Raw genomic sequence first — 71306 nt, 5'->3', positions numbered from 1 at the left:
GGCATAACATTAACCCCCCAGTTTCTTGAGCGACTTGTCGAGCGATAAATTTAATTTGAATTCCCCGAGAGCTTCGTCGTTGATGTCTTTGGACTGTTTGGTTTTCCATTTGTGATTTAGATACGTATCTTGTAGCGGTACGCCTCGTGGGACGCGACTTTGCAAAATTTAGGTCCCGTGAGACGTGGCCTCGTAAGGCTAACACTACTACAAATTAACATATTAGGTGTGGAAGGGTATAGGTGCGACATGTCGCACCTAAGCACATATTAGGTGCGACATGTCGCACCAGAAAGTCCTCCAAGCGACTAAAAATTTCGCTGATGATTAGTGCTATCCGGTGCGACTTTGTCGCACCCAATATGATACTGTCGCACCTGATACTATTGGGTGCGACATTTGTCGCACCTAATGGGTTAAAAAATTTAAAACGGTCAGAAATTCCCCCCGAAAATTTTTGGTTCTGGATTTTCACATTAGGTGCGACATGTCGCACCTAATAGTCATGTTGGGTGCGACAACGTCGCACCTAATGTCGCACCTAATAGTTTAGGGTATTTTAAATACCGAGCGTCTTCTTTCTCTCGCCCAAACCGTGCGCCTCTCTCTATCTAACACTCTCTCTCTCTATCTATCTTCCTCCGCCGTGACCTCCCCCGCCGCCGTGACCTCCCCGCGCCGCCCGGACCAAGGTACGTCTCTCTCTCTCTCTTTCTCTCTCTCTATCTCTCCCTTTCTCTATCTATCTATCTATCTATCTCTCTCTCTCTCTTATTCTCTGACTCTCCGACTTGCAGGTCCCCCGCGCCGCCCGTGACCACCTCAGCTCAGCCCGGTCTTCCCCCGCCGCCCGTGACCACCTCAGCTCAGCCCGGTCGTCCCCCGCCGCCTGTGACCTCCCCGCGCCGCCCGTGACCTCCCCGCCGCCCGTGCGTCTCTCTGCCGCCGTGACCTCCCCGGCACCGTGACGTACGTCTCTCTCTCTCTCTCTCTCTCTATCTATCTATCTCTCTCTCGCTCTCAATTCTGAGTTTGGAATTGATTTGGCCGAATCTGTGTGTTCTTGGGTTTGAAGGTTTTTTTTTTTTGGGCTTTTGTTTTATGAGGATTGATTGATGTTCTTAAGATGTTTTTAAGTTGTTTGATGCCTGGGTTTTTGACTGAGAATTTTTGTTTGAATTATGATTGATTTTTTTGGACGAATTTCATTGGAAATTTTGTCATGGCCGTGTGGTTAGGTGGGCAACTTGGTTGAGAATTCTAAAGGTTTGTCATTGTTGAGGCTATGAGGAATTTTGGGAATTTGATGAGATTGATTTGGAAAATTTAAGTTGGCCGTGTGGTTATTTTTTTAATTAATTAGTATTGAAATTGGTTAATTAATTAATTAGTATTGAAATTGAATTTGAAATGGATATATGTTTAAATTAGAATATTGAGTTATATGGTTGAAATTAAAATGAATAAATGTTGAAATTGGAATAAATGTTGAGTTAATTAGTATCATATGTAGTTAGATTAATTCGTTAGTAAAGTTGAACTAAAATGTTTAATTTAGTTTAGTTTTAGATTATCGTAATTATTTGAATTGAAATTGAAATGTTTATGTGATTGTTACTTAGTAATTTCGTTAGTAAATTTGAATTGAAATGTTTAATTTAGTTTAATTTTAGATTATCGTAATTATTTGAATTGAAATTGAAATTGAAATGTTTATGTGATTGTTACTTAGTAATTTCGTTAGTAAAGTTGAACTGAAATGTTTAATTTAGTTTAGTTTTAGATTATCGTAATTATTTGAATTGAAATTGAAATGTTTATGTGATTGTTACTTAGTAATTTCGTTAGTAAAGTTGAATTGAAATGTTTAATTTAGTTTAGTTTTAGATTATAGTAATTATTTGAATTGAAATTGAAATGTTTATGTGATTGTTACTTAGTAATTTCGTTAGTAAAGTTGAATTGAAATGTTTAATTTAGTTTAGTTTTATATTATCGTAATTATTTGAATTGAAATTTAAATGTTTATGTGATTTAATTAGTTAAGTTAATTTCAAATAACAATTAACGATTAACGATTCACTCTCAAATTCATAACAATTCACTCTAAAACTATTAACGATTCACTCTCGAATTCATAACAATTAACGAAATTCATAACAATTCACTCTAAAACTATTAACGATTCACTCTCAAATTCATAACAATTCACTCTAAATTTCAAATATTAACGATTCACTCTCAATTTTACCTCTCAATTTCCTAATAATTCACTCTTAGAAAATGAATTCTAAAGCTGTCGATGAAGTTCAAGTGCGGGAACTTAATGTTTTTCGGTTTGAAAATTGTGTGCCTTTCGGGATGATGAAGCCGATAGTTTTAGACAACGACCAAAAAAGAGGATGTCTACTTCAGGTCAGGACCCATCAGGAGGAGAGCGTGACCCCCCGCAGATGCCGAGGAAGAAGCGGGGACCAACGACTGGCGTCGTTTCTGCGAGAGCTGGTGTTGGGACCCCTGGAGAGAACACAGTTCGCTACGATCAGACTGCGCAGGCGTTCTACCAAGACGTCAGGGAGCAAAATCCGTTGATCGGGACGTTCCAAAATCGATTAGGAAACCTGATCAAGAGTACCATTCCAGTCGACCTCCCAGACTGGAACCATGTGCCTGCGCAGAGTGTGGCGGCTCTTATGAACTCGATTCATAACGAGTATCACTTCGTTTATGAACATCCCGAGAGTGGCGAGCTTATGCCTGCAGATCCTATTCGCAACGAGATTGATATGGCTATCATTCGCGATGCGAAGAGGATGCGCCGTGGCCAGAAGTCGAGGTTGTCGTAGCTCTTCTTCAAGACATTTTGCGGGAGTAAGGATCTCGCTAAAAACGAAACTCCCGAAGGCTATAACCAAGAAGCCTGGTTGAAAGCAATAGAGACGTTCGACTCGCCGGAGCATAAGGTATGAGTTGAACTTCCGATGGTTATTCGAATTTCTTAAAATTAAACTTAATGAATTTTTGTCTTGCAGGCAAAATCTCTCCGCAACCGGGAAAATTCGAAGATGAAGAAGACGAAGGCGAGACAAGGGTCGCTTAGTTTTTTTGGTCATCGCTCGAGGAACGTAAGTCTCCTAATATTAATATGCAATATAAATGTGATTCATATTTTAATGTTGAAAAATTACAGCGAAGAGAAGATGGGAGTATAGGCTCGGCTTTAGGGATATGGTTAGAAAAACACCAGGACGCTAAGGGATCGTGGACGACGGACTTCGCGAAGACGCAATACGTAAGTTAATTTTTTTTATTTACTATATTTAATTACTTTTTTTCTTCTTATCTGATAAGTTTTTTGTGGTTTTATTTTGAAGGATCAAGTCACCGCCCAGACGATAGATATTTTGCGGCAAGCGGAGGAGCAAAACATCGTGATCTCCCAAGAAGATGCGGAGATGTACGCGATGCGCGATGTTTTGGGAGTGCGCAGAGACTGGGAAGTCGGTTTAGGGCCTTCGATCCCAAGGCCATCGTTGGGTGTTGCCCAAACGCTAGATGGAGGCTCGTCAAGTTCGTCATCTCAGACCGATCCATTGGTTGCCGAGATGCGAGCTCAGATGGATGCCCAACAAGCCGAGCTGCAAGTGATGCGGCAACAGATCGCCTTCCTCAGCCAGCAGCACAACCAGCCTCCCACGACTCCTCAACCTCCGCCTGCATCGCAACCAGGTGGGACGGATCAGCAGACGCCAGGTTCCACGCCGGGTTCTACGCCTGGTTCTATGGATTACTTGCGAGACCGTCCTTACGGAAGCGGCGGAACGAGCGGCAACGTGTCAGGCAGCGGTGGACGAGGACGCGGAAGCGGTTCTCGAAGTTCTGGCAACTTATTCGGTAGAGGAAATTCTACTATCGATAAGTTTTATAGGAAAAAAAATTAGGAATTCATTTTTTTCGCTTTTTTTTTTAAAGAATTTGTATTTTTAATTAAGAATTCTATTTTCAGAATATTATTTCTAATTCATTTAGAATTTTGTTAATTAATTTTTATTTAATTTTAAATGAATTTTAATTTACTTTTTTTAATTTTGTATTTTTTTTTAATTTAACAAACATATTCGGTGCGACATTGTCGCACCGAATACCATGGCGGGTACTTATTAGGTGCGACAATGTCGCACCCGATATGAATTTACCCGCCAATTTATTAAAATTTGGCAGGAAAATAGGTGCGACTTTAGGTGCGACATGTCGCACCTGAAAGTGTCGCACCTAAAGGTGTACTTATTAGGTGCGACATGTCGCACCCGATACCTTCTGCGACGGGTTATCCGGTGCGACGCTGTCGCACCTAATGTCGCACCTAATAAACTTTTAGGTGCGACATTTGAAGCATTGGGTGCGACATTCGTCGCACCGGATAACGTATTTTGTCCTAGTGTAACATCGTGGTGTTGATCCCGTAGGATTGCGTCTCGTGGGACGTGGACTCGTAAAGCTAACCCCATGGGGTTGATCCCGTAGGATTGCGTCCCGTGAGACGTGGCCACGTAAGGCTATCCTCCCGTAGGATTGCGTCCCGTGGGACGTGGCCTCGTAAGGCTAACCCCGTGGGGTTGATCCCGTAGGATTGCGTCCCGTAGGACGTGGTCTCGTAAGGCTAACCCCGTGGGGTTGATCCCGTAGGATTGAGTCCCGTGGGACGTGGCCTCGTAAGGCTAAATCTCATAGGATTGAGTCCCGTGGGATATGGCATCGTAAGGCTTGATCCCGTATGATTGAGTCCCGTGGGACATGGCATCGTAAGGCTTGATCCCGTATGATTGAGTCCCGTGGGACGTGGCTAGATCCCGTAGGATTGGGTCCCGTAGGACATGACATTGTAAGGCTTGATCCCGTAGGATTGAGTCCCGTGGGACTTGACCTCGTAAGGCTAGCCCCGTAGAGTTGCGTCTCGTAAGACATGGCCTCGTAAGGCCGAGAGACCCAAGTAAAACCTATGTTGAGTGATGCAACGACCCAAACTTCTTATGACTGAGTAAGTCTCTTTCGTGGCTATGCTCGATCTCGAAAGATCATGGTCTCGGGAAACCATGCCTCGTAAGGCGGGCTTTGCTCGAGTCCGACTCGAGCCACTAGTGGTATGGGGCATTGCACTCCTCAAAGTAGATTTTGTGAGGTATTTCTTAGGATCAGATCTTTTTCAAACCGCATGGAGTTTAAGCGAAACAAACTCCGAGTAGCATGATGACTCAACCACTTACGGCCAGGGTCAGTGCCTTTTTGGGCTAGGCTCGCTCGTACCCCTTGAGGTCGGTGCTTCGCCCTTCTTAGGACTAGTCCAAGCCATATCGGGTCGGAGTCATTATGCCACTCGGGGCCGATCTCACCTTAACTATCTGGGGTCGTATGTTCGAATTTCCAGGGAGGAGTTGAGCGACTAGGGTCACGAGCCATAAAGACATTTGAGCAACAAAGGTCGGAGCCAAGGTGGCGTTTGAGCGACAAGAGTTGCAAGCCAAGGTGGCGTTGAACGATAATAATCGCGAAGCCATTAAGGCGTTGAGCTACAATGGTCGCTGTCGTAGACCTTGTTTTTAGGGCTTAATTAAGTATTCTAGCCAAGGACTTTGTCAAGGGTTTCTTTGATTGTGCCCGGTCGGATCTTCTCGATCGTATCCATTATGGGGTCTTGATTTCATATCTCACCGGGACGTCTCGATCGTCGCCGAATTGGGATCATTTTCTTTGTTCCTGCTCGGATCGTCTCGGTCGTATCTATTTTTTGGTTTTGTTTTGTATCCGTCGGGGTGTCTCGGTCGCCGCCGACATGGAGTCTTTTTATCGTCTTCGGGGCGGGGCCATCGGAATTTGTTGCGGGAAAAGTATCATGTCACAAAGGCAAAGACCTTTGAGGTAAGGCCGGAGGTCGTGGTGGAAAGCTTCCGTGGAAAAAGCTTTGGAGTCAATCTTCGTCGGATTAAAAGGTCTCCCGCGGAGGGAGTTAGTTTGCTGGTGGAGAGCCCGTGGTTGTTCTCGGGAACCCCTCCTTCTAGCGCCAAAATGTTAATCGCGTTTTTGGATTAGCACTAAGAACCGTCCGTGGTTCGATCTAGGGCCGGACCCTATGACCGCACGTAGGTTGGGTTTGGTGAAGTTCTTCTCTTCTCGTCGTGTTTGTGTTATTCGGATATTTGGGTCTCTGGGTTCTTGAGTTTCCGGGTCTTTGGATCTTCCGCGTTCATCGTGTTCTTCGTGTTCTTCGTTGAGTTCTTGAGTCTTTACTTATTTGAGTCTTCAACCCTTTGATTCTTTCACGTTCTCTGTGTTTTTCACGTGTTCGTGTTCTTCGCGTTCATCATGTTCTTCGGATCTTCGAGTGTCCGGGTCTTTGGATCTTTCACGTTCTTCGTGTTCTTCGCCGAGTCTTCGAATCCTTGCACCTTCACCTAATTACAAGAAAATGTGAATCTAGAGGGACGCGGAGGGTTTTCCCTCGGCGCGCGCTCCGACGCTCAACATTAGTCGTGTTGTTTTATGTTCTTGGTGAACGATTTGTACTCGTCTCTATGCTTTCTAGAGAGAGAAAGAGGTGGTGTGATTTTTGTAGAGTTTTGACAAGTTGAGAGAAACTTACTTTGTGTTGTGAATGAGTGAGGTATTTATAGGAGCCAAGGGATTTGGTGAGAAGTACTTGGTTTGGGTGGTGGAGATGGCCGGGTGGTCTTGACCGAGCGAAGACGACCGGGTGATCTTGGCCGAGTGAAGACGACCGGGTGATCTTGATCGAGTGAAGATGACCGGGTGATTTCGGCCGAGTGAAGATGATACCGAATGGTCTTGGCCGAGTGAAGATTTGTCAAGAAGTCTCGCTTGAAATCATTCTTTGAGAGTCTCTTTTGAAAGACATTTTAGTGTTGACTCGGAGCTTGGCGTGTGAGTTTTCTTGTGGGCTTGTGCCTTGTGTATGGACTTGATGTATCATCTTTTGCTCTTAGGGTGTTATTTATACCCTGTGAAAATAACGGCATAACATTTGGTATTTTGGTCTAAGGAGGAAAAACCAATGGTGAGTATGTTATTCATAATTTTTTGTTCTAAAATTCATTATATATAAATGTTATATTGATATCATATAAATATGTGGTATATGCGGATATGCCTATAATACATGTCGATGCAATTCACTCCCGCCAGTTAATCTCATATATCATCAAATTACTTGCCAGTCTCGTTTATACTATTTGCTATCTTTTTATGTTATAACAATGTTTAAATTGAAGAGATAAACATAAGTGAACAACCAAGAATAATAACAATAGATGTAAAGAAAGAAGAAAAAAACTAAGAAGTTTCTTTTTTCATGGAATAATTGAGAAACATAAATCCATTGAAGTGAAGAGTTTGGACTTCGGAGAATCAACGAAAACAATGTTGATGATTTTGTGACTTTAGAAGACGAGAAATGGAATTTTGGGGGAAAAAAATCAAGAATTTACATTAAAGTAAGAATGTGTGTGATATATATATATTTTTTTAAAGCGAATGTGTGTGATCTAGTGCCACCACTTTATTTATACTATAAATAGAGAGAGCTTAATGACTAATTATATAATTGCACACATGAAAAATAATACTAATTTCAAGTAACACCGCATTTGAAAATTAAATCATATTTTGGATTCTTTAGAAAATCAAGCATTTGGACCATTTGAATTGTCGAAAATACCCTTACTTCTTTATTCTCTTCTTGAAATCATTTTTATCCTTCTCTCTCCTTCTCTCTCACACCCAATCTCATGCTTCTTCTCTCCCACACTCATTCTGAAAATCAGAGACACAAAACTTCAAAAATTAGAGAGCCTCTTGTTCAACCCACTTCGTCTTTCTCGTCCACGGCGTCCATATCTCTCTGTCGTCTCGATTCTTCTTTGTCTCCACTTGCTCTAAAGAAGAAAGCTTCTTATGTTCGTTCTTGTTTCAAGTAGAAGTGACGAAGCATTAGGGCACTTGAGAGGAGAAAAATGGGTAAATATCGATCGCTTATGCACTTTAATTTTAAAAGAAACATGATTTTTTCGACATTTTTTTTTCATAAGATTTTCCCAGAAAAAAACTTCGAAGTCTTGATCTTTAGCTTCGAGAATTTTAGTAGTAATCTCAAATATTACAAACTTTTAGTAGTAAATATATGTTTGAGATTACTACTAAAATCTTTGAAGATAAAGATCGAGAGTTAAAAAAATCTCGAAACCAATCACTTCTATTATAAAATTAAAGCGCACACATGATCGAAACTTACCTATTTTCTCATCTCAAGTGCCTAAACAACGTCGTCGCATTCTACTTGAAACAAGAACGAACATAAGAAGCTTTCTACTTTAGAGCAAGGGAAGACAAAGACGAATTGGGACGATGGAGATATTGGGACACTATGGGACGAGGAAGACAAAGTTGGTCGATCAAGAAGCTCTCTAATTTTCAAAGATTTATGCCTAATTTTCAGAATGGGTGTGGGAGAGATAAGCGTGAGGTTGGGCGTGGGAGAGATGGAGAGAGAAAGATAAAAAGGGTTTCTAGGAGAGAATAAGTAAGATTTTGGACAATTTAAAAGTTCAAAGGCTTGATTTTCTTAGAAAATCTAAAATATGGTTTGATTTTCAAATGTAGTGTTACATGAAACTTGGAAACTAAAGTTTATCTTTTATAAAGAAAAAAGTTACAGACGAAAATTTCATAAGTTCTAAAGGGATCAATTTGAGGTGATTCCTAACATAATTTATTTGTTAATTACACATTATTCCAAAGTGGAGGTCGTGAGTTCAATCGTCACTCTTAAATAAGCAGTCTTAAAAAAAATTAAATTAAATTAAATTGAGATGATAAGCGCTGTAAAGGAAGAAGTACTATTTCACCTACCGTACACGTGGCATCCTGAGATTTGTGGGAGCTGGCCAAGGAGGAACATGGTGGTTGTAAGTTGTTTGTAATCGAAAATTGGTGGGCTTTACGCTGTCTAAAGTCAACTGCGTAAAATAAAATTTAATAAATAAATAAACGGGTGTCACTGCCAACCAAAGAGGTTATTTGCTATTTTGCTTACAAAAGACAAAGGACAAAAAAAGTAATTTGCTCAATGTTTAGTTTCACCTTTATTCTTTTCTACACATTAATATTTTCTCTCTCGTCTCATTTCTCGCACTTCTCCCATAAAATCAAATTTCAGTTATAAGAATTTTTAAAATAAAAATTGGATCTTTTAAGTTGTCGAATAATCACATTGCAATATCCTCGAAGTTGAAACTTGAAAGACGACTAGTTGTGTTGTCTAACAAAAAAGAATAAAAACGTCTATGACAACGTAGTTGCTAAATATTTGACTACAAATTATAATTATTCGGCACAAAATATCTCAATCTATCAAGATCAAGCTTAATTGATCTTTAGTCCAAATATTTGACTACAAATTATATGGCTTCATAAATTCTAATTATTCGGCACAAAATATCTCAATCTACCAAGATCAAGCTTAATTGATCTTTAGTCCAAATATTTGACTACAAATTATAATATGGCTTCATAAATTCTTATTATTCGGCACAAAATATCTCAATCTATCAAGATCAAGCTTAATTGATCTTTAGTCAATTCCGTACCAGGGCTTGTACCATATCTTTTCGACAATGGCGTGGCACGTGAGTATATTCCCTATGAATTTTAAAATTAGAAAAACACTTACTTTTTATGAGCATCTGATTTTAAAATGGACCGTTCGATCTTGAAACGAATTTTCTCCGATCTAGTATCGGTTGATTTTGCGAAACGGTCTCAAATAGTCTACTCTCAAAAATCAAGTTTTTAAATTTTTATTTTTATTTTTAGGCATTTGAACTTATTAATTTGAGCTGAACTTGTTAATATTGACAAATAAATAAACAAACATTTATGCCATTTTAGATGATTTAATATCGTAAAATTTTTAAGAAAATTAAAACTGGACAAACAAGACCAGACTGAATTGCACTGCTTTAATCAATTAAGTTTCAAAAATTTAGGTAACTAGTCCGTTTAGACGTTTGACATTGATATATAACCAACGTTTGATAAATATTTAATAAATAATCACAAATATGATGTGATATTCATGGTTTACCCATTCATGAAAGTAAAATGATGGGGTAAAAATCATTAACTTTTTTATAAATAAATATTTTGATTTAATTATTATATATATAAAAAATAAAAAAATAAATATTTATTTCAATAAAGGCATTTTTGGGGAGTTCAATTTTTTTGTAATTAAATGAAAATAGTGGTATTTGGGATATAACATATTTTTAGGAGAGGTAATAAGCCACGAGGTACTAGATATATCTATTGATATTTATAACACATGAGATACTAGATATATCTATTGATATTTTTCTTTTTGAAATCTAATGAGATATAAATAGTGAAATTACGAATATAGCGGTTTTAGGGTGCAGTATTCCCAAAATAAAGACTATTTTAAATCCTTTAAAAAATGATAAACAATTATATCTCCTTATATATAAAATTATGAACATTAAATATAATTAAATAGAGGCTAAAACAATACACACATTAAAAAATATAAACATTAAAAAAAATCAAGAAAAATTATAGTTTATAGTTCAAAAAACACTATTTTTGCAATAAAAAATTTAAACACTCTATTTTTGTGATAAATTATAAAAACAACTACCGGAAACAATTATTATCTACAAGAGAGAGAGTCAACATAATATATGCTACATCATAAAGCCCAATGATCAAAACTTGACCATAATAGTTTATTGGTTCTTACAACTCACACCACACATCACCTTCACACACTGAATAAAAAGATAACTTTGCCGAAGGGAAGCTCATAATAAAAAGTTAAAAACAAATATGAACCGAAAAACTATATATATATATATATATATATATATATATATATATATAAATATATATAAATTACTAGATTAAATAACTATACCAATTTAGGGAAACACATATGCTCATGTGACCAAGCTATTCTCCTAATCGGACCATCAACAGTCCTCACGCAATAGTCAATGTTAGAAGGCTCCAATGGAGTGTCCGATTTGCCATACGAGTTCACGCACAAGGCGCGTTTGAATAACCCGTGGCCATAATTTGGGGACGGATTTAGTTCGATTCCGACGAGATCAACATCCGTGCACGGAACGTTATTGCTACAAGCTAGCCGAATCGGCTGCACCGAAAATGTCCCGACTATTCGGTTGTATTTCACGCCGGAGATCGCCACGGCGCCGGATTGGTTCTTGCAACCAAACGCGTTCTTGTTGTCGCAATAGTATTGGTCTATCATGATCGGAACTTTCACGTCCGATACTTGTATGTTAGAAAATGACACATTTTTCACTGATCCCATTCCTCCCTATATTGAAAAAAAATAATCCGTTGAAATTAATTGATCAGTAAAATAGTCAAAGTTACGTTGTCAAATATTTTGTTAATGGCGGCATTAAATATTTTTGACAATTTACCTATGCAATTTATGACTTATAAAAAAAATAACCATAAGACCAAATAAGTTATTGAAATATGGTATTTGCATATTTTAGCTATTTTACTAAATTAAAACGAACTTTGCTATTTTGTAAATTAATTAATTTATACTATTTATATCACTCTTGTGTTTGTGTAAGAAACAATACCTGCAAGTAAGTTGTGCTACGTAATAGTAGAAAGTTTCTCTCATTTTTTAACTAAAGAAGAGTTTATGAAACTTGATAATAAAAAAGTTAATTTTTAATCTTAGTTTTTAATTAAAATAATATATCATTGAAATAAGAATGGATAATAATACTATATCATGTATTAATTAAAATAATTTTTCTATATTTATTTTAAATGTTAAAAAATTAAAAGAAATTACCAAAAAATCAAGAATTTTCATTCGTAACAAAAATATTTAGACTAAAATATACACTAATGATAGAATAGTTGGAGCGGCCTATGGTGCTAATTAACCTTGTTAATTTGTAACCATATAGTATATTAATATCAATTGCTGTAACTTGTACCTGCCATGTTTTGATCCTTACTCCTGATAGAGTGTTTTGCATTGTGACATGCTCAACATTTATATTTGAAACACAAGCAACGGTTTTGTCTTTTCCTAGCCCTCCCAGGCTGTAAAATCACGAGGATAAAAAATTAAAAAAAAAAAGTGAGTTCTAATTAAAAAAGCTACGTTAATATGACTCAGATTTTCACTAATTTGCCATGATAAATATATATATAATAATAATAATAATATGAGTGTGTGAATTATTTATACGTACCTTATGCCATGTCCAGGACCGCAACTAATGTGATGAACGTGAACGTTTGAGCAACCAGTTTGTATGGATACACAGTCATCTCCTGTAAATATATATATATATATATATATATATATATATATATATATGTAGAGAGAGAGAGAGAGAGAGAGAGAGAGAGATCAAATTAGTATATATTGTTTTCTCATTTACGTGTAAAGCTTATATATATGCTAACATAATAAGATTAAAGAAAATAAAGCGGTAAAAAAGTTGGTTATGTGAAAAGAAAGTACGTTTTTTCGACATACACAGTTTTAATGTTTGAACTTTAAAAGGCTTTTTACTAGACTAGAGTTCAATTCATCAACAAAGATGATTTTGCCTGTGAATCTCAAAGTGGAGGCACTGCCAGCTGTCGGTCTCAGTTATTAGTATATATTTATTTTTTCAAAGATCAGGATACATGTGAAGTTCTTTAGAAAAAAGCTGTGGCTACTACCTTTTTTTAAAACTTAATTCCCTAAATATTTATTTTATTTTGTATATACTTAATTTTATATTATTGTCCTTTTCTCTTTAAAGTGTTACTGATTGATATCGTTTATAATTTTCTATTTATATAACTTCATTTATAATTGTCTAAAAATATAAATTAATGAGATATATATTATTGGAATTACCATCTTCAAAACGAGCTATAATTTGTTTAACTCTCTCCTAAGATCTATGGCGCTTCACATGAAAATATAGCCTAACATCATACGGGGCTTGATTTGATGAAAAAAAAAATGAGGCTTTTGATGAAAACATATTCTTGGTGGGAAATTGACAGCAATAATACTATTTATTTGTCACTTACCAAAAATCAACTAAAACTCAAATATTGACACATTTAGTATCAAATCGGTCACGAACTGCAATCAACTCAGTTTGTGATCGATTTGATATTAAATGTGTCAATATTTGAATTTTGATTGATTTTTTTATAAGTGACTAGCAATTGATATTATTATTGTTATCAATTTTCTTATTCTTAGTATATATCTAGATATGGATATAGATATAGGTATGTAGCTTCACGTACCACAGGCAATAGTAGAGTGTTGAATTTGAACGTCTTGTGTGTTTTGCAAGTGAATGCCGTCAGTGTTGGGACTGCTCTCTGGTGAAGATATTGTGATATTGTCAACTTTTATTCCCTTTGAACTGTCAAACTTTAGGTGACACTGAGGGCTGTTTCTGATCATTATGTCCCGGACTGTGACGTCATAGCTTGAGTAAAACCTCAAAGCCTGCATGTACACATAACAACAAATTCATGATAATATTATCTTTTACTTTTTTTTTTTTATGATAAATACCAAGTGGGAACCAAAAATATAAACTAGTGATCTTACAGTTGGTTTAATGCCCGGAACTGGCTTGGATTTCTTCTGTAAAAATAAATAAAATTGAAACGTTACTAAAGTGAATACAATTATTAAGTTTAATTTATATATAAGTATATATACCATGAGTGTTGTATATTTGGGAGAGAAAAAAATTGAAACGTTACTCAAGTAAATCAAGTTATTCGTAGTTATAGGTTTTGTTGGTGATTAATTATATATATTACGTATATATGTATATATATACCTGAGTGTTGTATATTTGTGAAAAAGTCCACCAGTTAGAGCCTTGACCGTCAACAACACCAGAGCCTTGGATAGTGAAGTTTTGTATCCATTTAAAGTTAATCCATTGATATAAACTTGATTTTTCCCATGATCCTAAATTTGGAGGAGCCAATAGGGTACCATCTATCTGTATTACAAATTATAAATATATGTTTGAAAACAACTCATTAGTTTTCTATATATATTCACATTTTTAACTACCGATTAAATAATTAATTAAAGAGCATGTTTGAGAAATATCTATATATATTTACACTTGCTCCTTGAAAAGTACAAAAAATATATGGAAAAAGAAAAAACCAAACCTGAAGAACAAGTTTAGGCATACAAGGGCCTTGAAGAGTGATGGGCTTGATTAGGAACTTGTAATCCGATGGAATTTCCACTTTTGCCCCTTCATTTTTGCATTTGCATGCAGACTCCCATGCTAACAAAAGTGCCTAAAAATATTTTAATAAGGAATTTAGAATATACCTTTCATTTTCAAATCAAATAGTAACAATAATTTGTATGAGTACTATTCATACATATATATGCTATACCTTGGAATCGTCGGAGACTCCATCGCCTTTGGCTCCGAAAGACATGACGTCGAAGGTGAGAGATTGGGCCGGAGAAGGCCCAAAAGAAGGAAGAGGCGGCGGAGAATTATCCGGGCCGGACTTATGTCCATTATCACCACCCTTGTCCTTTTTGTGCTTGTGTGATTTGTGCTTTTTGTGGTGATGATGTTTTGATCTTGCTTCCACTGAAATAGTGGAAAATGTGATCACAAACACACTCACCAAGATCATTGCACAAATGAGTGTAGTTGATGAGCTCTTGTTTCTTTTCATGCTTGTATAAGATCCTTTTTGGGACTCTTATTATCTTATTAGGCTTAGAGAGTATTGAGTTCTCAAGTTGCTTCTATGTATTTTTCAAGGCTTTGAGAAGGGTTTAGGGTTAGTTATAGACGTTTGTGATGGAGTACATTACGGAAATGCCCTTTACTTTAGGATATATATTTTTTTAGTTCAATGACACCCAATTCACTTTAGATACTCACATTGCATTAATTATTTGGGTCAAAATCATGCTCAAATTTAATTACACTAATGCCCACTTCTTATTGACTCTGATGAGAATCTGATTGATTAGAGATTATAATGTATATATGGATTTAGTGACTGTGCTCTTTTTAGAAGTTGGCAAATGTATATTTAAATATACTCACTCCTTTTGATAGTACTGGATGATGTACAGAATGTTATACTTACACTCTATAAATATGATATACTTGTTTCTGGAATATGCTTGATAGGGTGTACTTCATATCTATTTCACCACTAAGTCTGTTATTTTAAGGATAAATTATACATGTAACTTGGACCTAAATAAACCAGCAGAAAAGATTTGTTTATGTGGAAAAAGAACTTTGCATATCAATATATGTGATTGTGAGCTACACACAGTATATATATATATATATATATATATATATATATATATATATATATATATTTATATATATGTGGAGAAGTAAGGAAAAGCTCGTATTGAAACCAATATTAGTATTCCCTAGAAATATAATTTATACATTATTTCACGTCTATTTTAGTTGAGCCTTCATGAGTGAGCTTTTTATTATAGAAACTAAAGTTGCAAGTCATTAGTGATTATGCACTATTCTCCATTTATTAATATCTCTCTCAGTTTTGAATTTCGGGAAAGTGTTTCGTGTCTCTTTTGATTCTAATTATTGTTCTACAAATAAAAAATAGGTGGGTATATATGAAATGTCTATAATTAGCATATATAGGACGTATTTCTAATCCATAATCTCTTCTTATGACACAATCGTTAACGAACCCAAATTTATGAATTTATATGTGTGTATCTATGTATTAGTGGATTCCTCCTACAATCTTAAGAAACAAAAAGAGTTTATTATCCTTTGTTATTTTTTAATTAATTAATTCTAAAATGACCACATAAATCAATCACATTGCATCGCGCGAGTCCTTTATGATCAAGGCCAATGAGATAACAATAGAAAAAAAAACAAGACACAAAATTAAACAAAGTTTCTAAACATGCCAAAAAGGAAAAACTGTCCACGTCGCTAAATTCTTGTGTCTCTCACTTTCATTCCCCAACTCCAAAACCAACGACAGAATAGATAGAGATGATTATGCAGTATATATGTTTTTAGGTGGTCCAAGGTTTTTTTTTTATCTTTTATTTTTATAGTTGAGGACAAATTAGAGTTGGCCATTAGCTAAAAAGTACTCTCTTCTGCTTCCATTGACATACAAACAAAAAAAATGGGACGGCAAAAACAGCCTAGTTTGAAATTACAAAGGTATCAGTTTAATTAGGTATTATTGTTGGAGAAAAAGAAAAAAGTGGAATATTCCATGTAGTGATGATCCTAGGTGTTGTGCTTTACCTTTTTTTTGCATTTCAATTTTCAACCAATAAAAAGGGAATGGTGGCTCACACGTTGTGTATTTCTGGGTAGTGGAATAAGTAGAAGAAAGAAGAAGAAGAAGAAGAATAAAATGTGATGAGAGTATGTATGGTTACACTATATACTTGCATATATATATATATATATATATATATATATATATATATATATATATATATATATATATATATATATATATATGGAAGCAACAAAGTAATATTTGTTTAGTCTGTCACTTTCTTCTTTTATATCGCACGCCTCGGTCTATGTGTGGGACAGGTCGGTGCCATTACTAAAACCTTCTTATTCTTCGTCATCAAAAGTGATAATATTAACTAAACCCTAAGGCGTTTACCCAATTCTACACCCACTTTTTTTTTTTTTTTTTTTTTTTTTTTTAATGCATGAAGTTTACAATCAGGCTAAAAAAACTCAATAGTTTTGTCTAGTGGTAATTTAACACCACCCAAAGTGAAATCATGATTTCAAACTTCAAACCTAATGAGTAAATTACATGTTTTAAGCTTGTGCATGTAGATTAATTGAAATGTGCGCTGGAACTATGTGGAAAAATGTACAAATTTGAAGATGGAAATTATTTGAATATATCTTTGAATGTTTTAAAATTTTATAAAAGTCTCATTTTTAATTCTTCAGGTTATTTTACCGTTGCTTTAAATAAAACTGTAAATTAATTAGAAAAAGTTAAGTAAAACTGTGAATATTATTAAAAAAAAAAAACTCAATAACTCTCTAATCAGCAAAGAGATATAAGTATAAAAATTGAGATATTTTCATAATAAGAATGAGACGGATGTATTCTCAGAAAAAGTTTTTAAAGTAAATTGAGTAACCAAGTAATTTTCACAATAATTTACATCTATCGTAAGTTGTTATAATCTAGTAATTAAGTTACATACTACTTTTGTTAATAAGTTGTTTGAGCGAAAAAATTGTCTTCACTTTAAAAATTTAGTGTCACGTTGGAGTAGTTCAAGTGATAATCACCTCTACAAGACAATGTTGCCCTAATCAAACTCCTAAAGAATATTATTGTACTAGATATAAACTTGTTGAAAATGGTTCTTTTTTTTTTTTTTGGTCTTGGAACTCCGTACTTATATGAGTTATGTGTCTTTCAATTATGATAAAATTTAATGTATTATCTTTATCATATGATTGAATATAGTACCGTGGAGCGTTTTGATTATGATCTCGATTGCCCATGAACAACTGGCATGAGCAAACTACGAGTAAGATTTTACACAAAAACTGAATATGTATGAGATTGAATGTTGGCTCAAGTATTAATGACTTGTGTTGTTACGTTGTTTTGTTGGCTTTATTTTTTAGTGCAAGTGGTATGGAAAGATGTCGGGTGTTATGTTGTCACTTCTGGTTTGACATCTTTCCTCGTGTGTGCAGACAGTATTTCAGGCAAGTTTCCAGTTTTGACAGATTGCCTCGCTGGTGTCTTATTGCTGAGTTATTGCCTCACTGCTGTCTTCATTACAAGATATCTGCCTCGCTGGAGCCTTCATTGCAAGATATCCTTCGCTGCTATCTTCATTGCACGAATATTCACTTTGTTGGAGTCTTTACTTTGTGATATTCGCTTGAGGCCGGGTAAGGAAACCCGAGATACCTTCCAGGATTGTACAGCTGCTATAAAAGTCATGCGCTCTCCCTTAGCAGCCTGGACGCTTTATCAAAATACCTAGAGCTCCTAGACGTGCAAGACCGGCGGATTGGGAGGCTTTGTGTTTTGATAAGAGCGGTGTAATTCCTCAAACACTATTCCACAAAGATTGAGTGTTTGTGAGATTTGGGTTTTGTGTTCTCGTGATTGAAGGTTCACGATCTGCTGAAGACTAAAGGTCATCCGAGCCAGGAGGTTGCTCGAAGGGTGGAATTGAGACGGAGCTCAAATTCAGGGGGAGTCCCTGTCTAGGTGATCACTGGTAGTAATAGTCTCTAGGTTTTATTGATTTGTTGATCGTAATCAGATATAAACCTTGTGTGTACTATTGACTACAAGATAGTGAAAATCCTTTCCACTGGCAGCGTGCCCCCAGATGTAGGTGTGTTTCACCGAACTGGGTAACCATATCGTGTGTTATTTGTTTACTGCTTTTTGTTGTTTATCCATATCTGTGTTCAAGCAAGTTGTCGGACACATTGTCAACACATTGTGTGCGACATCTTGTCTTTGCGACTAATCAGAATTTTCAATTGGTATCAGAGCGGGCACCTTGATCTCTTAGGTGGTTTCCTGTATTTTCTTTCTGATTGCCTACTATGGATAGTTCCCGAGAAGGAGGTTCTGTCAATCGCCCTCCAGTACTCGACGGAACCAACTATGGTTATTGGAAGGCACGCATGACTGCCTTCATGAAGTCCCTTGATAGCAGAACCTGGAAAGCAGTGATACACGGGTGGGAAGCTCCTGTTCAGGCTGATGACAAAGGAGTCCCTATTGGTGCAAAACCGGAAAAAGACTGGACTCGTGCTGAAGAGGAGGCGGCCCTTGGTAACTCACGTGCTCTAAATGCTATATTTAATGGGGTCGATACAAATGTTTTCAGGTTGATAAATACATGCACTAGTGCCAAAGAGGCCTGGGAAATCCTTGCTGTTGCGTATGAGGGTACCACAAAGGTCCGTGAGCAGAAGCTTCAATACCTCACAACCAATTTTGAAGCCCTTACTATGCTTGAGGATGAATCTGTTGCTGAATTCAACATTCGCATCCGAGACCTTGCCAATGAATCCTACTCTCTTGGGAAACCCATGACCGACGAAGATCTTGTTCGGAAAACTCTGAGAGCTTTGAGTCCCAGATTCAAAATGAAGATCACGGCTATTGAAGAAGTCCATGACCTCAAAACCTTGAAGTTTGATGAACTTATGGGATCTCTCATGACATTTGAGCTCTCCCTGCCCAAGACAGAGAAGAAACACAAAGGGGTGGCCCTAAAAGGCTCTATTCATAAACAAAAGGATCAGGTATACTCAGATTCTGATAGTGACATTGACGATACTATAGCTATGCTTGCAAGAAATTATAGCAGGGTCGTGAAGAGATTCAACCTGATGAATGGAAAAAATGTCTCACAAGATGTTAAGGACAAGTTTCAACAAAGATTCCAGAAGGATGTCAACCCTCACAGGAACAGTGATAGCGGTGAACGACCTGGCAAAGGCAAAGGCATTCAGTGCCACGAATGTGAAGGTTTCGGACATATTCAAAAGGAGTGTCCTAATTTCCTCAAGAAACAGGAAAAGGGGTACAACGCTACCTTTTCGGATGAAGATAGCCACTCTGATAAGATAAGTAATTTTGTGGCCTTTACTGCTCATGAGTCTACTGATAAATTTGGTGAATGTTCTCAGAAAATTGTTCTAGATGGAGAACTATCTGACGATGCCATGAATGACGCTACAATACCTTGCACACCAAATGGGTTGAGGAGTCTCAGATTCTCGACAAACAGAGTGCTCTTATTCTCACTCTGACTGAAGACAAGGAAAGGCTTCTAGAGACGATTGTGGATCTAAAGAAGGAAGTCAGTCGGCTGAATGGAGAGCTGGATCAGATGACTAAATCAGTCAGGATGCTGAACTCCGGCACCGACAGCCTTGATAAAATTCTCACAGTTGGAAAGCCTGCAAAGAACATGAAGGGGCTTGGGTATACTCACGGTGCTTCCACGTCTCAGACTACTTTTGTCCCTCAAAAGTCTGCTGCCCAGATGCCGCGAAATATGCCTTAGACATCTGTTCGTGACAAGTTCCAGAATCAGCATCAGCAACATCCTTATAGACCAACCAGGTCTCTTGTCAACAGACCTCGTTGGGTCTGCCATCACTGTGGACGTAGGGGTCATATTCGGCCATTTTGTTATCGTCTATATGGGAGGAATCTTCATCGGCATCAATCATCCCATAGGCAAGCTCAACCAAGTCGTTCCCCCTCATCTCGTATGGAATGGAGAGTGAAAAATGAGTCATATCGCGCCAACCTTGCTTACACCTCTCAGCATGCCTTCACTGGTAACGATTGGTACTTTGACAGTGGTTGTTCTCGACACATGACAGGTGACCAAACCTTTTTATCCAACATAAAACCTTACTCTAACTGTCATGTTACTTTTGGTGATGGAGTGAAGGCAAAGATTATTGGAAAAGGTCAACTTAATTATCCTGGTTTGTCTTGCTTAACAGAGGCTTTGTTGGTTGAAGGCCTCACTGCTAATCTTATTAGCATTAGCCAACTTTGTTACTTGAGCTTACTTGTTGATTTTACTCGTGATGAGTGTGTTGTGATAAATGAGGAACAGGTTGAGCTTATGAAAGGAACCAGGACTCCGGACGACTGTTACATGTGGTCCCCGATCAAAGTCTCTAAAGTCACCAAGTGTCTCATGTCCAAGGCAGATGAAGCTAGGATAGGAAAACAGGTTCAGAAGTCGCACAAGATGGTGCAACATCTTACCACTTCACGTGTTCTGGAGCTCCCACACATGAACTTGATGGGTCCTATGCAAACTGAAAGTCTCAGTGGAAAAGGGCAAGTGCAAAGAGACAAAGGAGAAAGCATAGAAGGAATAGCTCCTGAATTTTCTGGCCCCATCATCCCACAACAAAATGAGGTTGTTGAAATAAAGAATCGGACTTTTCAGGAAATGGCTCGATTGATGATGATTGCCAAAGACATTCCTCTACTCTTGAGGGCTGAAGCACTCAACACAGTTTGCCATATTCATAACAGAGTTATCATTCGTTCGGGCACTACTGTAACTCAGTATGAGATATGGAGGGGGAGAAAGAACGTCGAGTACTTCCATGTCTTTGGCTCTGTGTGCTACATCCTTGCTGGTCGGGCTCCTCGTCGTAAGCTTTATTCCAAAAGTGATGAAGGTATCTATCTTGGGTATTCCAGAAATAGTTGTGCTTATTGTGCCTTTATCAAACGCACCAAGTTTATGATGGAGTCTATAAATGTGGTTGTTAATGACGTTTATGATGATTTTGAAAGTGCTGATGATGAGGATGAAGTTTTATCTAGTAGCGCAGATGTCAGGACAGATGTTGGTGACAAAGTGGTCGACATTGTGACTAAAGACGATTCTCCTCGGGATAAGTCGTTCCCTGACAAGGAGACTGAAGCTGTGCCGCAAAGATGTGCTCCTTCTACAGTTATTCAGAAAAATCATCATGTTGAAGAGGTCATTGGTGATATTGAAGATGGGATACGTTTTATTGGAAGCCTTTCATATCTCACCACCAGCCGTCTAGATATTGCTTACTGTGTTTGTGTGTGTGCTCTGTATCAAGCTAATCCTAAAGTTAGCCATCTTTCTCGGGCTAAGCGCACTGTAAGGTACATCTCTGGAACTGCTGACTTTGGGCTCTTATATTCCTGTGCTGCTACCTCTACTATTGTGGGATACCGTGACATTGACTGGGTAGGAAGTGCAGTTGATAGAAAAAGCATCTCAGAGTCTGAATATATTGTAGCTGGTAGCAGCAATACTCTACCTTTGTGGTTGAAACAAATGAGTGCTGAGTATGGTGTCGGCCAAGATGTCAAGGCATTGTTCTGCAACAACATCAGTGGTATGATTATCTCTAAAAATCAATTAGCTGACATTTTTGCTAAGGTTTTGGATGTTGACAGTCTTGAAGATCTTCGGTCCTCACTTTGGTTATGCGTTATTGATCAATAGCAATTAAAGTTTATTGGGGGAATTTTTGGTCTTAACCTATGTGCTAATCCTTCGTTGATCCTTGTTCGCATTACTATTGTGTTTTTTCTCTCATGGGCCCATGTTTCTGGTTGGCCCATTCGACTGATTTGCCGGGCTAAAATGCCAATTGTTGTCTCTCTGGGCCTAAGAACAATCAAGGCCCTCCTTAAGTCACGACGTCGTTTTACTCCCTACCATGATTTCATTCATGCAGACGGTTACACTCTCGAGAAAGAAAGGGAAGTTTCCACTTGTTCGAACTTTGAAATTTCTCATTTTTCTTCGCTGATCTTGAGTTGTGTTTCGCTTACCCTCATTGACGGTTATCTGTGTGACAGTTTCCTTATTTCTATTTCTAAAATGGTGGGCACAAGAAGCGGGATCAGTACCTCTACTCTCTCTGGAAAAGTCAAAGCCACAATGAGGAAGAAAAATGTCGGGACAAGAAAGCCCGGTGCTGAGAGCAACATGCATGGAGTTAGGGTTCGAGGTCTGAAACCCAGCATACGCGCCGATGGTCAGGCCGGAGGTGCGATCGCTGGGTCATCAGTGCCTCCTGAGAACCTATCTCTCTCTGCCGCCAGACGCGCAATTCTGAAGAAAGCTGCTCTCTCTATCACTGACATCACAGGAGAAGCTAGTTCCAGCAGTTCATCTGAGGAAGAAAGAAGAAGTGTCGATGCTCCTGATGAAGAAACCCCATCCGGTGTATCCCCCGTCGAAAGCCCTCACAAGGTTGTGCTAGGCTTAAGTAAAGATGTTTCGCAAGATGTGCCTACATCTTCTCAGAGGCAAGAAAGAACGTCCGACCCTGTCCAGGATGTTGGAGAGGATATCCTTGCTTCTCTGAAAAAGAAAGTTCAGAAAGATGACGATGTGTGTCTAGCCACTCTTCTCTCAGAGAAGAAAAAGAAGAAAAGAAAGCTGGTGGAAGAAGCTGCTCCCACTACCATCCCGGCTAAAAAGAAGATGAAGAAACCGGTGAAGATGGGCTTGAACAAGAAGAAGCTGAAGGGAAAGTCTGTTGAAGAAACAATGCCAGATGTCCTGAAGGATTTGGAAGAGGAAGAAGATGTTGCCCGTCCTGAAGGGGTGTCTCTCATCTCCAGGAAATCTGTCGGAGGCCAAAAGCTTCCCAAGGATGTCCCCGCCGCTCCTCTGGACAATGTCTCCTTCCATGAGGAAGATCGTGTCAGAAAATGGAGGTATGTCTATCACAGATCTATTTTTCCGGAAAAAGAATTGTCTAAGGAGGCCCTGAAGATTGATGTGATCATGGAACTCTTGTCCGACGCGCAACTTGGGAAAACTGTCTCTGGGATCGGGCCTTATTATCCCAGACTGGTGAAAGAGTGCATTGTGAATCTGTCCTCTGAGATTGACCAGCCTCATCACCCTGAGTTTGGGAAAGTCTATGTTCGTGGCCATTACTTTGATATATCGTCCACTGCCATCAACGAGTTTCTGGATAGAGGAAAAATTGTCACTGCTGATCGGCTTCCTTCCTTGGATGAGGTTGCCAAAGAGCTCACTAACGATGATAAGAAGACTTGGCCCACTAAGGGTTTTCTACCTTCCTCAGATCTCTCGGCGAAGTATTCTGTTCTGTACAGAATTGGGATTGCGAATTGGGCCCCTTCCTCTCACGGCTCCAGTATCAACTCCGACCTGGCATGCCTCATTTATCAGATTGGTACTCGGGCGTCCTTCGACTTTGGGGAGTTTGTTTTCAGCCACCTGGCAAAGCATGCTAAGTCCTATGCAGTGAAGCTTCCTATTGGCTTCCCTTCGCTCCTGTCTGGCTTGTTGGTAGCTCAGAAGAAGGATCTGCTCAGGGCTGACGATGTTGCAGGTAAACCTCCCAGTGAACTCTCTTTCAGTCCTAAGTTGTTTGAAGGGAAACATGTCAGGGATCTTGTCATGCCTTCTGTCGCAACATCTGTCTCGCTTGGTGGTACCATCAAAGTGGCTCCCCTGTCAGAAAGTGCCAAGAGCGTTATTCTCAAGGGTTTGATGGAAGAAGTTGCTGCTCTTAAGGAAGTCATTGCTATCTCTTCTCGAAGAAAGACTGCGTATGAGCGTCTTATCTCTGTCATGACTCTCCCTTCTGCCACGGATGGTGCTTCCACTTCTCAACCAAGTTCCTCTGCGTGTCCTGATGAACAAGAATCAGAAGATGATGTCAGCAGCGATTCTCAAAGTTCTCTTGCCAACGATGTTTCTAATCCCCCTGGTTGATGTTTATTCTGGTCTGTAACATCTAACCTCTTTTTAGACACCTTTATGTTGGTTTCTTCGCATGCTACTGTGTTTCAGATTGATGTTTTCTCTCTGGATGGTTTGTAAGACAGCTCTATCGTACCTTTTCTGTTGAATGATATGCTGCTCTTCTAGTTCTCATTACCTTTACAGGCTGTTTTTCCTCCCTCTGTGTTGGTCGATCCTTGCCTTTGGTATCTTTTTGAGGCAATCAGGGGGAGAGGCGTCATGAGGTCATTTATTTTGACTCTCTTTTTGGTTATGACGCTTGTATGAGAACTGGTCCTGGAAGTGCTTGCCTAAAAAATAGCCAAAGGGGGAGATTGTTGTTACGTTGTTTTGTTGGCTTTATTTTTTAGTGCAAGTGGTATGGAAAGATGTCGGGTGTTATGTTGTCACTTCTGGTTTGACATCTTTCCTCGTGTGTGCAGACAGTATTTCAGGCAAGTTTCCAGTTTTGACAGATTGCCTCGCTGGTGTCTTATTGCTGAGTTATTGCCTCACTGCTGTCTTCATTACAAGATATCTGCCTCGCTGGAGCCTTCATTGCAAGATATCCTTCGCTGCTATCTTCATTGCACGAATATTCACTTTGTTGGAGTCTTTACTTTGTGATATTCGCTTGAGGCCGGGTAAGGAAACCCGAGATACCTTCCAGGATTGTACAGCTGCTATAAAAGCCATGCGCTCTCCCTTAGCAGCCTGGACGCTTTATCAAAATACCTAGAGCTCCTAGACGTGCAAGACCGGCGGATTGGGAGGCTTTGTGTTTTGATAAGAGCGGTGTAATTCCTCAAACACTATTCCACAAAGATTGAGTGTTTGTGAGATTTGGGTTTTGTGTTCTCGTGATTGAAGGTTCACGATCTGCTGAAGACTAAAGGTCATCCGAGCCAGGAGGTTGCTCGAAGGGTGGAATTGAGACGGAGCTCAAATTCAGGGGGAGTCCCTGTCTAGGTGATCACTGGTAGTAATAGTCTCTAGGTTTTATTGATTTGTTGATCGTAATCAGATATAAACCTTGTGTGTACTATTGACTACAAGATAGTGAAAATCCTTTCCACTGGCAGCGTGCCCCCAGATGTAGGTGTGTTTCACCGAACTGGGTAACCATATCGTGTGTTATTTGTTTACTGCTTTTTGTTGTTTATCCATATCTGTGTTCAAGCAAGTTGTCGGACACATTGTCAACACATTGTGTGCGACATCTTGTCTTTGCGACTAATCAGAATTTTCAACTTGATCATTTAACCGCAAAAAAATAAATTGTGCTATTTGTTGTAGTGATTAATTATCAAAATCACTAAGCTACTTGGAAGTTTCGGCTAACTAGAGAGAGAGAGAGAGAGAGAGAGAGAGAGAGAGAGATAGAGAGTTCTCTTCTTTTGTTAGTCTAATTATATTTATAGGCCGGGTAAGAATTCAAATCAAGCTTGTGTTTCGTGTGATCCCAGACTTTCCTTATAGTTGGCCGAATTCTCTTTGCTTCAAATCCTATATGGTCCTCCTAACTCATTATTTGGCCCTCATATATTATTTTATTTTATGTGCATACAAGGTTTATTCCAAAAATAATTTAAGGACTAGAAAACAAATTTATTTTATTTGGTTTAGTGTAATGACCTCGTAGATCCATATGAACAAAGCTTAAAAATGATGTATTTGACTCGAAAGTTCACAAAAAAAATTTCCAAGCATCCAGTCTTGATAAAAAGGCTTCACTAATGAATTGACACTAAAAAATATATCGATCCGCAAACTGTTTTCAACTCAATGTAGTGTATAACACTATTACAAATTCACATTTCTGGTGCGGATAGGTATTAGGTGCGACATGTCGCACCAGATAGTCCTCCAAATGATTAAAAATTTCGCTGATGTTTAGTGGTATTCGGTGCGACAATGTCGCACCTGATATAAAACTGTCGCATCGAAAAGTATTGGGTGTGACATATGTCGCACCCAATACGTTCAGGTGCGACATCTGGTTTTAAAATTGAAAACTGTTAGAATATTTACCCCCCCTCCCCCCTCAAAGTAATATATTTGCCCACTATTTATCAATATTATTTTTCATGAATATCACTGACTTGACAGGATTACAAATGATCGTTTTATCCTTCTAATTATTCAATAAGTACCTTAATTCAATATGTGACCTTTAACCGTGGTAGCTAGCTTGGTCTAGCGGTAATCCCACACTCACCTCGACGGAGAGGTCATGGGTTCAAACCCCCCATGGGATAGTGCCACCTGCGCTTTGCATTGCTAATATATCATGTAATCCTGGCCGATAGTGCCCTATTAAAAAAAAATATATATATGTGACCTTTAAACGTATAATGACTGAGACTTTAACCACTTCTACGTTTTTTTGCTTGGAGTCTTAAAAGATCATTGGTCTTATTCAATATCATAATTTACGATATATAGAAGAAACTACAAATTCATAAGTCCACATCAATAGTTCTTCAAACAATCATCATTATCTTTTTGACCCTTAGACTCTGAATCTGTGTTTTAAACAAATTCATAAGATATGTGTACTCGACTCTTCGTTGTACAAACTTACGGCATAATTTTTAAAATTTCAAAAGAGACAAATTTGGATTATCACCAACTAAGTGAAATTTCAGAACAATGTATTCCGATGTTTCAGTACCTGCTGAAAAAATAATCCGCAATAAACAGTAAAATTGGTCATCAGTTTTCCTCTCTAATTTATAGGCGAATATGAAAGTTCAACAAGCTTTTATCATCTATTTCTTAACGGATATGCTAGCATGTTATTTGACATTCGTCTCTAAATAATTCCAAACTATTGATCTGACAATCTAACATAGAATATACAGTGTACTATTATGTGACAAATATATATATATATATATATATATATATATATATATATATATGTATATGTATATATATTTACGCAAAAGAAAAAAAATACTTGTCATTGTAAATCATTCTACATCCTAATTTAAGTTTTGGTCGTTTTATTTGTTTAGCCGCACATTGTTTATCGTAAAATACAAGAGCGTTAATAAGAGATCATAAAACGTGTTTTCGAATTAAAATAACTTTAAAATCGTCTTTTCCGCATTTAAACACGTTAAATTTTTCAAATTTTTAAATAAATCCATTAAAAATTTGTGAATTGGTAAATAACCAAAATTTTGTTAATTATAAGTAAATAATCATTCGAATGATGTGTCATGGTGTGAACAATTCAAAAATTTCATATATACCCCTTTATGTATCACATAAATTTGGGTATTTACGTAAATTTTGCCATGTTAATAAAAAGGTATGGTTATTTACTTATAATTAACAAAAGATTAGCTATATAATAATTTTATTATGTTTATAAGGCTATATATCTAGCAAACTTTAAATTTTTTATGGGATTTTTCATCGAATCGTATATAAAAGAAAGTTAATCAACAACATAGTCATTTCAAAACATTAAAATTGCATTTTAACTAACATTTTGTTAATTTTTAGAAATTAGCCACCACAATTTATTAATTAGTACAAAATGAAATTGATACCCAATTTCATTTTCACCAAATTTAACCGTGTGTAATTATGAATAAAAACACGATTAAATGATAAATTATGAAAATCGAGGAATAAATCATCTAAACACGCAACCAAGATCATACCACACAAAAAAAACACGTTTACGACAGGTACATAAAAAGGGTTGGTTTAGTTTCAAATTTTAGTGGTACCTTCATTAGGTGTAAAAATGTATTTACAACTATGTTTAGAAGGATATTAAATGAGTTGTCAAAGTGTGAAGAGTTATTTTCTATATATAACTCTTTCTCTCTTTGATGTGTTAGTAAAAAATCGATGTTGGACAAAAGTTATGAACATGGAATAAAAACAGGATATATAAAACTATAGAAGGAACTTTTTCTATATTTGGACCACGATGTTATAACATATTGTATTCATTTTAAAAATATTTCCTGAGTGATATATTTTCAATAGTTCAAATGATATATTTTTCAAAATTGTTTTACCAATCTACAACATGTTATTATCTCATGATATCAACATGTTATTATCTCACAGTTTTATATCTCATGATCTACAACATGTTTTACCGATCTAGTGAATTGGGATGAAATTGTAACCAAAATCCCAATTCCATGACAACACTGTCACAAAGTTCCTAGTTTTGTGGTGAAATTGTCACGAAAACGGGGCAGTTTTGTGACAAAGTTGTCATGAAGAAGAGAATTTTGTGACAACTTCATTACGAAAATGTTCAATTTCGGGACAACATAATTTTGTCACAAAATTTCCATGAAAAATGCTTGCTAATTACTACTAATTTAAGAATATATATGTAATATAATATATATATATAGCACGTACGCACATTACATTAATATGTATGTAAAATCACAAATAATAGTGAAACTTGTTAAAATAATGAATGACTAGTTTTGTTTCTTCCTTGATAGTCATCTCCTTATATTTATTTGCGAGCCATTGTCAAATATTTATTAGTAAATATATAAAGAATAGTCAGTGTCAATTTATCCACGTACGTACCAAGTTTTGAGATTTGATGAAAGCTATAAATTACTTCAAACCCAAAGTTTATATCTATGTATGTACACTATTAGGAGAAAATCAAAGCCGCGTAAATACTTTTTTCTTTTTCAAATTTTTTTTTAAGATGCAAGATTACAAACAAAGCAATGAATCCTTTTTGCGCCAGAAGTTGCAGATAAACGACGACGTTATTTTCTGTCAGATATTAAGTGTACCAAAACTTTATGAGTTCGATTATCCGCCGAGAAGCCCTTCCGAGCCATTTCCTCGGTAAATCGAACGGCCTTCGAAAACTCACGGTTATGGACGAGCCCTCGAACAATCACATTGTAAGCGACTCCGTCCGGAGGGTATCCATTTTCCTCCATCGCTCCAAACAAACGCAAAGCTTCTCCGACGAGTCCTCTCTTACAAAATCCGTCGATCATCATCGTGTACGTTTCGACGTTGGGACTTATTCCATCCGAATCTAATCTCTTAAAGAGATCCTCCGCGCCTTCCAAATCCCCGCTTTTACACAAAGCTCCGATGAGCGTCCCGTACGTCACGACATTGACCGGAAAATTCCGCTCTTTCATATCACGAAAAAGCTCCATCGCCTCTCCGAGCCGCTCGTTCTTGCAGAGGCCCTCGAGCAGAATCGCGTACGTTCGAGCATTGGGCCGTTCCATCTCGTTGAGAAGATTCCGAGCGTGCTCTGTCCTTCCCGATTCGCAGAGACCCTGGATTAGCGTGGTGTAAGTAACAACGTCCGGAGCGAAACCCTTTTCGGACATTTCGTCGAACAGGTTAAGGGCGTTCTCGATTTCTCCGGCTTTGCAATAGCCGTTGACCAAAACGTTGTAACAGTTCACATTACAAGCGCGACCCTCGCTGACATCATCGAGGACCTTCCTCGCCTCGCGGGTCTCGCCTCTCTCGCAGTGGCCGCCGATCAGCGAAGCGTACGTCACCGCGTCGGGTTCGGCCCCGAGCCGAGCCATGGCGTTCACCAATTTCCGAGCTTTTTCCAACAATCCCTTCTTGCAATGCCCGTCGACTAAGATATTGAAAGTCCTCACGTTCGGACCGATCTCTCGCCTCATCGTCTCGCCGAGGACCACCATAGCCCGGCTTGGCTCGCCCGATTTACACAGCCCGGAGATCAACGTGTTGTAAGTCACGACGTTCGGAGCGACGCCACGGCTCGCCATCCTCGCGAATAGCTCTCTCGCATCGGATAACAACCCGTCTTCGCAGAGGAGGTTTATGATTGCATTGTACGACACTCTCTCGGGCTCGCAGTGCTCGGTTCTTTCCATGGTTCTCAGCAAGTCGACGGCTTCGCGGGTGTTTCGGGTCTTACGAAACCCGTTCAGCAGAGCTGTGTAAGTCACGATGTTCGGCTCGGAGCCTCCGAGAATCATTTTATCGACGAGCTCTTTCGCTTCCGAGGCCTTGTTTTCAAGCAACAAGGCTTTCACGAGGGTGTTCACGGTCACGGTGTCGGGTATTAAGCCGAGCTTGACGTAATTCCCGTTGACGGAGAAGCAAAAGCGCGTGAGCTTCAAGTGGAAGAAACAGTTGACCAAGATTCCTAGCGTGTACGAGTCGGGTTTGACTCCGGCGAGACCCATTTTCCGTTGTAGAGAGATCGCGAGCGAGAAAAGCCTTAGTTTGACGATTTGGTTCAGAAGCTGAGTGAAACGCACCACGCAAGGCAGAGGAGTCGTTTGGAGCATTTCGTCGAACGATTCCAGGGCGTCTTTTAGATTCACATTTCCAGAGTCGTCTTTGCGGCGATGAACGTGATTCTTCGGAGGAGGCAGAGAGTGTATTCGAGCGATCGGTGCCTTGAAGAGATTACGATGACGACGAAACGCAACTCCGTAGACATTGAAGAAATACCGAGAAGCCCTTCTCTGAAACCTTAACATCTCTCTCTCTCTCTCTCTCTATCTCTATCTCTCTCGATGAAGCTTCTCTTTAGAAGACGAGTTCTGAAGACCTATCTGAGTCTGACCCTGAAACTGCCAAATACGCCGTGCTGTTAGAGAGACGTTCATACACTATACATTTTTTATTTTAATCAAAACTTTGTAAAATAGTTTTTGTTTTCGGCGGGGAACTACTTTCTCAAATAATCGGCTTTATGATTCGATGTGCCCAAAAATAAATAAATAAATAAATATATCTGGCTAGCTCGAGGAGCAAAAGCGCGTGAATGAAGCCAACTAAATATCATAACACCTCCCTCAAAAAAAAAATATATATATATCATAACACCGAAGCAATTTATGCACTGAATGATGTCGCATATTCTATCACAATATAGCCCAAAATCCCCAAGCTGCCTTCAAAAAAAAAAAAAAAAAAAGTTTGTAACCTCTGATATTGAAGAGATTATTTTTTAAACAGTTTAACATTAAAAAATATGTTGTTCTGTTCCCTTTAGAAAATGATAATTTTGGAAAAATAAACTATTGCATACGGCTAATTTTACTAGTTCTGATGGAATGAAATTGAAGGTAATATAATAAGTATGTTCTGATGCGTCTATTACATTCATAACCAAACAAGCAAGATAGGAATCAATTCCATTACATTCATAACCAAACAGGTAAATATGTCTGGAATCTACATAAAGTTAATGATGATGTTTACGCTCACGACCCCGTTTTGTTGTGAGATTGCGACAACTACGCTGATGTATAATGCCATTTTCATGAAACAAAATTTGAAGATGCTTGGGAAAGGATTTCGGTTCCATTATCATAACGAACAATTTGTAACTGTGGAAGAAGCATACCACCACTTCCTGAATTTATGTTTTTGGTGTTAAATTGACGATTAATTTGATTAAAAAATTGAGTTACATAGTAGATCGAGAATAATCATCAACAATGATTAGAAAAAATTGCGCAACATGTATTAGAAAGAAGCAATGACAAGAATGAGAGATACTACGAGTAAATACACACCGAGATTGTTTTGCACATGGACAAATATCACAAGAGAAGTCTTTATTTGCATTAATATGAAGAAAATCCTTGAGAATAAAATCCAAACGTGATTTGGATGGATGACGAAGGCGCGGGAGTGCCATAAGTCATATTTATTACAACTTTTGAAAGAAAGTGCAGAACTAGAAAATGCGGAATCAGCACCAACATAATGAGAAACAACAGAATAAAAAATAACTTCATCTTGTAGATAAAAAAAAAGGTCCATATTGTGCTTTATCCTGACCAATCGTTGTCCTCAATGTGCGGTGAAAAATACATTGAGACGAAGTGAAAATTATATCACAATTAGTTTAAGAGAATGTAAAGCCGCGATAGCACACTATTTTGCATGCCTTTGTAGATGATCGAGAAAATTGTCGGTTATTTTTTGGTTTTCCACGAAATTGGACTAGATCTTAATATTGTAAAATATCATGTCGTAGAATGTCTAGTAACCCAATCCGAATCAGAATAACAACTTTTGATGGATATTTAGAGAATTGAGATTCGGCTACGTGATTAAAATATTTAAATTTTATTGTTGATCTCAATTGTCAATTGCCATACTTTTTTGAAGATTGATACGCGGATTAAGTTACGATGTCTAATAGACTGATCTTGCTAACTATGATAATTTGAACCTGGATAAGATACTTGGAATTCCATTATGAACGAATAAGATATCTAGAAAGGGAATTCCATGCCGACTATATATAATTTATTATAGCTTTGAAGGGAATATTCCATCAGTTTATTTCCCATGTTATAAACTGTTATTATTGTGATGATCATAATAGTAGCGATATATTGGAAATGCTTGGACTAGTGCCGGCCCTTGACTAAGGCAAGCAAAACACCGACTTAAGACTCGGTTGAATTTCAAAATTTTAAATATAATTACAATAAATATGGGTACCGAAATTCTGAATTTTCAGCCAAATTTTCTTGTATATTTAAATTTTTATTACTATCGGTCTTGAAATATTAATTCTCTTCCGGTTTTTAATGAGCTCGGGCCGGCCTGCTTGGAATATCAACGCATTCAGTGGTATTTGCATCTTATGTCACAAATTGGCAATCCAATTGCAAATAAGTCACGTGCAAAAAATTTAGAAAGTTTTAGAGGAAGATGAAGTGATTTTTAATGAGGTATTGTAAAAATTCAGAAGTATTTGGATAACTAATAAAAAGATTAAATGATGAGAGATAGTAATTTGAAATTTGCACATGTGACACGAATGTAAATACGTGACACAAATGCAATTTTGACAACTTTGTGACACAAATGCAAAAACCCGACGAATTTGTGACATTGACGCAAATTTCCCACGCATTCATGCATGCATTTATATTCATATACCCGGCCCATAATATAAGTAAAATTCATTAATAATCGTGTATATATATATATATATATATATATATATAGATAGAGAGAGAGAGAGAGAGAGAGAGAGAGAGAGATTTGAAACACCCAATACCAAAGTTTATAAAGTCAGTGGGACTTTCCTCCGTTTGTATCTATCTAGACTATCTTAGACCATTTTAAGTTGATAATCATGTAAAGTATTGCTTATACCTTTTCAAGTGTATAACTTTTAAATTCTATGACTTATTATCGTAATCATTCGTATCGTTGTTCAGGAGAAGTAACGTGGAGATTTGACTGGACAGAGTTCTACCAAGTGGGAGCTTATAAGCGACTAGACCTGAAAAAATCAAAATAAAATCAGAGGGGTAAAGCCAATCTTGTATTATCTGTAGGCATATTCGACTACCTAGACAGGGTTCCACTTGGTATTAATTATCTCATATGAAGCAAAAATATATGGTTCACACATTTGGGATCGATTGATGATAAGGCCTTGCAGTTTGGTTGGGTTATAATATAAATAGAGCAGATGTGCATGGCGTTTCTACATCACTTACAAAATACAACAGATGATACTAGTAATTAAAAAAAAATAATAATATGAAGCTGCACGGTGGCAAGGTTGCGACAGTGATGGCTCTCGTGGCGTTGATGGCTTCGCTGTCCTCGGGAGAGCAAAACATGAACTTATTCGAGAACCGGAAGTTAGTTCTGATGATGCTCTCGAGGCCTCAGCGTAACTGCGTGGGACTAGGCCAACCTTGCGGAGCACTTGACTGGTGTTGCGATATCAGAACTGGTGCGACGGTATATTCTTTGGAAAGTGCCAACCATGCAGGACCAAAGGCCAATCTTGCGGCGAATCACTCACATGTTGCTCTGGTCTTTCTTGCCATGACGTTGACTTTCCTTTTGGTATCACACTTTGCCGTTAATTAATGCATATTCTCTATAACACGCCTATATATCATATATGTGTAGCTACGTACTACTGTTTGTTTCTTGTATTATTATGTGTAAACTCGTCCATTATGTATGTTCTTATTTCTTTGTTGCTTCAATAAACTACCTCGTCTACCTACCTATAGTGCACTTTTTTTTGTCCCCCATTAATATTTTTATTTAATATTAAAAAATTTAAGTAACTAGCTAGTTTAGATATTTAAGATTGGTATATAGCCAATGTGGCAATTTTTATTTGTTATTTCATTGAAATAAAAAAGATGAGATATTTACGTCAATAATTTATAAAGTGTATAAATACGCGAATGTGACTATTTATCAAATAATTATCAAACGTTGGCTAAATAACAATCTCAAATTTTAAATATGTTATATATAGCCCAATTTTTATCTATATATAGCTACTATGGTGTGTTTCTTGTGTCATGTCTGAACCTTTCGTCGTTCTTGCTCCTTCTGTGTTGCTGCTGGAATATACTATATATGTGTTGTGTTTGCTGGAGAGAACAACAGATATATATATATATAGTATATTTGATTTCAGCGTTTTAGCTTTGTTTGACTTAGTCAATATATTACAGTCTTGTTGACGTGGTTGTCTTAATGGCACTTCTGTAAATAATTGGCTTTCGTCATTTACTTAGCTATATATGGTATCACAGCATATTGCGCAATTCTAGATCTGTTCTTCGATTGTTCACCATCTTCTAAGCTACTCCGTTTTCCTTCATCTATCAATTTCAATGGAGACTCTTAGAGGAACGCACACGGAAGAATCGACATTTTTTAAAATTAAATATTAAACTCGATATTTCACTAAAACATAAGATATATACGTGTCATTTTCCCTTACAGTAATTTTTTTTTTAAGGAAAGATTACAACAATAAAAAAGTGGGTAAAACCTTTTAGTTTAAATTAAAACAAAGCACATATATAAAATATAATATACATATACTAGTGCATGAGTGATATAATTAAGTAATCAAGCAAGGTGGTCGGGCCGGGTTAAGGAGTCGATTTTTCCACCCCTTTCGCGGCGGCTATTCTCGGCGAACTTCATAGAGGGAAAGTGAAAGCCTCTCTCTTTCTCTTTAGAGCTCCACTCGGAGGCATAGTACTCTTCTTCTGTCACATTTTTCGATGATGGGCCGACAAACATTCCGCCCCATTGTGGGAAGTATATGAGAGTGATGGGAAGCGTACAACAAACTATCATAATTCCCATTAGAGTTATTCCCATTTCTTTCGAGTATTTCGATCCTCTAAAGAATATTATTTGCGTCAAGACCGCACCTACATTTCCTCCTCCTCCGGTCATCCCCGATATTACCCCCAATGACCTAAATGTGCACATATTTGATATTACAAATAAAATATAATCATGTATAAAACACAAGATTGAATAAAAATTAGTCTATATGATAGCAACTTGTGTTTTTCTTTATTTCTGAATTATATTTGCTATTTTTCTTATTTGAATCATGTCAACATGATGTGACCATATTTGATATAGGATGCAAAATTAATGTTCGTCGTTTTTCGTTTGGTTGTGATACGAATTCATCTCATCATTTAGGAGAGTGCAGCTTTTCACTAGTCTAACCCATCTTATTAATCTTTATTGTTTAAGACACTGAATAATCAAAATTCCCTACATTATTAGTGTCATCGTTCTAAAAGCATAATCATAACATTTAAGACAAGGCAAGTGTTGGATACCTTCCGTAGTTTTAGTTTAGAAAAATATTATTTATTGAAAAGTATTAGCCTTGTAAGCATGTATATTATCATAGGATACTATATGACTCCCTAATTTTGCAACATAGATATCTAGAGGCCTTGAAGTGAATCAAAAGATGTTGTTTACAAAATTATCGGAGTTACTTCACTATAACATCGTTTTTCGAGAATATTTCATCCCTATACCGATAATACCTTATTTTATTGCGAGAATACGTCGAATTAGTTTACATTTTTAAATGATTAAAATTTTATTTAACTTTTTGTTTATTAAAATCATTACCGTTAAAATCATCTAAAAATTAAATGCATATATAGAATGCTTGAAACTTCTAGATATTCAGAAAATCATCATCTTCTAATAAGTGAAAAAACATCGTACCTTCTGGAGACAAAAGGGACGACGCCGAAGGTAAGCCCACAAGAAGCTTGAACGAAGAAAGAGAATAAGACCATGACCGCAACAGACGCGCTCAATGACCCGACCCTGCCCAAAAGGATGCACAACAGGCCTCCCGTGGTCTGCACGGCCCAAAGGCCCCATAGTCGGCCTCTCATGCCATAACGTTGACCCAATTTGTCTGATAGAAACCCACCCAACGGCCTCGATGCTATGTTTGCCATCCCGAAGCTCGCCGCTATCAGCCCTGCCGTATGCAACTCCAGATTGAACCTATATGTATTTTTTTAACAAATAAATAACAGAAAATTAGAAAATAGCCAACTTAAACGTTTGACATTGCTAAATTGCCAACGTTTGATAAATTTTAGGTAAATAGTCACTTTTAGACGCAAATCTTAGGTAAATAACCAACGTTTGGTATATGAAAGTGGTTATTCATCTAAGATTTACGTCTGAAAGTTACTATGTACTTAAGATTTACCAAATATTGACTATTTAGCAATATAAACATTTAAGTTGACTATTTTTCTAATGGACTCCAATAAATAAATATATTTTATACAATACTTGTATTTATTTGCGGTTACCCAACTATAATATTTATTTCCCATCGTAAACTGGTCCCTAGGATTTTTTTTTCATTGTAAGGTGGGCCTTAGAGAAATTTTTATTTTGTTTTTTAAATTCAATAACAAATACGTTTCATTTTTTTTTTTATTCATGCAGTAATGATATATTCGCGAAGTTGTGGCATTTAGTTTGACTAGTTAGTAGTTGTCTAGCAATAAAAGTAATGTTTCACAACTTTTACTATTGTACAAAATATTAGAATTGATTGTTTTAGATATCTATGATACCTCTTATTTTTTTTAAACACTATACTATACATGTAATAACTTGCAATTTAAAAGGAAAAAAATATGAACAATAACATTATTATTTATAAAAATTCATAAAAATTATGTTCGGCCACGTAAACTATGGGACGTGGTCCGCATGCGTCCCTTCTTTTGTATACGTGGCTCTGTTTTTGCATTCGAGAGTTTAAGCGTCGAACATTTATAATCAATTAGACACGTTATCTACGTATAACGTGAGCGTGATACTTAAATTCAAGAAAATAAAATCATAAAATTTGGCACGGATAATATGAATTCAAATGTTTTTTTTTCCATCAAAAGTGGAAACATTGTTTTTTTAAGTCGTCATAATATAATACACTTTATGGTCATTTTTATTATATAACACTATTAGTTTTGGAAAAACAACATTTGCACATTTTAGTTGAAAATATTGAGATAGTATAATATAAAGTTTCCAATCCTCAATCTTGTGAAATAACTTCAATTGAATGCATACATAAATTATGGCACATATATGTGATTTTACACACAAAATATACCAAATAAGTTTTTTTATAAATAAATAAAAAGGGTCCTACATCTATATATAAATTTTTATCTAAAATCATTATCATCAAACATTTTCCTAACTTCTAAACAATTTCAGAAATAGTTTTCTTAATTTTCCGTTTAAAACTAAGGCCAAATTTCGAGAACTTAAAATCTTAAAAAAAATAAATAATAATAATTGTGCACCGAACCAACTCTTTTAAATAATAATAATGATACCTACTCATTAAAAATAAAAAAAAAATAAAAAAAAAACACCTACAAATTTTAAAATTAGAACTTTGCCGAATCGTGTCCTAAATTTATCATATATGGTAACAATGCACGTAAGTGAAAAGTAACTTATCAACCTTGCGAATATAATAATAATGAAAATAATATCTACCTGTCATAGAAATACTCGGCGATGATATTATCAACTGCGAGCTCAACACCGAAGCAATAACCATACGTCAGAGCCAAAATCCAACCCCGGTAGTTCGAAACGCCGTGGTACACCACACCGGAAAGCTTATCCTCCGCCCTATCCCCGGACTCCTTCAGTTTCTTAAAGTCTCCGTCCGGCGCGTCCTGCCCAAACGCCGCCACTGCGATGGCCATCATCACCTGAAACACCGCCGGTACAAAGCTTAAGCCACATAAGCAAAAGGGTTTAAAAAAAAAAAGCCTCAAATTTTAAAGAAAAAGCTCTTAAATTTTTCAAAAAATAAACTATTGTACTTATAATGTATTTATGTTTAAAAAAATAATTTTTTCCTTCACTAAAAGTAACTTAGCAAGAGTTTTAGTGACAAACAAACACTCTTATATCTGTCTTTTTTGAAGGGGAAAAAAAAAATTATAGGATATAGAATAATACGTATAGGACAAACAAACACTCTTAAAAAATGTGTATAATTCTGTTTAAAGAATTAATCCTAATTTGTTAATAGGGACCTGAAAGAAGGCGGGGACAAAAAAGGCGGCGCGCCAGGCGGAGAAAGGGTCCATCCCGGCTTTTTGAAATGCGGCGAGGAGGAGGGGCATGAGGAGCTGGACGGCGCCGCCGCCGAGGTTGCCCCAGCCGGCGGCGAGGCCGTTGGCGGCGCCGACGACGGGGGCGGAGAACATGGAGCTCATCCAGAACTGGGTGGAGACGAAGGCGGCGAGGGAGAATCCGGCGGAGAACCGGAGGAGGAGGAAGGCGGTGGGGGACGTGGCCAGGGCGGCGAGGAAGATCGCCGGCGCCGTGGCGGCGCAGAGGGAGGCGGCGGCGAGGCGGGGGCCGAGGAGGTCGCAGGCGGCGCCCATGGCCAGGCGGGCGAAGACGGCGCCGGAGACTGAGGCCACGCCGGCGTTGCCGATGTCGGAGGCCGTCAGGTCGAGGTCGTCGCGGATGACGGGGAGCAGCGGCGCCGCCGCGAAGGTGGAGACGAAGCAGGCGAAGAAGCTCAGCCACGACAGGTGGAACGCCCTCATGTGCGGCTGAGCCGCCGTGAGCAGTTTCAGCTCCGTCGCCTTGTGCTCCGAGTCCACCGCCAAGTCGAATCTCTTTCTCTTCTCATCATCATGATCACTCTGCTCTTCCACTATTTCCATGATTCGGATTGTAATAATCTGTTCGTGTAACTGTGTTTGGTTTTGGTTTTGGTTTTGGCTTATATAATGACTGAGTGAGGGATGAGTGGGAATTTTTTTTTTTTTTTGGGGGGGGATTTATAACGAGGATATATAACATGCGGTAATAAGTGTTGAATATTGTGAAGATAAAATGTATTTAATGATGATATCATTGCTTTGCTTGATATGATATCATCCATTTCCAAGAGTGAAAAATAGTCGAGTCAAAAAGTTGCCAATTTTAGTATAAAGAAAGGGAATCTTTTTTTTTTTTTTTTCTTTTTTGGGGGGTTATTAAGGGAATCGTATTGACTCTTGTACGGGCATCGGGATCGTATTAATGTATGGGTATGAATCTAACATTACTATTTTAGTGTTTGGTTGACGATAATAGAATTATTAATAAGATTCATGTGAATATTGTAGTATGGTGTTTGGTTGAGAATATTAATGTTAGATTATTTGTGTAAAATTATATTATAAATTGTGAAAGTAATAATAAGTTAAGTACAATCTATGAGATTTATTTTTATTCTAATGTTAAGTATCACTTTTTAAACAAATTAAATTGGATTTTTTTTTTCTTTTATACGTTTTTGCCGACCGTTGTTTGAAGCTTAGACTTATCACCATCCCTATCAATGCGAGCATGTCCCTGTCGTACAAACCACCGATGGAGGGTTTTTTCTTTCTCTATATCTCTTTTTTATTTTTCAATAACTCGTATTAAGATATGTTTTTTTATACTATCAGATTTTCGATCAGTGTGATTATAGTTATATTCTTTAAATATTAGAATCTCGAATTTGTGAAAGTGTTACATCTATATGGGCATGTATCACAATTAAAAAAGTTTTTGAAAAACGCAATTACAACTAGACAATTCTTGTCAGTTATGATTGTTTTTAGGATAAATTACCCTCAGCTATGGGTTCGGTAACAAACTGGCTCTCATCCACTACTACAAATTAACATATTGGGTGCGGAAGGCTATTAGGTGCGACATGTCGCACCTAAATGTCGCACCTAAGAACATATTAGGTGCGACATGTCGCACCCGATAGTCTTCCATGCGCCTAAAAATTTCGCTGATGATTATGGCTATCCGGTGCGACTTTGTCGCACCTGATATGAAATTGTCGCACCGGATACTATTAGGTGCGACATATGTCGCACCTAATGGTATTGGGTGCGACTGGTGTCGCACCTAATGGGTTTAAAAATTTAAAACGGTCAGAAATTCCCCCCGAATATTTTGGGTTCTGGAATTTCACATTGGGTGCGACAGTGTCGCACCTAAAAGTCATATTAGGTGCGACACTTATGACTATTAGGTGCGACAATGTCGCACCTAATAGTTTTAGGGTATTTATATACCCGAGCGTCTTGTTCTTCGCCCAACCTCACTCTCTCACTCTCTAACTCTCTCTTCTCTCTCTCTCTCTCCGACGCTCGTCCCCGGCGCCACCAGCCCCGCCTCCAGCCCGACGCTCGTCCCCGGCGCCACCAGCCCCGCCTCCAGCGCCCGACGCTCGTCCCCGGCGCGACCAGCCCCGCCTCCAGCCCGACGCTCGTCCCCGGGCGACCAGCCCCGCCTCCAGCCCGACGCTCGTCTCCGGCGGACCAGCCCCGCCTCCATTCCCCGGCGCTGTCCTCCAGGTAAGCCTCACACTCTCTCTCTCTCTCTCTCTCTGTCTCACTCTCTCTCCGTCAATCTCACTCTGTCTCTCTCCGACCCCTCCCGACCCACCCGAACATCCTCCGGCGACCAGGCCCGACCCACCCTCTCACCGCTCCGGCCTTGCTCCCCGGTACTTCACCACCTCGCTCCCTCCTCGAACACCACCGAGAACGAAAACCGAGAGGCCCGACTCCGTTGCACACCCGTTCGTTCCATTCTCTCTCTCGCTCGCCTTTTGGATTCAGACAAGAATATCCCGGTATGACGAATCCAAATTTCGTGGCTTTTTTTTTTTGCAATGTGTGTCTGTGTGTGATTAGATCCCGGTATTTTACTCGCAGCCCCGTCGTCTCAGTGAACGGCCTCAACCCTCGCTCACGCACAACAGCCCTCGGCCCAGCCCCCGGCCCACCCTCGGCCCAGCCATCGCCGCAGCTTGGTCACTCGCAGCCCCGTCGTCTCAGTGCCTCGTCGTCGCCTCGGAAAAACGTTAGGTATTTGTAATTATTAATATTTATAGATTATTTAATATTTTTAGATTATTTCATATAGATTAATTAGTAATATATATGAAAATAGTAACATGTTAGATTAAATGATAATATAACTTTGATGAAAATAGTAGCATATAGTAATAGTCAATTTTTTTTAATAATGTGTAATATGATAGATTAGATTAATTAAGTTAAAAGTAATATATTAAATTAATTAGTAACGTGTTTAGTGTAATTTAATGTAATTGTAACATGATTTGTTTAAGTTGATTGCAATTTGTTGAAAATTTGGTTAATTAATTAATTTAATACTTTTTTAGTTAGATTAATTAATAATATATATGAATATATTTTAAAATGAATTAGTAACATATTTAATTTAATTTAAACTTATTGAAAATTTATTGATAAGATAATAAATGGAGCTACATAGGTTCAATTTAGTATTTAGTATGTTAATAAGATAGTCTTGGTTGGTTATATATGTGTTTTTGTTTTAATTGCAGATTTTGGTTAGTCAATATTTTAGGGGAAACTCTGCCGAATTTTCGGTAGAATAAAACGTATTTCTCAAGAAAATTAACTCTTTTGATAATATATTTTAACGAATTAACTAATTTGTCGAAATTGGTTAACTCGTTAATGAAATCAGTAGTGAATTTGTATATATTAACGAATTCTAACCACTTTTCAAAATTAATACATGTCAATCACAATTTCTCTTTCATTCTTACAAATTCGCTCTCGAATCTTTCAAATATTAACGATCCACTATCAATTTCCTAACAATTCATCACTCTCAATTTCATAATAATTCACTCTAAATTTCAAATATTAACGATTCACTCTCAATTTTACCTCTCAATTTCCTAATAATTCAATCCTACAAAATGAATTCTAACGATTCAGTTTTATCCCCCAATTTCCTGTCTCATTCAGAAGAATGTCAAATCCAAGTAGGGACTGGATTACCGAGAACAATCGGTTGAGTTTGCAATATAAAACAGGGGTTAACGAGTTTATCCGCGTTGCAAGCAGACTCCCGAACGAAAACGGTCATTATCGTTGTCCTTGTAAGTCTTGCAATAACGTGAGATGTCTGGACATCGGGGTCGTAAAGAATCACCTTTTGAACAAGGGGTTTACTTTGCGAAGACGCAATACGTAAGTTAATTTTATTTATTTACTATATTTAATTACTTTATTTCTTCTTATCTGATAAGTTTTTTGTGGTTTTATTTTGAAGGATCAAGTCACCGCCCAGACGATAGATATTTTGCGGCAAGCGGAGGAGCAAAACATCGTGATCTCCCAAGAAGATGCGGAGATGTACGCGATGCGCGATGTTTTGGGAGTGCGCAGAGACTGGGAAGTCGGTTTAGGGCCTTCGATCCCAAGGTCATCGTTGGGTGTTGCCCAAACGCTAGATGGAGGCTCGTCAAGTTCGTCATCTCAGACCGATCCATTGGTTGCCGAGATGCGAGCTCAGATGGATGCCCAACAAGCCGAGCTGCAACTGATGCGGCAACAGATCGCCTTCCTCAGCCAGCAGCACAACCAGCCTCCCACGACTCCTCAACCTCCGCCTGCATCGCAACCAGGTGGGACGGATCAGCAGACGCCAGGTTCCACGCCAGGTTCTATGGATTACTTGCGAGACCGTCCTTACGGAAGCGGCGGAACGAGCGGCAGCGCGTCAGGCAGCGGTGGACGAGGACGCGGAAGCGGTTCTCGAAGTTCTGGCAACTTATTCGGCAGAGGAAATTCTACTATCGATAAGTTTTATAAGTAAAAAAAATAGGAATTCATTTTTTTCGTTTTTTGGAAAGAATTTGTATTTTTAATTAAGAATTCTATTTTCAGAATATTATTTCTAATTCATTTAGAATTTTGTTTAATTAATATTATTTGAATTTTTATTTTTAATTCATTTAGAATTATGTAATTTATTTTTATTTTGTTAATTTACTTTTTTTAATTTTGTATTTTTTTTTAATTAAACAAACGTATTGGGTGCGACATTGTCGCACCGAATACCATGGCGCGAAAACTTTCAGGTGCGACATGTCGCACCCGATATGCCATTACCCGCCAATTCTATAAAATTTGGCAGGAAAATAACTTGGGCATTAGGTGCGATAAGTCGCACCTGAAAGTGTCGCACCTAATGGGGTACCTATTAGGTGCGACATGTCGCACCCAATACCTTCTGCGACGGGTTATCAGGTGCGACAATGTCCTTTAGGTGCGACATTTGAGGCATTAGGTGCGACATTCGTCGCACCGGATAACGTCTTTTGTCCTAGTGATCTCGAAAAAACCACAAAAATCTATCTGAACTTTAGATTTCTTAGATCACCCCTTCCGTTAAGTTTTATCAGTTACCATCCAACATTCAGCCACGTTTTAGTCACGTGTTTAGTCGAATGAGGCAAAACTTGACGGAAAGAGTGAAAGTCCAAGAAACCAAAGTTCAGATTTGTGGTTTTTTCGAGATGAGGAGTGAGTTTGTTACCGAGTCCAGAGTTGAGGGAAAATTCTAATAATTAATATTTGTTTATATGATTCATTTTTCATCTAGTTCTTTTTTAAGGAGGTTCGTAATCTTCATTTGAGCATTCGTTCTAATTGAAAATATTTTGGTTTTTATCAATATATTTTTAACAAGCCCACTTTTTATTAAAAAAAAAAATTGTAGTTTCAAATCACCTAATTTTAATTTGCTGATTGCTATAAACTAATTAAGTCTACCAATATAATAATTTGCAGGGATGTCATTAATATTCTGCATATACCAAACATGCCTGTATTATCAAAAGCGTGAGGTGTTAAAATAATGACCGAGATAAAATGTATGCAAATAATTTATAAAGACTTTGAATAAGACGTGTAATGTAAGTAGAAATGGTAGTTTGGCTGGCATGGACAGGCTTTTATGGTCAAGGAAGTGGAAAATGAGAGCAAGTTAAAATTGACTATTACTATCAAAATTGACTTTTGAGGGAATAACATTTGGATGGAATGGAATGCCCGCCCCAAAACGTGGAATTTTTTTCCTGCCATGCCATTGTTGTAGTGAAAGATCAAAGAGCCTTTAATTTTGAAAATTTATGAGGCCATGCATAATCCTTTTTTTCCTTTTTCAGAATATTATCTCCAAATATATATGTTTAACTTACGTCTATTAGAAGAATGTTTTAAGTATTTTTCTTTCACACTAATTATAAAAAAAAATTATATCGATCATTACTAATTTCTATATATTTTATCAGTTCACCCAAAAAGCTAAATGTAATATGGAGTTTTTCTATATTTTACCATAAAAAAGAATAAAGTCTACGTTTAGAAGTAGAAATATATATATATATATATATATATATATATTCGATATGAAAATGACCTTAAATTAATTGTGGCCTTGCCTAATTAATGTGATGTTGGAGGGTATTTTAATCATTTAAGGGAGAACAAGGTGGCCCTAAGTTGAAGACTGAAGAGTATCACCTCTATCAATTATTCAACTGTCCGATAGAAGGAATATCCATACATTTAAAAAAAAATGAATAGAAGGAATATTCATTTATATAGAATATTCAAGGAATCATATAAATTAATGTGAGATACACACAACCTTCTCCAGATAGAGTGTTTTGTCAATTCTACCCTCGACAGTGTGTCCAGAATGTTTCGAATCCTAATCCTGTGGGCTTATTTGTTTGTCCTTTTCCTCGAAGAGGTGCTTCGGTATGTTCACACTTCACACCTAGCTCTTAGTGTACTCACACATTTAACGACGGTTTTGATAAAATTTCAAATATCGTTTTTGCTGTTGTTTTGGACTTCATGATTTACGAAAAATAGAAAGGAAAAAAAAAATTACCGATAAAAAAAATATAATTTTTCATTGAAAATCGAGATGACAATGAAAAACTACCGCACATGAATGAAATATATGGCATAATAAACAATTAAATACATTGTCTTGAATACAGTCCAATTACTATAAATCATTGTATGCTATATTTTATAGTGAATGAGATTTATATATAATTTTTAAGTTATATATTTGAGATTTATGTTATAATAATTTTTCTAAAATTTATATGTAGTATTTTCTTATATAACTGAATTCGTAATATATTTATTATTTTCTTTCTCTTATTTTTATAAATTTTGTATATTGCATATTTCTCTAAAATTCTTATAACACTTTTTATACCGTCGTTTTCACAACGTAAAACGATACTCCGATAACAAAAATTATATATACATAAATATATATATTTATACTTGTATTTTGAATGAAATTATATATATATATATATATATATATATATATATATATATACAGGGAAGTCAGGAATGTAGATTAGGGGAGGTTAATTTGTAACGAAAAATTCAGGGGGGGGTTGATTTGTAAATTTTGAGGGTAAAAAAATGTAAAAATAAAATAAAAAATAAGTAAAAAGTAAAAGAAAAAAAATTTGAGGGAGACTATAGTCCCCTCTCACTCTCTCATGTGGCTTCGTGCCTATATATATATATATATATATATATATATATATATATATGTATAAACACAAGATAATGCATATGGAATAACGTAAATGTATGTATGCATAAATATTAATATTCAAACGACGACAAAAATCTACTGGCGACACGTGCTCGCAGACTTTCGGCGAGATGGTTCGCAAGACCATCGTCACGCGGGACCTTCGGCGAGGACTTCAAGACAATAGACGTCTTTCGGCACATGGATCATCCACGAAGTCTGGCGGAGACAAAACCTTCGACGACGTGAACCGAAATTAGAACATTTTAATTTGATTGCCGATTTTAATTATCAATTGACATACTTTTTAATATTTTGAAGATTGATGCGCGGATTACGTTGCGATGTTTAATACACTGATCTTGCTCACTATGGTGCTTTGAACTTGGATAAGTTACTTGGAATTCCAATATAAACGAATAAGATATTATAGAAAGGGAATTCCATGCCGACTATAATTTATTACCTCTTTGAAGGGAATATTCCATCTCCACGCCATTATATTATTATTATTTAAAAAAAAACCATTATATTATTAAGAATTAAATAATTTACAGAATAACTAGTCCACAAGTTTATTTCCCATGTTATAAACTGATATTAATGCGATGATCATAATGGTAGTGATATCTTGGAATATCAACGCTCACACTTCATATTCATGCACGCATTTATATTCATTTATAGCCCGCCCGTGGTATAAGTAAAATTCATTATAAATCGAGAGAGAGAGAGAGAGAGAGAGAGATTTGAAACTCCCAACACCAAAGTTTATAAATGCTTAATTAATGAACCGTTGTATTTCTGTACAAGTAATTGCTTGAATATATTCTAAAAGAGAAAGCCGGTCAACTTTACCCGTCCTAGATATATTGCGCACGTACACGAACAGATAAAAATATTTAAAAAAAAAGGCAGAGAAAATATGAAAAACCTCTTGTAAAAGCACATCTAAAATCTAGCTTAACCTCACAAAAATAACCAAAACCACGACTAATCAAAATACATTCGTTATATTGCCGAACTTGCCCCACGAAACTAAAATAGACCAAAAAGATTATATGGAAAACAAATAAAAGCAACAAACAAAACAAACTTAAAACCACCATCTAAAATATCCTTTCATATATTTCCGACCCAAAATAACAAAATAAAAAAAGTAAACCCCCGCAACCGCAGCAACAAACTATTAAAATAAAAACCTCCGTCTTTCTTTTTTCTCATAAATCCCAATTTTTTTTTTTTCGTAGAGAAGGGAGCAATAAAACCCTGCGATATTATTGTAGTAGACCATATATATGCATATATACACGTATATACATACATAGCTGAACATGGCTTATTCAAAACCTTTCTTCCTCGCGGCAACTGTGATGCTCCTCCTCCTCCTCGCCGGCGAGGCCCACGGCCGGTCCCTCCGCCGCCACGGCGGCAAGAGGGCCCACGGCGTCGGCGGTAAGAGGGCTCACGGCGGCGGAGACGTGTGTCGAGGAGCGGATTATCCTGCAGTATGCAGGTAGGCACGATGCTATATTTTATAAAAATCGAAGCTTATTTATTGATTGATAACACTAACACTATATATTATTTTTGACAAAAAAGTTACTAATAAACCCTAATGCCGGCTGAAGGGCAGGGCAAGTGCGGCCACTACCCCCCAGCCAATGTTCATTTGTTTTTTATTTTATCATAAATTCATTTATATATGTAAAAACTATTATTTAAGTTTTTTTTCTTATATATTTGTGTTACTAATTCGTTAATAAATTATTCATATTAAATTAAAATAATTATAAAGTTTTAGGGAGAGTCACAAGTTATAAGTCTAGCTTATCTATCTAATTATTAAGAAAATAACTTATAATAATAATAATAATAAAAAGATGCATCATGATGCATGCACCATAATCTAAAAGACGAGCGATATATTTAACATTTGAATAGTTGAGCTATAATTATTTAACTGATTCATATAGTTTCTATTCATTCATATGATGTAATATTAAAAAAACCCGAGCCCAATCCGGATCCTCTGTCACTTTTGGTGGTTCCGTTGATGTCTCTCCAATCAAAATTAGTCAATTTAATCATTTTAATAAAATAAATAAATATAAAGTAATAATTAAATAAAACGATAACATGACTTACTTTGATTGGAGTGACACCAAGGGAAACACCAAAATGGGACAAAGGATCTGGATTCGCTCAAGCCAAGCCCCCAAAACCCAAAATTGTTGAGCCGACTCTTGCTTTATTTTCATTCATATGCATATTATTCTTCAAAAGTTTTACTAATTAAAAAAGAAAAAGTAAAACACTAATAATGGCTTCGTCGTTGTTGGTAGGGCGATGACGCATGGGACGAAAGGGGCGTACGCGGCGACTCAGGCGGTGGTGAGGCGGCTGGCGGCAGCCACGACGGCGGCAAAGAGGGCGGTGGGCTCAAAGAAGAGGGGGGTCGAGGCTGACGTGGCAGACGTCTGCGTGGAGAACTACGAGGACGCAGAGGATAGCCTTGGGATCGCGCTTTCGGACATGGGAAATAGGGATAAAGGGGGTTTCAATAGCGAGGTCTCGGCGGCTTTGAGCGACTACGTCACGTGCGAGGACGCGTTCAAGGAGATGGGCGTTTCTTCGCCTTTATCACGGACCAATATTCACCTCCGTAAGGTCGCTAGCACCGCGCTTTACTTGGCATCTCTTTGGCATTGAGAGCCTTTGTTTAATAATGTCTCTTCTCTTGTAATCTATATGTTGATTGTTTTTTTTTTTCTTCTTACTTTTCAAACTCGGGCTATGTCCGTGCGTGCATGCATGATGCATTGCACGGGATATCAATCATTGATTAATTTATTTTGGAACTTATTATTACTATTATATATTATTAAAATTATTATTATTACATAATTTTGCTTTTAAGTGAGTTTTATGGAGGGTGATCAAGGGGGTACATTTTTTCCCTTAGGGTGATCAAGTGAATTTTGTTAATATTATTATTATTGATATTATTTAAAGCATGATACTCTATGAAAGTTATATGCCGCTGATTTTGGTTAGGTGAGTTTTACTTCTTTTTTTTCTCCTTCGTATCAATTAATAATCCTTAATTTCATCGCGAGTAATGCTCAATCCCAAGTCATTCGTCAAACTCTAAGGGCCAGCTCCTCCAGAGTCTTTCCCCGAGAGGACCTATGATTTTCAATTTATTTATTTATATAGTTGATTTTTTTTAAAAAAAAAATACATAGAAAACTTTCCAAATAAGCCCTCCCTCAGTGTTTTTGTTTTCAATTAACCCCCTAATTAACGTCTTCCTCTAGCTTTGCCCTATTCTCAAGGCCATATCGATGCAAAGTGAGTGGATTCTCAGGCAGGACATCAGCGCTTCACAGGGTTTTATTTGTATCTGTGATCATTCTTGGAACTTATTTGCAGACTCAAAGAGAATTCGGACGTACCTTGGATGTCTATTGGGGAATTGCAACTAAATACTGGAAGCCATAGATAAAATTAGACAACCCAAGAATACTAGTTGAGGTATTTTGAAATGTCAGAGTCTCTTTGAGGAAAAAGGCACCTGGACGCCAACCGGCCCGCCTTTATGGGGAGTTTTAGGCATGCTCAACCCATGTTAGACAAGGGTCGAGATGGGTCGGGCCTAAGTTAGGCTCGGGATACTCTAGGGATAAAAACATCGGGCCCATCTATTTAGTTCAAACTTATGTTTACATACATGTATGTAATAAACTATTACTTAAATGTAAACAATATAAATTTTGACACCTAAATGAGGCTATTAGGCTATCAGATTACAATTTTTTTTCACTTAAAAATATAATTGCTTTGATATGCATTTTTTTGTATTTTATATATGGGGCTCGATTTAGACCTGTTTTTTTGTACTCGATACTGAGTTGAACCGAAGATCCTAATCCTTATGTCCGGCCCTGTTTGACCCCTTCTAATGAAATGGGAAATGTCGGGGCTATGCTTGGGCCTTCTTTGGGCATGGGAGAAAAAAACCGAATGGACCTTTTTGACTTATTATTTGGAGAATTTCAACTCAGGCTTAAAGCCATTTTGAAAGCTATTTTTTATTCTTACTGTGGATTCTAGATGCCTCGTCATCTTCCACGTGGCATGAGAATAGTTGGAGTTTGTTAGATCTTATCTGAGCTGAGCTAGCTGAGCGAGCTGGAGCGAGCTGAGCGATCTGGAGCGAGCTGGAGCGAGCTGCGGAGTTGATCTAAAGTTTGTTAGGCGGTTATGATGTCTAGGCTTGTTTGTAACCAAAGCAGTGTGTATATAAACACTAGCCTGGATAGTTGTGTGAGCACTAATTCATAGTTCTGTACTGAGAGAAATCGAGAGAAAGGTTGAGCGATCAAGTGAGGGTGAGAGATCACAGAAGATTTCGAGAGTACTCAGCGAGATCGCAAGATTCTTCAAGCTAGCGTGAAGACGAAGGTTCTTCTGAGGGTTTGAGTGTGTTCATCTGTAATCGAGTTTCTTGTACATTGTTTGAAGATAGTGGATCGACAAAAAGGGACTCTCTCGAGCTCCGACTGGATTAGGATTCGATTTGAATCCGAACCAGGATAAATTCGTGTGCCTTTGTCTCTTTTCTTTCTGATTTCTGTTCTTGGCGCTCTCAGAGGAAGATTACTTCCTGCGCAAGTTATTTCGTAGATCTGGTTTGATCTTCGTCTGTGTTTTGGTTTTTCGCTGATTTGTGTTTTTTCCGCGAGCATAACTTAACAAATTGGTATTAGAGCCTTTTTCTTTCTTGAGTCCAACAGGATCAAACTCTCTCTGTTACGTCGCTTTGAAGTTTCCAGATCTGCGATTCCCTGATCAAGAATCCACAATGGCAAACTACAAATCCGATATAGAGAAGTTCGATGGCAAGAACGACTTCGGTCTATGGCGAATCAAGATGAAAGCTCACCTTCGAAACCTAGGGCTTGATGAAGCTCTCAAGGGCGAGTCTAAAATGGCAGAGAACTTAACGACATAAAAGAAAGAAGAAATCTTGAAGAAAGCAAAGAACGCAATCATACTAAGCCTCAGCGATCAAATCCTGAGGAAAGTGATGAAAGAAACCACAGCATCAGAAATGTGGCTCAAGCTCGAGTCACTGTACATGACCAAGTCATTACCTACAAGAGTCTACTTGAAGCAGAAGTTCTACAGCTTCAAGATGAACGATCAGAAGAGCATTGATGAAAACATTGACGAATTCACAAAGCTTGTCTCCGATCTATAGAGTCTTGATGTAGAAATCGACGATGAAGATCAGGCTATCTTTCTTCTCAACTCTCTTCCTAAATCATATGAACAACTGTCTGATACTTTGAAATATGGCAGAGAATCTCTAACGCTTGATGAAGTGATTTCTGCAGTCTATTCCAAAGAATAGGATCTGAAGGCTCAGTCAAAGGGGATCAGGTCTGAAGGCCTCAATGTAAGAGGAAGACCAGAAAAGAAGGAGAAAAGGAAGAAGAACAAGGCCAGATCAAAATCAAAGTCTAAAGACTCAAAAGAGGTTGGCACATGTTGGAACTGCAACAAGGAAGGACATTGGAGAAGGAACTGCCCAGAGAAAAAGAGTCAAGACCAAAAATCTGGTGACTCTGCAAATCTCTCCAGTGGCCTCAATGAAGCTGAGGTTCTAACCGTGTCAAGTGAAGACCCAAAGGATCAGTGGATCTTGGATTCAGGGTGTACCTTCCACATGACTCCAAGACTGGATTGGTTATTCAACTACAAGCCTCAGGAACATGGGAAAGTTTTGATGGGAAACAACCAAGCGTGTGATGTCCTTGGATCAGGATCAATCAAGATCAGACTCAAAGATGGATCACACAAGATCATAACAGAAGTGAGGTACATTCCTGCTCTTAAAAGAAATTTACTCTCACTTGGTGTTTTTGATGCCTCAGGTTATTCCTACAAAGCACAAGGTGGTATCATAAGGATATCCAAAGGAATCCTGGTAGTTCTCAGAGGAGTCCTAGAAAATGGACTCTATGTTCTTGAGGGTGAGACTATTTCAGGAGAAGCAAGCACAGTCCAGGAAGGGACAAGTGAAGCTGTCATGTGGCATAGAAGACTAGGCCACATGAGTCAAAAGGGACTCCAAGAACTCTGCAGGCAAGAACTGATCAAGATCAAGGATTTGAAGAATCTTGATTTCTGTGAGAACTGTGTGCTTGGCAAAGCCCACAGACTGAAGTTTTCAAAGGCTATACACAACACAAAGGCTATTCTAGACTATGTGCATTCAGATCTTTGGGGATCTCCTCAGGTAGTTGTATCCTTATCAAGGTGTCAATATTTTATATCCTTTGTTGATGATTACTCTAGAAAAACCTGTGTTTATTTCCTGAAAACAGAAGATGAGTCTTTTGGCAAGTTTGTGTCCTGGAAAACTTTAGTTGAGAATCAGACAGGTAGAAAGGTGAAGAGACGCAGAACTGACAATGGACTGGAGTTCTGCAACACTGAATTTGATAAATTCTGTGAAGAGCATGGCATTTCAAGAAAGCACACATGTGCCTATACCCCACAGCAGAATGGAGTGGCAGAAAGGTTCAATAGAACCATCATGGAGAAAGTGAGGTGTATGCTAGCAGATTCTGGATTGAGCCAAAAGTTCTGGGCTGAAGCTGCATCAACAGCTTGTTATCTGATCAACAGATCACCAAACTCAAGCCTAGATTTCAAAGTTCCTGAACAGGTATGATCAAAACATAAGCCTATTTACAGTCATTTGAAACCTTTTGGTTGTATAGCTTATGTTCATGCTAGTCAGGGAAAGTTGAACCCTAGGGCAAAGAAAGGTATCTTCTTAGGATACCCTGAGGGTGTTAAAGGGTATAGGTTGATAGAAGATAAACGTGTTGTCATAAGCAGATATATTGTTTTCAATGAGCATATGTTCTATAAGAATGACTGTTTGAATCAGACAAGTCAAGGACTTGATCAGACATGTAGAAATACAGATAACCAACAGGTTGAACTTCAGAACATCCCAAGTGATCCAGATCAAGGTAGAGCACCAGATCCAGATCAAGGTGGAGCATCTGATCAAAATCATGGTGAAGCTGAAGAGAAATGTGATTCAAATGAGCAGAGAAGTCATGAACAAGATGAAGATTTTGAAGACAATGCTGCTGAGGATCTGAGTGACTACCTTCTTGCCAGAGACAGGACCAGAAGAGTGACCACTCAACCTGCAAGATATGCACAGGCAGACTTCATAGCCTTTGCGTTGAACACCTCAGAGCTGATAGAAGATGAGCCAAAACATTACAAGGAGGCTCAGAAAAGTGAACACTGGAAGTCATGGCATCAAGCCATGTGTGAAGAGATTGAATCCCTAAAAAAAACAACACATGGATTCTGGTGAAGCGTCCTGAAAGTAAGCGTGTAGTAGGCTGCAAATGGGTGTTCAAACACAAACAAGGCATCCCTGGTATTGAGAAGCCTAGATTTAAAGCAAGATTGGTGGCCAAGGGTTATTCTCAGATAGAAGGAGTTGACTACCATGAAGTGTTCTCTCCAGTGGTCAAGCATACCTCTATAAGAGTAATCCTAAATGTTGCTGCCATGTTTGACCTTTAGCTGGAGCAGCTTGATGTCAAAACAGCTTTCTTACATGGGAACCTTGAAGACGAGATCTACATGCAGCAACCAGAAGGTTTTGAAGAAGATGCAACAGGAAAAGTTTGTCTTCTCAAAAAATCATTGTATGGCTTGAGGCAATCGCCTAGGCAGTGGTATCTGAGGTTTGATGAGTTTATGCTCAAACAAGGATTCAACAGGAGCAGTTATGACAGCTGTGTCTACCTGACCAGACTGAAAAATGGCTCTTTTATGTATCTACTGATATATGTAGATGACATGTTAGTGGCTTGTAAGGACAAGACAGAGATTCAAAAGATGAAGGCTCAGCTAAAGAGAGAATTTGAAATGAAGGACTTAGGTCCTACATCAAGAATTCTTTGAATGGACATATCAAGAGATAGAGTGAATAAGACCTTAACTCTATCTCAAGAAGGTTATCTCAGGAAGGTTGTTGAACTCTTTGGCCAACAAGAGTCCAAAACTTCTAGAGTCCCAATTGGAGCTCATTTCAAGCTTAAGTCTATTCTAAAGCATGAAGAGGATACTGAGATGAAGTTCATGAAGAATGTTCCATACTCAAGCTGTGTGGGCTGTTGCATGTATGCTATGATCTGTATCAGACCAGATATAGCATATGGAGTGAGCCTCATAAGCAGGTTTATGAGCAAGCCATCAAGAGCTCATTGGCAAGCTGCAAAGTGCTTGATCAAGTATTTAAAGGGAAGTCTAAAACTCAAACTTGTTTACAAAGCTAATAAAGAACAAAATTGCTCTGTGATGGGTTTTTGTGATGCTGATTATGCAGGTGATCTGGATAAGAGAAGGTCACTTACTGGATACGTGTTCACCATTGGAGGAAACACAGTCAGCTGGAAGACAAACCTTCAGCATGTTGTTGCTCTATCCACCACTGAAGCAGAATATATAGCTCTCACTGAAGCTATAAAAGAGGCTCTATGGCTCAAGGGGTTCACCAGAGAACTAGGCTTGTCAGATGGTGATGTGGCAGTGTATTGTGACTCACAAAGTGCAATACATCTATCAAAGAACAGCGTCTTTCATGAAAGGACAAAACATATTGATGTGAGGCTCCATTTCATAAAAGATGTTATCAGTGACAAGCTAGTTGAAGTGAAGAAGATAGCTACATAAGTGAATCCAGCAGACATGTTCACCAATGTAGTGCCAGCAAACAAGTTTAAGGAAGCCTTAAACTTGTTGAGGCTGATCAAGAATTGAAGATCGGCAAATGGAGCTCGAGAGTAAAGGAATGTGTTGATCCACTAATGAATGAAGTTCAGGATGAGAAGGAACAAGCTACATGAAGATGTCTCAGCAAGGTGGAGATTTGTGGACTCTAGATGCCTCGTCATCTTCCACGTGGCATGAGAATAGTTGGAGTTTGTTAGATCTTATCTGAGCTAAGCGAGCTGAGCGATCTGGAGCGAGTTGCGGAGTTGATCTAAAGTTTGTTAGGCGGTTATGATGTCTAGGCTTGTTTGTAACCAGAGCAGTGTGTATATAAACACTAGCTTGGATAGTTGTGTGAGCACTAATTCATTGTTCTGTATTGAGAGAAATCGAGAGAAAGGTTGAGCGATCAAGTGAGGGTGAGAGATCACAGAAGATTTCGAGAGTACTCAGCGAGATCGCAAGATTCTTCAAGCTAGCGTGAAGACGAAGGTTCTTCTGAGGGTTTGAGTGTGTTCATCTGTAATCGAGTTTCTTGTACATTGTTTGAAGATAATGGATCGACAAAAAGGGACTCTCTCGAGCTCTGACTGGATTAGGATTCGATTTGAATCCGAACCAGGATAAATTCGTGTGCCTTTGTCTCTTTTTCTTTCTGATTTCTGTTCTTGGCGCTCTCAGAGGAAGATTACTTCCTGCGCAAGTTATTTCGTAGATCTGGTTTGATCTTCGTCTGTGTTTTGGTTTTTCGCTGATTTGTGTTTTTTCCGCGAGCATAACTTAACACTTACTACTCGTGTATTTCTACTCAAACTCCTCTTAAATCTGATATCCCCTGACTTCGACTTAAACACTCACCTATTTTCAATTACAAAGATTGTGAAATTATATTCACAATATACAAACTCAATCTCTGTCATTTTCAAATAACATGGGAGAACTAGAGATTCACACACACATACGATTTTCGTCACACAAATGTACACGCTCAAAAAACGTAAAGCAGTGTGTAAACGGCGAAAAAAAATCACTAAAGCAAAGTTTTCTCTTATATAGTGGTTGAAAATTTTCCTAAAAATCGAACCATATAGAATATCACGAAATCTAATCGCAGCCACTTAAACGTCTTAACAAAATGCAAAACATGTTAAGAGACATCTTAAAAAAAAAAATTCGATAAAAGATAAGCCACGTAACAACACACAAATAAATAATTTAATTATGTCGTGTTCTTTCTCTTAAGGTTCAACGGCCAGAGTTTGTTGAATTAGGAAATTTTTAAATTTTTATTTTTTAGTATAGGAATTTTTTTATTTATTGAACCGAAGTTGAATTTTTTAACCCCCGACGTTTTGTCTTGCCCTAGGAAGTAGCGTTACACCTGTATGCATGGGCTGTCGTGTCGTTTACTTCAAAAACGAGTTGGGCGGTTATTTATTTATTACTAATATTATTTTGAGATTTGTTTTTTTATTTACAAAAGAACCCTAATGTGAAAGACTGCCCAATTGGGTATGTTTTGGAGTTGGGTTGGGCCAAACTTTTCTTCATTGGGCAAATTGTGCTGTATGGCCCGTTAAAGCCGGTGAGATTTGGCTTGTTTTTATAAAGAAATGGGAATTACTACAAAGTATTAGGAAATTACTAGGTGATTAGGTAATTAGTGGACTAGTTATATGTCACGTGGCATTTCTGTTATTCTTCTCCCACAATGTTACAATTATTGTGAGAGTGCTTAATAACGACGTCTAAAATGCTGTATTTCATAATGTTTTTCTCATTTTATATAAAAACTTTTAGTCCGGTGACATATCTTTTTAACTATAAAGTTGATTCAAATTTACGTTAGGTCTATTGACCGAAGAATTAATTTACCATCATAATATAACTGTAGTATCTCGAGACAACCCCATTAAAATTTCCTAAAATGAAATAAGCCTAATAGTTGTGCAAGCTATAACAAATTAGTTTAGTTCTCATGATTAGCAAATAATTAACACCACTTTCAGAGAGGATATAATTGTTTAATTTCTGATGTTAAATCATAAACAGCGCAAAACTTTCCAGCTTTGGCAAAAAGAAGTGAGATATTATCCATGGATTTCATGTTTTTTTCGGTTGGCTAAAAAAAAAATATATATATATACATCAATTTTTCTCCACCGATCATTTTCATGTGGCTTTTGTTCTATGTATCTTCGGAACCCTTCCTAAAAGATCTTAGTTTTACATTTATATCGCTTTCAAGCTAATATTTGGAATTTTGTATGTCCTTTTTAAATATATTAATTTTTCAAGTAAGGTCTACTACGCATGAACTTTATATTTCTTGAAAATAAAATGTTATAGATATTTTAGAAAAATGGCCATCTTCCTGAATTTGTACTATAAAAATAAAAGAAACAGCAACCACTAAAAGTGGAATCCATATTTAGAATATAACTTTCTTGGATCTATCAATGAGTACAAAACTACAAATACAAATGGGCGCTTCTCTAAACTTATTATACTAAATTTAGCCGACTAAAATTCCTAAATGAATAAAATAAAAATATATATTAGTTAGTCATGATGAATTAAATTTTGCATATAAACCAATGATGAAATACCGTTCCCGTTCTGAGACTCAGATTTTACTGATATCCAAAAATAAGTTAGATGAATACTGTGGAATTCAAAAAAGGAACATAAAATATTGTACCGTTGAGAATATCGTTACCGTCGTACTTACCGAGAAGAATGTAGTGAATAAATATTTAAAAAAAAAAATCAATACATAACATAGGATAAAAATGAAAATGTCTACAATAATAGTTCAACAAAAATCCAACACAAACTTAATGACATAGTTCAATACAAAGTACAAAATCAAAATAATGATAATATTCATGTTAAAAATCAACTACTTATACATAAAATTTCATATTCTACAACTAATTTAATAAAAAAAAAACACAAAACACATTCAAATCTAAACCTTATTTTCGGATGTCATAAAAAAATTGGATACAAACTCAAATTAAACACAATAATAAAGTTAGAAACTAAGAATTTGAACTAAATCATAAAAAATAACGACAAATTTCGTGAAGAACACTAAATATCATCATATTTGAATAATTTATGGTACTTGACCAGTTACCGCTAAATTTCCGTCGAAATTGAGAATTTACCTAAAGACAATCGAAAAGTGAAAGGATTCGCGAAAAACGACGAAAATCGGAAGAGTTTTATGGAAAGTCCAAAGAAAATTTGATTTTGTATATACCAGTACTGAGACTCTAAAAAAAATCCGACCGAAATCCGCGAAATTTCGATCACAATTTTCTTTGGAAATATGCAAAAAGTGGAACAAAAAGGTAGTATAATAGGAAAATATTAATGGCTATATAATAGTATTAATAGTGATAATTTCGATGGCAAGCCAAGTTGAAGAATCAACGGCCAAAATTGAACTTACTCACATCGCTAAAAATAAGTAAATATATTTTTTTTTTTGTTTTGAAAAACTAGTAAATATCTTCTTAAAATATAAAAAATATCTGCTCTCGCTCACTCGGCCACGTGACGCATTTGCTAAGGAGACGTAGCCAAATAGTATCCCGCCACGTGTAACCACGTTGATGAAGTACAATGGCACCGATGTAATTTTAACCCTGAGCCAGTCAAGAAGTTCTTCAAGATTTGGCGCTACAAACTAGTGAGCGAGCCAGAATTTCGTTCTCTCCGATTCTCTTTCGTCGTTTCTAAAAACCTGATCGTAAATTTTTCGCCATTGACGATGCTCTGATTGAAGTTTCATATCCGAGATTCGTTTCGAGGTTTCTTCGGAGACCTTAACCAAGCTGTTCTTTGAGTTCGATACGGATCAATTCTTCAGTTCAGGTACTTTTTATATTCACATATATATATATATATATATATATATATGTATATACATTTATTCTCACGTCTATTTTCTTTCCACTGATGCTGTCTCATATTCTTCTTCTCGGCAAATCGCGATCGACATTGCTTATTTGAGCTGTTGCTGTTTCTGATACTTTTTCTTTCTCCGAAAAGAATAAATGATTTCCGACAATCAAGTTTCTTTTGAGAATGACTTAGTTCTCTTTTCTCAGAAGCGTTCGGAAACTTTAACATTTTGCATTTGTTTATTCTTTTTCTTTCTATTCGTGCAGTTTTTGATTCTGTAGTTTCTTCGTAATTGAGGAGGCCTCAAATATGAGCAATTCCGTTAGCCATAATGTTCTCAACCAGACTTTGCTCCAGACGAAAATTCCGGCGACCACATTGTTCCAACGCTCTAGCGTCAACCAGGTCTCAGCTCGGTCTCTGAATAAACTTTCCGGTAGCAATTTGGTCGTGCAAAACCCAAATTATGCCATGAAATCGCATCGTCGCAAGAAAGCCGTCGTTCCTCGTGCCACTTTGGCCACCGAGGTATGCCTGATCGACGGCTGAAGCTCTCAGATTTGAGTTTCATCTTAGTAGGATATTTTTAGCTTCATTTTTCATTCAAGCATTAATTTTTAATTTTTTTTTAATTTTTTTTTTAATTTTTTTAATTTTTTTTTTTGTAAAATAACGCTTTCTTTATTTGTCTAAACCCAAGTAAAATTGTATGTATTGATGTTCAATAGAAGAGCTCTGATATACTGATTTGCGATTGTATCCATCTTTTTTTCCCCCTTTGTAGCAGTCTACAGAGACATTCAAGCTTGATGGAAGCATTGAATTACAGGTATATGTAGTCTATAACTTCAAAGGTTCTTTGCGCTAATCTTGAAAATTTGGGGAATTCTCCCTCGAACATGAGACGTGATTTCTGAGTTATGACTAACAGAAGCTTTATATAAACGAGCAGGTTGTTGTTTGTGAACAAATGCCAGGGTCTCCCACTCAAGTTGAGATTAAAGTCACAAATAGTAGTGAGTCGTTATTTCTTCACTGGGGTTGTATTCAAGACAGAAGAGAGTAAGTTTTGTTTCATTTGATACCTAAATCGATACCAATAAACTAGTTTTTGTTTTAACATGCCTTATTTGCCTTTTCATTTTGATGATTTCAGCAATTGGGTGCTTCCTTCCCATCGACCACACGGAACCAAAGTATTTAACAATCAAGCTCTCAGAACTCAGTTCCCCCAAGTAAGTTCCCTGTTTTTTCCATACAAAGCAATTATTTTGGGATACCATGAAAGTTTATACTAATTGATTTATTTATTGATTGTTTTTGTAGTCGGGCTCCAACTCTTCCCTCAAAATTGAAATTGAGGATCCTACAATACGAGCAATAGAATTCCTGATTGTAGACGAAAGGCAGAACAGATGGTGAGAAATCACGATGTTGATAGTTTCAGTTTGAGAGTGTCAATCAATCTTTGCTAACCTCGGCAGCGTTCATAATTACAGGTTTAAGAACAACGGCTCCAACTTTCATGTGAAGTTGCCTGCAAAAAAGAATTCGAATCCAAACGTTACAGTCCCTGAAGATCTTGTTCAGGTTCAGGCATATATGAGGTGGGAAAGAAAGGGAAAGCAAAATTACACACGAGAGCAGGAAAAGGTATATGATCTTGCTCTATTTCCATATCTTGGTTTCAATTCCACAATATCTAGCTTTATTCTTGCTTTGTTTCTCTGCCTTCGGAGAGGAATATTGATTGACGGTGTTAGCTTTCCGAATAAAATTGTGTCCCTTGCTTTTCACCTGTGACCAAAGAGAAAAAAAAGGTTGGTATCTTGTTTTTTGGTTTTCACTGATAAATATAATTTCATGCTCCAGGTGGAGTACGAAGCCGCTCGAGCTGAGCTAGTGGAAGAAGTTTCGAGGGGCACTTCTATACAACAACTCCGTGAAAAGCTGAATAAGAAGGAGGATGTCAGTGATGGAAATCAGCATTCTGGGCCATCACATTCTACTACAGAGGGAACCTCTAAGCCATCTCGTTCTGATTCAGAGGGAATCCCGGAAGATCTTGTACAAGTACAAGCTTATATACGCTGGGAAAAAGCTGGGAAACCCAACTATTCCAAAGATCAACAACTTGTAAACTTCTCGCTCTAATAAATATTCTCTCTTTTCAGAATTGAAAGTGATTACTTCCTCATTTAGATTCAATGTTATGCATGTGATATGTCTCCTATATTTGATTTTTTTGTGAGCTGTATTGCTTTGCGAGCTGCTAATGTTATGTTTGCTAAACCAGAAAGAGTTTGAGGAAGCACGAAAGGATTTGCAAAGGGAGCTGGAGAAAGGTTCTTCTGTTCAAGACATACAAAAGAAAGTCATCAAAGGAGAGATAAAAGCAAAGGTTGCCAAGCAAACCCAGACTAAGCAGAATTTCAGAGTTGGAAGGATTCAGCGGAAGAATAGGGACTTGATGCAAATTCTCAACAAAAATTTGGCAAAACCTGTAGATGAACAGGCTTTGTTGAAACCAAAAGCCTTGACAGCAGTGGAGCTATTTACAAAGACAATGGAAGAAAAAGATGGTAATCCTGTTGTGAACAGGTGCATTTTCAAGCTTGGTGACAAAAAACTTATGGTGAGAATGAGATGATGTCTTGTTTGACAATATTTTTCAAGCATTTTAGAAAATTATTCACTCGTGTTCTAATTCTGATTTCCACGTCGGCATAATTTTAAGGCACTTGTTTTCAAGCCTGCTGGGAAAACAAAGGTCCTTCTGGCTACAGACCTTAAAGAACCGATTACCCTTCACTGGGCTTTGTCTAAAAGCAATGCTGGAGAGTGGCTGGTAATGTTCATACACGTGTTGAATTAGTTACCCTCAAGAGTACCGTGCACGGCTGTTTTTTAGTTATTTAATTATAGATTTTTAATTTGTTTTTCTTGCATTTGCATAAAGTTAACTGACCCAGCATGAAGATTTGAAAAAATCTGATGCTTGCAGGAACCACCTCCGGAAGTGCAACCCCCCGGTTCAGTTGTTGTACCTGGGGCCGCTGAAACACCATTTGCATTGAGTTCTACTGATGAGGTTTGACAAATAAATTTTGCTTGCTGATTTAATGTTTTGGTTTCTTGCTTCAAACTCCGACTAAAATGTTTACTGTCACATACAATAATGAAAAACTCTTGCGTTACTGTACAGGTGAAGTATCTTGAAATAGAGATCAATGATGATGATTTTAAAGGAATGCCATTTGTCATGGTTTCTGCTGGAAATTGGATTAAGAACAGTGGATCAGATTTCTATGTTAATTTTGCAGTTGCATCCAGGCAATCCAGCCAAGCACAAAAGGTAATTTTATTTTTTCTTTTTCTCATTTATGCACTTATGTGAGAGTACCCTTCTTTCTTTACTTTTTTAAGCAATTTTCTTTCTCTGCCTTATGAAATTTAATTTATTTTTCTCTCTAAAATTACCCCTCAAGGACGCTGGTGATGGCAAGGGTACTGCAAAGAATCTCTTGGAAAAAATTGCCGATATGGAAAGTGAGGCACAGAAATCCTTTATGCATCGGTCAGTTGTTTCTCAAGATTTAAATTAGTTTCATCAACATAGTTTTTCTCGCTTTATATTATGTGTTGTGTTCACCTTGTTCATTTTCTTTTCCAGATTTAATATTGCAGCAGACTTGGCAGAGGAAGCCAAAGATGCTGGTGAACGAGGTCTTGCAGCTATTTTGGTCTGGATGCGATTTATGGCGACAAGACAGCTCATTTGGAATAAAAATTACAATGTGAAACCACGGTAAAACCTTCACGGGCACTGCAATTGTTTTCTTAAACCTTCTGTGGTTTTTGAACATTGAGATCTTCAATTTCTCTTCAGCTATATGCTTCCCGTCATCATTTAAATTCTTTTAAGAAAAATCTCATGGACTAGGCTACTTGAAACGTTGGGTTTGCAATTTAGCCAACGTTTTAAGCATATATAAAATCTAGCCATATTTAGTGGAAAATATATTTCTGAACTTTATTCAACTGTGTGGTTTTTCTTCAAATCTAGTTCTGATTTCTATGATGCAGTGAGATCAGTAAAGCTCAGGATAGACTCACGGACAATCTCCAGAACATTTACACTAATCACCCAGAGCACCGGGAACTTTTGAGGATGACAATGTCTACCGTCGGTCGCGGAGGGGAAGGGGATGTTGGCCAGCGGATTAGAGATGAAATCTTGGTTATCCAGGTGGGCACGATTTCGTACTTTTCTCTTATGGTTTAATTAGTGAAGTCAAATCCTGCTAATCTGTCTTTGTTTACGAAGTTTTCTGGAATTATTTTTATTTTTAATTTCTTTTGTATCAGAGAAACAATGACTGCAGCGGTGGGATGATGGAGCAATGGCATCAAAAGTTGCACAATAACACCAGCCCCGATGATGTTATTATCTGTCAGGTCTGCAGTGTTTAATATTTCTGGAGAGCTATGCCTCTCTAATGGTCACTGCTTCCTTACTCGTTAAATTTCACTGCAGGCTCTACTTGATTACATAAGAAATGACTTCGACATGAAGGTTTACTGGAAAACTTTGACTGATAACGGAATAACCAAGGAGCGCCTTCTTAGCTACGACCGTGCAATACGCTCTGAACCTAACTTCAGGAGGGACCAAAAAGACAGTCTTTTGCGGGATCTAGGAAACTATATGAGAACATTGAAGGTTGATTTTTCAGATCCTCAATTTCTGTTTCATTTCTATAAAATTAGGTTGGAAGTGCAATGGCAAAGTATCTTGCTAGGGGCGTATTTCTATTTTTCAATGAAAGATATTTTCTGAGTTTTTAACACGAGTGTACATGCTTGAACTTCGTTCGATAATGCAGGCAGTTCATTCTGGAGCAGACCTTGAGTCTGCCATTTCTAATTGCATGGGCTACAGAACAGAGGTGATTGCACTAACTGGCTTGAAAACTATAGAAGCTTGCTCATTGCTGTTAACATTTGATAACATCTAATTGTCTTCAGGGCCAAGGCTTCATGGTAGGAGTACAAGTGAATGCTATATCTGGCTTGCCGTCTGGGTTTCCGGTAATGTTCTGACTTCATTTAAATTTTTACTTGAAAAATACGAGTAGTTTTGACGAGAACGATGCACTCTTTCAGGATTTGCTGGGATTTGTCTTAGATCACATTGAAGACAATAATGTAGAAGCGCTACTAGAGGTCTGTTGAATGATCGTATACGTTATCTATGCGGCTACATTTATTTTTTTTTATTTTTTTTTTATTTTTTTATTTTTTAAGTTGTGGTGTTGAAGATTGTATAAACTTGATTCAGGGTTTGCTAGAGGCTCGCCAAGAGCTTCGGCCATTGCTTTCTAAGTCCGATCATCGTCTAAAGGATCTACTATTTTTGGACATCGCCCTTGATTCTGCTGTCAGGACTGCTGTTGAAAGGGGATATGAACAACTAAATTCTGCCGGACCAGAGGTATTCCTCTTGAACAAATAAATGATTCATGAAAAAATTATAATTTTATTTCTTTATAATGAAATTACAATGCGTATCTCATTAATGGGTTGCTTTATGTATCCTGCAGAAATTAATGTATTTCATCAGTATGGTACTTGAAAACTTAGCTCTGTCATCAAATGACAACGAGGATCTAATCTACTGCGCGAAGGTGATTAGTTGTGGGAATTATATCTTACAATATAGAACATTGTATATATTTGTCTGCTCATATTTTATCTTCCATTGTCTTACAGGGTTGGAATCAAGCTATGAGCATGTTAAAGAGTAAAAGTAACGACTGGGCATTATATGCGAAATCAGTACTAGATAGAAGCCGCCTTGCTCTTGCTCACAAGGCAGAGTCATATCAACGAGTCTTGCAACCATCGGCAGAGTATCTTGGATCACTACTTGGAGTGGACGAATGGGCTGTATGTGATACGTGAACCACTTTAAGTTGAAGATATCACTTTTTTTCCCCTTATTATTACATCTTCTATGGAATGTTATTCTCACTTTCCCTGTAATAATCGCTTCATGCAGGTGAGCATATTTACAGAAGAAATTATCCGTGCGGGTTCTGCAGCATCATTATCTTCACTTCTTAATAGACTCGATCCCGTTCTTCGAAAGACGGCTAATCTCGGAAGGTGACTATAATTAAACAAAGTTACTTAGAAAATCGAAGGTGACTACAAAATTAAGCTTGCAGTACTAAAGTGGCACATTTTGCAAACAATGCCTTGTGGTCTGAACAGTTGGCAGGTTATCAGCCCGGTTGAAGTGGTTGGATATGTTGTTGCTGTAGACGAGTTGCTCTCAGTTCAAAATAAAGTTTACGAACAGCCAACGATTTTGGTGGCAAAAAGTGTTAAAGGAGAGGAAGAGATTCCAGACGGCACTGTTGCTGTGCTGACACCTGACATGCCTGATGTCTTATCTCATGTTTCTGTTAGAGCAAGAAACGGAAAGGTAAGCATTTTTTCGAATCACGAGCTTCTTTTTTCGTGTACACAACTATTGAAACGGCGATTCTCTTTTGTTGGTAGGTATGCTTTGCTACATGTTTTGATCCGAACATACTTGCTGACCTGCAAGCCAAAAATGGGAAGTTGCTGCGCTTGATACCAACTTCCTCTGATGTAACCTACAGGTATTTTTCATCCCTTAAAGACTCAATGCCCTTCAAAAGTAATTTTAATGTCCCACGAAAAGTAACATGAGAATAAGATAAACCAAAGGACATGGCATTAAAAGGCTTTAACTTGCTTTTCGTGTACAATTAAAGTGAGGTGAAGGAGGATGAGCTTGCTGGTAGAAGTTCTAGTAATGGAAGTGACGGAGCACCGTCAAATCTCACTTTGGTAAAAAAGGAGTTCCGTGGAAGATATGCCATTTCGTCGGATGAATTCACCAACGATATGGTACCACTCCCGTTTAGTTTTATTTTGAATCTAAGACCTTTGTTCAAAATGGTTTAGTATGAAATAAATATGTGCACGACTTTCTTGTTCATGTCTGACTATATATTTAATCTGTTAAAAAAAAATTGAACAGGTTGGAGCTAAATCACGTAATATATCATATATTAAAGGAAAACTTCCATCTTGGATCGGGATTCCTACATCAGTTGCGCTACCATTTGGAGTTTTCGAGAAGGTTCTTTCAGACAACTCAAATAAGGTCCTTACCCTAGAACTCCAATTATATCTTCTGTTCTGTTGATAGACAGCTTATTACAATGTACTCAGAATAAATCACAGCCATTGGCTGTTTCAATATCATCCTTTCCTCTTTTATGTTTCATAATTATATTATATAGATCACCTGTCAATATTTCTTAGCTATGACTTACGAATCCAGGTAAGAAAAAAAATGTAATTATGCTTCTGTTTAACTGACAGGGAGTGGCCACAAAGCTCGAAACGCTGAAGAAAAAGTTAAAAGAAGAAAACTTTGATTCCCTCAAGGAAATTCGCGAGACAGTCTTAGATCTAGCAGCGCCACCTGAGTTGGTATGTTCTTTCAAAGATCTATGGTCAGAAGCAATATGTCATCATTCCGTGTTCTTTTCTTGGTCAAATACATTACAAGAGAAGGCAATTCCTGCAGAAATAACAATTTGTTGGCTTACACGGGAAAGTTTTTTTTATTTTATTTTTTTCAGGTAGAAGAGCTTAAAACTAAAATGAAAACTTCAGATATGCCCTGGCCTGGCGATGAAGGTGAACAACGTTGGAGCCAAGCATGGACTTCCATAAAGAAAGTAAGACTACTTTGTTTCTTATGCTTGAGGAAGAAGATTGTTTGAGAGAATAGTGTGCGGAACAAATTCATTTCCTCGAATATCTGTTATAGTTTATATTTTCAGAAATACAAAATATACAGTTCGTACCAATGCCACGACCTTTTCTTATTTGTTTACTCTGCTATCTAATTTGTGCTTTAAAAGTTTTCTTACTCCCAAATAGACAGCCTTCGCCGGAGAACTAAGAATTTTTTTCGGGGTTAAGATACTCTGTAGCACTACATTTTCTAATAAGTGCCCCATGTAAAGTGATATTTTTTTTTTATGCCTTGTCTCTTGGGATACACTAATTAATCCGGTACATTCATTAATTAATCCAGGTCTGGGCTTCAAAATGGAACGAGAGAGCGTACTTCAGCACAAGAAAAATCAAAGTAGACCACGATTATCTCTGCATGGCAGTCCTTGTTCAGGAAATCATAAACGCCGACTACGCATTTGTCATCCACACAACGAATCCATCTTCGGGAGACGAGTCCGAGATTTACGCCGAGGTACTTTTCGAGTTATATTTTCATACTTCAATTTTCCCTCTCTTTTTTTTCCGTATGATCAGTCGGTGACACGGATCTTGAACTCTATCTCTTGTTTAGGTCGTCAAGGGACTCGGTGAAACCCTAGTCGGAGCCTATCCCGGGCGTGCTTTGAGCTTCATCTGCAAGAAGGATAAACTGGATTCTCCCCAGGTATTAATCACACTCTTCACTGAACCTCGCTTCGATTAAGCACATTGTGAATAATTCACATGCTTGTTTCTTCTTTTATATGATTCAGTTGCTTGGTTACCCGAGCAAACCGATCGGTCTCTTCATCAAACGTTCCATAATCTTCCGATCCGATTCCAACGGGGAAGACCTGGAAGGTTATGCCGGTGCAGGCCTTTACGACAGGTATTTTTTTTCCCCCCGAACTTTCCTAGTTGATACATTAACAAATAATAATTATAATATTGGCATGTTCACTAAAAAAAAAAAACTCATCTTTGCACAGTGTGCCTATGGATGAGGAAGAGCAAGTGGTTCTTGACTACTCGTCGGACCCGCTGGTCACGGACAAGAAATTCCGAGACTCGATGATGACGAGCATTGCTCGCGCGGGAAGCGCGATCGAAGAGCTCTATGGAACGCCGCAGGATATCGAGGGCGTGATCAGGGACGGGAAGCTCTACGTGGTCCAGACTCGGCCCCAGATGTGATCTCCCGCCAAAAAAAAAAATTATATATATATATATATATATATATATATATATATATATATATGTGCATATATATTTGCTCTCTACGAAGGTATAATAAAGTGAGCTGGTGACAATGAAATAAAGTGTTGTAGCTCCTTAAAAACAAAATTATGGTTGCGCGGTAATATTATGTTAGAAAACGTCAAAGGAAAATCGTAATGAGAGACGACACAAAATAATTAAAAATTGAATTGATAAAATTTAAGGGTTGCCTTTGTTTTGGACATGGTTGTCCAATTTTTTTACGCGGTAGATTCTTATGCTCTGTTTTTGAGGGGGATTTGGATGCTATTGTGATTGTTTGTAGGCTTGCTCTATTTCATATTTGTTTGTTGTAAAAAAAAAAAAAATGTGTTTTTAGTATACAATCATAAACCATGCTTATTGGAGCTCAAACCGAAGCAATTAATAAGGCTATTACATAACTTCTCTCCTTTTGAGTTTGACCTTACTTCATGGAAAGCCATAATGAAACATGTCAATTATTTTGATCTAGAGAGGAAGATGAGGAGCTAATTGTGGTCCGTGATAACGTTATCTTAGATAGAGAAGCGGATCTGGAAAGCTCTAAAATAGACTCAGTATACCGACTTTTCAAAGCATCAAAACCATAGAAGAAACTACTAAGTATACCGACTTTTCAAGAATTATTCAGCCATATCGGCAGATTTTTAAAAAAAAAAAAAATTAGGTAACTAGCTTATTAAAACGTATGATTGTTATATAGCCAACGTTTTGTAAATTTTAGGTGAATAACCATAAAAATGATATGCCATTCCTGGTTTGTCCTTTTATTGAAATATAAGAATAAGGTATTTACGTCAATTTACATGTGTAAATACATGGACGTGACTATTTATCTAATATTTATAAAACATTGGCTATATAACAATGTGAAATTGTAAATATGACTATATACCTAATGGTATCGTAGTTATTTTATTTAATGTTTAGAGTTTTTCTTTTTCTTATTTTTTATTTATATAGAAAGAATAAAAGCTATTCACAATTTCAATGTAAAAAAAAACTATATATGTGGAAGTCTATTTCTTTAATTAGTATTAATAATTGGTATTCGTGGAATTTCTCCAAAACCATATAGCAGATATAGCTATTGTTTTTGACTAGTTAATGGGCTTTAGTTAACCTTCGAGAAAGCTTAGTTGGGCTACGAGTAAATGGGTCCAGTTTATGAAGGAAGTCCAGTTAAAGCCCATTCTAATATATATATATATATATATATATATATATATATATATATATATATATATATATATATATATATATATATTGAAAGTTCTCTCTTTTGTCCTCCATGGTTGATTGTAGTACAGATAGCCAAACATGAACGATTTTGCATTTCTTATTCAAAAGGTCAAGTAATATTAATAATATTATTATGTGCATGAATGGTAAAAAAAAAGTTGTAGAATAAGATGTAGAAGGTACATAAATTAATTTGAATAAAGTAAGGTAGAGATAGGCCACAAAAAATCGGAGGCATGATCAAGGTTACATGCGGTGAGGCTAATCAATCATATGATTAATGATAATCATGATGTAGTCTACATGTGTAGCAATGAGAAGAGAGTCTCTCGCATTAGAATTTATGTTTTTTGGTCCCAAGCAAAACACCATGATGACGCACATGATGATGATGATGATGATGATGTGTTATTAGAGAGACATGCATTGTTCAATAATCATGTATTTTGATGCCATTTTTAACCCAAGCATGCCAAAACCCTTCACAATGAGTTGTTCTTTGTAGGTTTTCATTTTGAGGCCCTAGTGTTTGTTGACATTTATCACAAAAAAAATCAATTTTGGTAGGTTTATAGTGTTTTTATATATGTAATTTAATAAAATGAAAGAATATGATTTGAAACGTATTCAACTAAATCCATAATGTGTATTTTTATTTTTTTAAGGTAAAAGAAACATTTTTTGTGATCATATAATTCTCACTTTGGAATTGGATCAAAACGAGGGACATTCTTTGATGGTTGTTGGAGCTTGGCAAACCCTTTGAAACAATTTATTATACCCTTCATTTACGTACCCTTTTTTTTTTTTTATTTCTCTCCTTAAAAAAATGCCCTTAATTTATGTATCCTATAGAAAGCTGGCCATTGCTCTAAGAGACAAAATCATTGCACAGCATCAATACTCCACGCTCGGACGCCTTTAATATCTTCTTTTTATTTCTCCTCAAGAGCCCTTTTAATTATTCTTTTCATATTTTTATTTATTTATTTCATACACATAACATGAGGTATATAAGAGTATCTCATCGATTTTGGGGACTTTTTAGAAAATTGTTCAGATACATATCTATCTATCGATATAAATATATATTTATATATTCCATCCCATGAGCAATATTATTTCTTTCATGGACTATACAGTGTGTGTGGTTCCGATTTCGAGTACAAAACTCTATAAAACTATTACCATTCTTTCTCATGATTCCATATTCCTTGCTTTTTCAAGTGGGTCTAATGGCTAGAAAGAATTATTAGCTATCACTTTAGAATTATTCCACTATTAATCTACAGATTTTAATATCCATATACTAGAAGAACAAATGCAAGAATTAAACGGTCTAAGAGGCTTCAATTTTGTGAATATTTTGTCTTTGTTTAATTTTTTTTTTATTTAAATATACTAATTTGAAGTCAGATATTACACTGACTCAAAATAATGTTATTATCTCGATGTCTTTAAATATTTATTGAATTCGTCTTTCAAATGACTTGCAAAATTAATGAAGAAATTTAGACTGAGAACGTCTTAAAATTTTTCTTTAAATTTATTTAATTGCAACTCTTGTTTGTTTCTATATTATTAAGAGTTAGAGGGGAAATGACGTGTGAAATCCAAATTCTTATTAAATTATTTGATGTTTAATCTTAACCACAAAGTAAAGAACAAGGTCATAAAATAAAAGTACATAATATAAAATCACCAAGGTCATTCCTTATCCTAACCTCACTCTCTTTTTCAAGTGGGATCGACCGATATAATCATGAATAAAGCGTTTCTAGGGAAAAAAATAACACATGTCATGTGGACTTTGAATTGAATTATTTCACTCAAAATGGCTGACCAAAATATTAGCGGCTCAAGAATTCCAACTTTGTAATAATGCATGATATTGTGAACTTCCCTTATTTGTAGCCATCAAGGTTATAAATAATCAATATTTTGGTAAAGCATATCCTTTATTTCCTTCACATTATAGTTATTCCACATGCCACTATATACAGTGACA

At 37.0% G+C, this 71306-nt stretch overlaps 6 protein-coding genes across 9 annotated transcripts; 3 read left to right on the top strand and 3 right to left on the bottom strand.

The window, feature by feature from the left end:
* Positions 1–10825: 10825 nt before the first annotated feature.
* LOC149403299 (Pectin lyase-like superfamily protein) lies at positions 10826–14893 on the bottom strand. The gene is made up of 8 exons (XM_089609688.1): positions 14539–14893; positions 14302–14436; positions 13956–14123; positions 13718–13753; positions 13405–13612; positions 12339–12420; positions 12078–12186; positions 10826–11428 (listed from the first exon to the last, which is right to left on the bottom strand). The coding sequence occupies exons 1-8, from the start codon at positions 14830–14832 to the stop codon at positions 10997–10999; spliced, it is 1464 nt and encodes a 487-aa protein (XP_089465814.1). The 5' UTR covers positions 14833–14893; the 3' UTR covers positions 10826–10996.
* Positions 14894–20431: 5538 nt separating this feature from the next.
* LOC149403298 (uncharacterized) lies at positions 20432–22177 on the top strand. The gene has a single exon (XM_089608670.1). The coding sequence runs from the start codon at positions 20432–20434 to the stop codon at positions 22175–22177; it is 1746 nt and encodes a 581-aa protein (XP_089464796.1).
* A 6872-nt stretch (positions 22178–29049) lies between these two features.
* LOC149403297 (uncharacterized) lies at positions 29050–31234 on the bottom strand. The gene has a single exon (XM_089609664.1). The coding sequence runs from the start codon at positions 30943–30945 to the stop codon at positions 29218–29220; it is 1728 nt and encodes a 575-aa protein (XP_089465790.1). The 5' UTR covers positions 30946–31234; the 3' UTR covers positions 29050–29217.
* Positions 31235–35190: 3956 nt separating this feature from the next.
* On the bottom strand, positions 35191–39692 carry NRT2.5 (nitrate transporter2.5). Its single transcript, XM_089609129.1, has 4 exons — positions 38842–39692; positions 38291–38511; positions 36473–36763; positions 35191–35690 (listed from the first exon to the last, which is right to left on the bottom strand). The coding sequence occupies exons 1-4, from the start codon at positions 39481–39483 to the stop codon at positions 35333–35335; spliced, it is 1512 nt and encodes a 503-aa protein (XP_089465255.1). The 5' UTR covers positions 39484–39692; the 3' UTR covers positions 35191–35332.
* A 7781-nt stretch (positions 39693–47473) lies between these two features.
* LOC149403295 (uncharacterized) lies at positions 47474–49021 on the top strand. Its single transcript, XM_089610169.1, has 2 exons — positions 47474–47750; positions 48580–49021. Exons 1-2 carry the CDS (start codon positions 47569–47571, stop codon positions 48944–48946), a joined length of 549 nt encoding a protein of 182 aa, XP_089466295.1. The 5' UTR covers positions 47474–47568; the 3' UTR covers positions 48947–49021.
* A 9697-nt stretch (positions 49022–58718) lies between these two features.
* On the top strand, positions 58719–68276 carry SEX1 (Pyruvate phosphate dikinase, PEP/pyruvate binding domain-containing protein). Of its 4 annotated transcripts, XM_089608839.1 has the most exons (35): positions 58719–58939; positions 59236–59497; positions 59754–59798; positions 59922–60031; positions 60126–60204; positions 60296–60387; positions 60469–60622; positions 60842–61105; positions 61266–61604; positions 61707–61817; positions 61974–62060; positions 62175–62324; positions 62458–62546; positions 62643–62777; positions 63056–63218; positions 63338–63427; positions 63507–63692; positions 63856–63918; positions 63998–64060; positions 64136–64195; positions 64311–64463; positions 64573–64656; positions 64742–64918; positions 65031–65137; positions 65246–65459; positions 65537–65640; positions 65776–65911; positions 66045–66170; positions 66392–66502; positions 66655–66753; positions 67116–67289; positions 67389–67481; positions 67570–67685; positions 67786–68022; positions 68067–68276. In XM_089608839.1, the coding sequence occupies exons 2-34, from the start codon at positions 59279–59281 to the stop codon at positions 67988–67990; spliced, it is 4398 nt and encodes a 1465-aa protein (XP_089464965.1). In that variant the 5' UTR covers positions 58719–58939; positions 59236–59278; the 3' UTR covers positions 67991–68022; positions 68067–68276. The 4 variants fall into 4 exon arrangements, with proteins under 4 accessions (XP_089464965.1, XP_089464967.1, XP_089464966.1 ...); XM_089608841.1 differs by having other exon boundaries at positions 59236–59374; positions 67786–68276; XM_089608840.1 differs by having other exon boundaries at positions 59757–59798; positions 67786–68276.
* The last annotated feature ends 3030 nt before the right edge of the window (positions 68277–71306 follow it).

Source organism: Urtica dioica, chromosome 3 (genome assembly GCF_054948205.1).
Source record: "Urtica dioica subsp. dioica isolate 48M chromosome 3, U.dioica_male_clone48M_v1_H2, whole genome shotgun sequence".
In the NCBI taxonomy this organism is placed as follows: Eukaryota; Viridiplantae; Streptophyta; class Magnoliopsida; order Rosales; family Urticaceae; genus Urtica; species Urtica dioica.
Note: the sequence above shows the minus strand (reverse complement) of the source record. Positions and strands in the feature narration are given on the sequence as shown.

Bases quoted from the DNA above. Each gene is read 5' to 3' on its own strand.
- LOC149403299 (XM_089609688.1), bottom strand. From the start codon at position 14,832: ATGAAAAGAAACAAGAGCTCATCAACTACACTCATTTGTGCAATGATC. The intron at 14,437-14,538 runs GTATAGCATATA...AAATATTTTTAG, and splicing joins GAGTCTCCGACGATTCCAAG to GCACTTTTGTTAGCATGGGA. The intron at 14,124-14,301 runs GTTTGGTTTTTT...TTTGTAATACAG, and splicing joins TGCCTAAACTTGTTCTTCAG to ATAGATGGTACCCTATTGGC.
- LOC149403298 (XM_089608670.1), top strand. From the start codon at position 20,432: ATGGAATGGAGAGTGAAAAATGAGTCATATCGCGCCAACCTTGCTTAC.
- LOC149403297 (XM_089609664.1), bottom strand. From the start codon at position 30,945: ATGTTAAGGTTTCAGAGAAGGGCTTCTCGGTATTTCTTCAATGTCTAC.
- NRT2.5 (XM_089609129.1), bottom strand. From the start codon at position 39,483: ATGGAAATAGTGGAAGAGCAGAGTGATCATGATGATGAGAAGAGAAAG. The intron at 36,764-38,290 runs GTAGATATTATT...AAATACATATAG, and splicing joins GCCGAGTATTTCTATGACAG to GTTCAATCTGGAGTTGCATA. The intron at 35,691-36,472 runs GTACGATGTTTT...GTGCACATTTAG, and splicing joins GTCCCTTTTGTCTCCAGAAG to GTCATTGGGGGTAATATCGG.
- LOC149403295 (XM_089610169.1), top strand. From the start codon at position 47,569: ATGGCTTATTCAAAACCTTTCTTCCTCGCGGCAACTGTGATGCTCCTC. The intron at 47,751-48,579 runs GTAGGCACGATG...CGTTGTTGGTAG, and splicing joins GATTATCCTGCAGTATGCAG to GGCGATGACGCATGGGACGA.
- SEX1 (XM_089608839.1), top strand. From the start codon at position 59,279: ATGAGCAATTCCGTTAGCCATAATGTTCTCAACCAGACTTTGCTCCAG. The intron at 60,032-60,125 runs GTAAGTTTTGTT...TGATGATTTCAG, and splicing joins TGTATTCAAGACAGAAGAGA to CAATTGGGTGCTTCCTTCCC. The intron at 60,623-60,841 runs GTATATGATCTT...TTCATGCTCCAG, and splicing joins ACACACGAGAGCAGGAAAAG to GTGGAGTACGAAGCCGCTCG.